Raw genomic sequence first — 72,089 nt, 5'->3', positions numbered from 1 at the left:
CAGATGGTTCTCAATATTTTGGCTGTGCTTGGAGGCTCCTACTTCCCGGTTGGTTAGATACTCAGTGCAAAAATGTCAACAATCCTGCCTAAAATTAAAAATACTGTCACTGCGGTGCAATCTCTAATTCCCTGAAAAAACTATGGACAAAACCACACCAACCCATGGAGGAGCTAGGCTAGTGAAGTGGCAAAGCCTTGAAGCTCCCTCCTCACTGGGAGCCAAACTGTGGCTCCCAACACGCTTGGCAGAATCTGGAGGATGTGCACCACGTGATGGAGGCATCTCCGAGCCTTTCCCTGCTGCGCTGGGAGCAGCGGTGTGCTCGGTGAGTCACACTTGTCACCAGCTGCTGCAGACATCCAGTTACACATCAGCAGCATCTGAAAGATTGCTTCTGACTTCTGCTGGTGCTTGGGTTTATTAGTGTTGAATTGAAAGTCCTTCCAAGGCTGGAACTGGAGTATGTCAGACACCTCCTCCCCTGCTGTGATAACTGAGCTCGTCAATGGTAACTGAGCTCCACACTGGTAACCAGGAGAATGGTATTTTCAGTGTTAGACTGTAGGCAAGGAGAAGTCCTAGTAGAGAAACTAAGAAGCTAGAAAGAAAAAAAAAAAACCAACTTGAGAACAGGCAAATCCCAGAGCATAGGAGTCTGGTTTTGTCACATGCCTTTGACTTTGCTGTGTCTTTTGCCTTCATTGATTATGGAATCAGCCTGTTGATTTTTCTGACATTTAGTTGTTATTTTCCTTGTTTGAGGCTTCTTACACATGGTTTCCAGTTCTGAACTTGTCAAGCAAAGCATCTCAGAAATCTTTTTTAATGTCAGTTGCCATTTCTTCTTTGTTGACCATTCTTTTCCAGGTTTCTTTACTCACAGCTTTTGCCCATGTCCCAGGATGACAAGAATCTGCAGTGTTCTCATTTCCCTTCTCTCAGATACTCATTTATGAGGACTCTCTCTAGTTGGTAACATTTTTTCTTATTACAGCAAGATAAAAATGTAACATTATGTTTTCAGAAAGCTGTGAATGCAATGAAAAGGCTTCCATATTAATTGAACATTCAGACTAGTAGATTCCATGAGGTCTCCAAGCCTTTTATTGTGAGGACAGTTACCTCTGTAACTGCTGTGCTGAGACTGCAGCTTGCATGAAAGGGTGAGGAGAATGACTGGAATCCCTAGAAACATGTGAGACCCAGAAAGCAAGTAGTACTACAATTCTGTTTAATCCACTGTCCTTCAAAGTCAATGATGAATATGAAAAATCAGCTGGCTTTGGATCAGGTCCCTGGTACCTTCCTGCTGGTTTGTAAGAAACAGCAAGGGCCAAGTGGTTACAGGAAACCCATCGTTCTAGGTGGGGATCTACACACCAGAAACAGAGCTGCACATGGATGTGTGTGTGTGTGTGAAAGTATCATTCTGCCATGGGAAATTAACTTAAACTCTTGGGTTTTTCTAAGAGAATTAAAACCAGAAGGTTTTTCAAACTTCAAATATTTATACGAACAGGAGTACTGTACTATATCAATCAAACATTTGTGGACTGAAGACACATTGAAACCTATGTACCTGCTTTCTCAGAGAGCTCTGTGAGCTGCTTGGAGCTAGTTTATGTTAAAAAAAGAAAAAAAACCCTAGCCCAAATGACAATACCAGAGCTTGTTAATTCTCTGTTTACACTGTGTGAACTTAAGTTACCAGCACGACAGGAGAGGATGTATATTTTAGATAACACAATCTGGTTTCTATCTTTTGTATTTTTAGGTTTTAATCCTATCAGTTTCTTAGTCAAGCAACTGAGTATCAGATTTAACTATTGTTGTATGGAGGGAAAAATCCCAGCTTATCTTAAAAAAACAATAGTTTTGACTATATATATTTTTTTTTAAAGTTAAACCTAATAATTCCCCTTGGAAACTGAGTCAAATTGCTCAGACCCCTCTTTTAGTTCATGAACTTAGCAGTGATAAAACAAAAGGAAATGGATTTGCAGAATTTCTGATTCTGGTGCAGGCCTTTCATGAACAGAAATAGACTCTGAGAACTGCCTTCTGCAGGCATTATTTCTGAACGATTTCCATAACATTTCAAGTAAAACATTCATTTTTCCTCTGCCTGCCTTGTAAACACCAATTTGAGAGTCAAGCCAGATCCTCTGCTCTTTCCATGCAGTCGCAGAGCCCAGCCCCACACCCAGAGCAGTTCCAGGAGCTAATGGAGCTCCTGGGAACATCTGTGCTGCACGAACAGGCCACCTTTGTTTTCTACTCAGTTACTACTGCCTCACCTCACTCTCCTGCTCCCGAAAGGACATTTCAAGCTAATAAGTCTATTTCTGCTCTAGTGAGAAACACTGGGGCCTTTAAAGATTTATTAGCATCAAACAAGGTAGCTGGACAATGGTGCTGGAGTTGAAGGGGAATATTTTGCAAAGATCTAACTGCTGTCCCAGAAGAATGAACTGGTCTTCATGATAACCTTACCCAGCTGATCCTAAGGTTCAGGAAATGGCTGTGTCCAAGTGGTTTGTCCAAACCCTCCCTCACTGTTATGTCCATATCTGTTGTGATAACCATATCTGCCTGCACAGGATGAGCAAGGATGCCTTGGTCAAAGAAGGTTAGTGTCAAACTATATGTGTAGGTCAGGGTATCATGCAAGTTGATTTCTACTAAAGCAAGCAAAGCCAGGACACAACAGGAGCCAAAGCCCTGGTTAAAATAAAGTTTTGCCTGAGTAAGGTTAGTAGCTCAGGACTTTAATACAAACCAAGTCAAGAAAAATACGTTTGACTCAGCACCAGGCTAGCTATTTTAAAAGCTTTGAACAACACCTCTGATGTGAGTGACCTTGAAGAAATTTTGAATTCCTACCGTGGCTTTGCAGGGTGGTTTCCTAGGAAATTTATAGCAGTGGTAGCAAAAGCAGCAAAAGCAATTCAGATAAGCAAATAAGTAGATACAGACCTGCCATTTTCAGAGGAGTAAAACGTAAAGCCAGAGAAAGAACAGAAGAATTCTGTGTTACCTAAATTATAGTACTTATTAATAGATAAGGTATCATTAACACATTATTAATTCCTGAGAGACAATAGTGTGTAACTATTGTTATATATCATAACCATAGTGTACAACAACCGCAGCAGCTTTTACTCGTGGGCTTCAACTTGCCACGAGGACAGACTAGGTAGCCAGCTGCTGTGTATTCTCTCCCTCTGCAGGCACATTCTCGTAAGCTTTCTCCACTTCCCACAGGAAGGCTGCTGCCCTCCCTCCTGGCCACTGCAGCCACCAACTCTCCTCCCACCACCCTGCCACCACAAGCCACACCACCCTGCCACCGCAAGGTTTGGGTTTCTCTGATCCTGCTGCTCACCCCTCACCTCACAGCTCTGTTATAAAAGTCCCCAGTATATCACCTTGCAGACACTTGATAACTTTTTCAAAATGGTGTCTTAAACATACCTTTGTGCAAAGAAGAGCAAAAAAAATATTCAGGGTTGATTCCACCTCCAAAGCAATTTTGGAAAAAGTATCTGCAAACCCTGGCAATGTCCACTTAATGGGTTTCTTTTTGGACTCATTGCCACCAAAGTATTTCTTCCAGTTACTCCTACATGAGCATGGAGTCAAATTTTGGTAATGCCTTAGAACCTGCAGGAATATTTCTGAAGGTTTGCTTTGTCCCTCTCTTCATCCTCTTCCTCCTGCGGCCAGTCCTGGTGCCCTGCGAGCCACGGCCCCAGTGCCAGCGGTTCCTGATGGTCCAATAGGCAGTGCCCCCTGAGGGGGCTGAGTTCATACTGCCTCTGGGGCTTCTGGACAGTTCAGATAACCTCACCACAATCTCGAGCTGCCTTTTCTTTGTGGTGGTGGTGGTACCCAGCAGTCCCCATTGCTCAGCTGTTTTCAGGTCTGTTACTTGATTTGAAGGGTGATTTATGAACTCTGTTCTATTCAGCATGAGAAGCATGACTGATAAAAGGATGGGGTCAAGGGTCTTTTAAAGAGACAGATGATTACAGCCCTGAAGACTTTTGAAGACTGAGGTATCAGATGTCATCCTAGGAACACATTGACCTACTCATTTCAAGAAATGCTGTCAAAGAAAATTAACTACCTGATGCTTTTCCTTGTTCAGTCCTGTAAATATTTCATATTCATGTTTCATATTTTCCTGTGACCACATATAGTTATATCCCCTTAACGATGAACAGCACTTGTTGCATCCACATTGACCTACAGGGCCTCAAAGCTTTTTCAAAGACTGATATTTTGGTTGATCTTCAAAATCCTCTAGATACAGGATCTGTCTGTGGCATCCTTTAGTTTAATACATCAAATGTGAGGTAAGAGGCAAAGGCACTGACTGGAAACTGGAAACACAAATATCTGGGTGCCCCATTTCCCTTTTTAAAGAGATTTAAACACCTCTTGGTTTCTGCAGAGGTTTAGGGACCACATCACCTCTCTTTGCAAAGCCTGAATGTGGCAGCATGCCTGCTATGGGATGGTGTACGGGCCTTGGAGAAAGCCATCTTCTGGGCAGGCTCAGCTCAAGCCCTACAGCAGGGCAGCAAAGGGGCTCCTCTTCAGTGTCCTTTACATTCTAATGCTGGCTTTTGTGTGCACTGGGTGCCATGGCCTCTCCCCTGCAGCAGGGGTGCAGCAGGGCCTGAGGGCCAGCACATCCCTGACACCATGCTCAGGGCAGTGACCAAAGACAAGCTGGACATCTTTGAGTGCAGGTGTGCCCAAAACATGGGAAAGAGAAAGTCAGAAGAAATGCTTGAGACACAGATAGATTGAAATTCAGATACAGAGGGACTCTAGAAGAGGAGGAAAGTGAGTCAGATGAATCATTAAATGAATAGCAGCACACAGCAGTCTCTCTTACCATACCCCACTTACAAAACAATGTGATTTTCTAATGAGAGATCATGGGATGGACCAGAGGCGAGCCAACAAGTGACTTACATAATAAGTTTATATTAAAGGATGAGATGCCAAAACACCCTGTAAGAAGGATACAAGAGAACAGTTTTAATAACATATTCCAAACTTCCTGAGGTTGTTTATACCTTACTTCAGACTGATGAAATACTTTTCCTTACGTGTGGACTGATGTGAAATACCTTTCAACTACTGCTAAAAGATCTGGGTGTAGAACACATACTTTCTCAGCTAAGAAGATGGCTTAAGAACCTCAAGAAAAAAGCCAGTCACTTAATTACAAGATTCAGGTATATTCCAAAGCATTTCCTTCTATAAATTAACATCTCAAACAGGAGATTAACTGTTACTTTTAGAGTAATTTTATGGCATATTTGTTCTTCTGCAACTTTTTCTTTCTCAGACATTAGAATTGCTCTGGAGATCAATGAAGACCTGTGAAACAGCCCATGAAAATAATTAGTCTGACCAGAAAGAGGGACAGATTCAATTCTGCACCCAGATGTATGCTCATGCAAACCCCACTGACAGTGGCACGAAGTTCAGGAGTTACAACCAATAATCAGACCCAAAGTCATTAAAATTAAAACTAGTTACTAATGAATGACTTGTTTGGTAAGCCATATGAAAAAGGATGGTGTTTTCAGTACAGATCCTAGAAGACAGATGTCCACATTTCAGAAATTACTTCCAAACTGGTGCTACTTGGCACTCTCAGAAGAGAGAAAAAAAGATTTGAAAGAACACACTTCATCTAAAAACGTATTTGTGTCTGAACTATATTTACCTACTACGGCCTGTGAAACTTTGAAGGAAAGAATCAGTTCTGCGGTTGTGTTGTTGATTGGGGCAGTTTTTAGACCTCAGAAATAATTGACTGCATCTCACCTGACCTGATAAAAGCCAAAAGAGAATGCAGCTAGTCTTAGTTTTAATTCTTCTACAGAGTGTTGCAGCCCTTTACCCCAGCATCTCTCCACTTGTTTCCAGCTCTTCTGATTAACTGAATTTCCCCAAAGTTGCCAGGTGAGGATGCTAGTAGAAAGGATTTAAAATGTCCCCTGCAGGCTCATGCTTCTTGAGCACTTTTCATGGTCCTTTGCACAGCTCAGAGACTGGAGAAGTTTCCACACCCAAAGGGGAACTCCACAGAGCCTCAGGCTTGGCACATACTCAGAGTGAAGAAAAACCCAATTCTGCCCTGCTTTCCTCTATACAAGGAGATTCATAACTGCATCCCTTCCCCAGGAGACTGTCTTATCCTTGCAAACTGTTATACAGCACTGAAAGTCTTTAGCCACCTCTCCCCTTGGTGTGGTCTCATTTTGCACGTTACATTGAACACAAATTGCTCCAGAGGGAGCATTACAGTGCAGTGATTGGGGCACCCAGGTGGGAGCTGGGACACAGAGGACCATCAGCACTAATAAATATTTAATCTTTGTATGCAAAGTGTAACAGCTTCATTGAGAGAGACTCTGCACCTGCCAGCTCTGCTCAGCCCAGAGCCTGCTCAGCAAGGGCTGCAGGAAGATGAGGCTTGAAGCAGATGGTGGAGTTGAACTTGGATCACCCAAACCATAAGCCTGTGCTTTAGTCAATCTGTACATTCAGCCCAATTAGTGAATAGTGCCAGATCTGCCAAAGCCACATTTTTCTCACGCTAAACGATTCATCAAAACAAAAGAAAACATCTCACCCAGGCTCACCAGTCAGTCTTGCTGCTGATCACGGCCCCACAGGCAGTGCCAGTGTTTCACAACAGTCGCTTTCTTCAGCTGTCAGTGTGCATCCTTTAGACATCAGCAGGAAATAAAGCACAAAACTGGAGACAGGAAATTGTTTAATGATAGAAATTGGCAAAGACAGGTGTAATCCTCAAGCTACATTTAGCTCATTTTAGGAAATACACAGGTATCATTTTGACAGCACACTTTTAACAAAAAAAGGTAGAGATTTACATGGTAAGATGTGCTCTTCTTAGAGGACCTAGCCCTTATTCTGCTGGTAAATTGACTGCCAGTCATAGCTGGAATGTGAGCTTTTGTGGAATCAGTCTAGAAAAGTACATTTTTAATGCTGCTGTTGAATGAGAGCTATGGTGTAATACAGATTGAAGGAAGTCTATTAGTACCCGCCCTTGGTTTCACAGCCTCTGTATAAACACCACCTTTGCTTCTGATATTGGCCTTTCCTCATCTACTGCTGCTCCTTTGCTGCAAACTTTGAGCCAGGTTTAACTTTGGTTCATTTAATCTCTAGCACCTTCCCTAGCTGTGGACTTTTCTCTGCTCTTTTCCTGCCTTTTCTCATTAACCCAAGACACTCAGCTTTTCTTCTCAGTTCCCCATTTCGCATTAATTTATTTTCCAAGAAGCAAAAAGGGAAAATAATCATACATCGAAAACCCCAGGAAGTACCAAATTAAAACCAGGGAGCTGATTTGTGTCCTGAGAAGACTCCAAGGTCACAGTCCTCTACTGCTCCTCATTGTGACCAAGAAGCCTCCTTGACAGCTTCGACACACACAGAGCAGCTGTAGGGAAAAAAGGACAAACATCACCCCTCTCCAGCTGTGCCTTCACATACACAGACAAATCCTGCTAGGAAATGACAAGGAGCAGCTAAGGGAAATGGACTTCAGAGATACAAAACACTCATCGCTGCCTCGCTTGGAATGGATGGGATGAAAGAGGAAGTGTCAGATCCAAACCAGAGCGTGCACGTACACCTGTGACTGTGTACACACAGCCACCTCAACCTGCAGAAGATGAAAAGCAGACAAACAACTCAGTTTGATAAGGGAATATAGCTATCTATGTTATTACATGCAAATGACTGCACATAGGACAGAGTATAAACCCGACTTTTTGGAAATAGGAGAGATAAATAGAAGTTAATCATGGCTTTCTTACACTTCTGCTTTATGGCTGTGAATGTCTGAGACTGAAGGCAGTGCTGGAATATCCTATTCAGTATAGCTCCTGAACTTTCTTTCAGTTTTATTCAAATTGCTGCTAGTTATTCAAGCTCAACAGGCAATTTCTAGAACTATTGAGCAACAGATTCTGGGATTCTCATTTTTTAAAAGTTATTTGCAAATTGAAAAAGACAAGAGAAAGAATTTTTTTTCCCTGACAAACCATGTAACAGAGTATACAACTCTACTTAATCAGCTGAATGCTGGTGGTTCTCCCATCACGTGAAGTTCTGGAGAAGCCCTGTAATCTGTGAGTTCCTGTGGACTTCTGGCAGGAGAGTGGGACTGGTGATGGGCTGTACCAGATTCCTTTGCCGTGTCTTTGTGATGGATGGTGAGGTCCCACCTACTGGAATCACAGATTTTTCACTTTCATTTGTGCATTGCTAACTCTCGTCATTAAAGATAAGCAACATCATGTGAAACAAGCACAAACCTGAAAGTCCATCAAATGGAACTGAAAGAACCCAGCATGTTTTGTCTTGATTTTAAATCCTGCCTTGGAGGATCAGCTTATGAGTCTGTTATTTGGTACAGCAATGCTTCAGGTTTTTTCTTGAGCACCATAATCATTTTGCCTCCTAGGCATCAATCGGGGTTAATAAGGTCAGCCAGAAAGGAGCAGATTGTCCACTATGTAATCAAGACAGACTTTGAATCAAAATCCTTCTATGCCAGTAGGAATATTTCCAGACTTGTACTAGAAGATGAATACGGATAAAACAGCATATCAGGACTTTTTAAATAACCCTTTGATAATATTTTGGAAGCAGAGATGAAAATGTGCCTTCATTTACAAAGGATTGAAGAATCATGAACTGAGGAACTGGAGAGGATATTGGGGCACTGGTGCATATTGTCCATTTACCATTTTGATAATACAGTTTCTCTACTTTGTTTGTCTCTTCTCCAGTTCCCACGTCTTGCATCAAAATACATATTTTTAAAGATACAATCCCCCTGAGTTCCTGCACAGTTACTCACATGTATGGCCCTTCAAAACCTGTAGGTTTTAAACCCAAGGTCAATATGTGATTCAAAGTATTGTAGTTAACGTGAGCAAAATACCTCAGTGAACACTGAGCAAAGCATTTGCGTCCTCCAGAGCAAAGCTCAGGCAAATGACTCACAGCACCTGCAGGGAGGGAAGAAGGAGTCAAACTGATTTTCCAAAGTACTGACCACGGACAGATCATGGGGGTGATGTGGCCTTAAGGGAGAGGAAGGACAGGAAAGGACAACAGCGTTGTTAGTTTGTGACTTCCATAATTATATGTTTGCAGAATTAGAAGGGAGGGAGGGAAACAGGAAAGACAAGTATTTATCAGTTGCCACTTTCTGCTTGTTGCATGCTAAGGAATAATTCTGCCAAATTCTTTGCTAAAAGAGCTGAGTTGCTAAAACTGAAAGTGGGGGGATTATATTGGGACAGGACATGGGCAAGCCCAGCCATTGCCCAGGTAGCCCCTGCTCCTCCAGCTCTCCCAGAACCTATTCATTACCTAACATCCTTTGCTTTCATTACTTGTCCAAAACAATAACGGCATTTTCATGCAAAATGTCTCTGCTGAGAAACTGTGGCCCTTTTGAGCAGATATATAGCTGTACATTCACATAGTTAGCAGAATTTATTATACAGAATTACTGACAAATAAGATCACATGCAAAGGTTGATGAGCTAAAATTGCCTTTCAACAAACCATTTTTGATGCAGTCATGACAATGTAATGAAAAGTTTGAAAGATGTACAATTTCTGTAATAAATGAATCTTCACTTTTGTTCTGAAGTATTAGTACTTGTGTCTAGACTTTGAGTGCTTCCAATCACAGAACTACTAAAGCCAGAAGAATTCAGATGGCTAGCAAAAACGGTATGTTTTCAAGATGTGCTTGCTGTACTAAAAAGATTTTATCTTAGCCTAGGCTGTGGATAATGTGACATAGATAATAATTGATTTTATTATTTATTTTATTTATTCCTATTTTAAATGGTTTATATATTTTTAATTTTTTTTTTACTATCTTCTTTTTTCCAGATTCATTAAAAAATTAGGAACTTGCAAACATTCCCAATATTTGGAATGCTTGTCTATTCAAAGAGAGAGAAGGTACAGTTAAATATATATAAATAGAGACAATCAAATCTCATGACATCCTGTCAGGTTCAACAATATAATGACATAAAAATAATAATCTGACAGTATTTTAGCTGCTGCATGGCTATTGGATGTAAAACTCTAGGTAAAATGAAGAATGGGTGATTTGGGGAGTTGACAGGAGGATCAGTTGTCAGCTGTTCAAATCTAGCCCAGGCTGCCGACAGCAGTAGGGGAGTAATGGAACTATCACTGCCATAACCTTCTGGCAGCTGTTTGGCTGGAGTAAAATGAGACAGTGGCATACTCCCTTTGTGTTAGGTTACCCATGCCTCTGTTCTCTAGACAGTGCCAAAAAAGCTCTCAGACTGCTCCCTAGAAGAGAGGTGTCAATGCACAAAACTCAGCGAGGCTGTCTTGAGTGATGGTAAGCACATCTAGAAGTATGAAACTTCAATCCAGAATCACAACATCCTCTGAGCCCTAAAGGAGCCTCCTTCAATGCAGTCGCATTTTTTAAGGTTTTGTGATGGTGTCCTGGTGATAATCTCAAGGCTAAATCCTTAATTGCTCCTCTTAGTGATCCAGGAGTGTCACACTTTTGACTCTGGTCTTGACCAGAGTCTTGCCCAATGCTCCTGTGGGAGTGAGAACAGAGGTGCTTTTTCCTGGGCAAGGTGACAGAGTTTAACCCCAGCTAGCACTCTGAGATGTGCCATATTATGGTGTTTATTCTGTCTAGTGCTTAGATGGTATGGCTCCCTCTCCTACCATCTACAACTGTTCTACCTCCCTCGCCAGCAGCACATCCTGTTATTGGAGAGGTCTCCTGGAACAGAGCTACTATTCCTCCCACACCATGAGTGTGTCAGCAGTAGGGACAACAGCATGTGTGTGGCTGAGGGACCTCATCAGGAGCCTGGGGGCAGCATGATAGAAAGCTGCTGGAATCAGATATATAGTATTGGAGAGAGGAGAAGACAGGGAGGCAGGTTTGCCATGAGCTCCATCACCACTGCTCAGAAGACATGTAAGAAAATTCTTCTTTTCTACTGACTCAGTACTCTTACGAGCCTCCTGCTCTTTCCATGGTGAGAGAGAAGATAACCTGAGCAGTATTCAGTATTCAGACAAAATTCAGTGCTGGCACAGCAGAGCTCCCTGGTTGAGATGGTCTCAGGGTTAATAAGTTGGCAGGTTGGCATGTCTTTTATGAGCCACATCCACACAGCTGGCAAAACCCAGGCAGCATTGGCAGGATCTCTGAGTGGTGTGAAGTTGCAAGGCTGTGGTGGGGCTCAGAGCCCTCTTTCACATTCCTCCTGAGCCATAAGGGTGAGGTGCCCGTGGGCAGGGAGCAGCCAGCAGGCAGACATGTGCCCATATACAAGCGCCACTGCGTTCTGCTCACATGTTTGAGCCCTTGTGTCAGCGACCCTCTTGGAAAAGGAGGCTCTCACTGGCTCCCAGAGCTGACTGCCACGGGGCAGAGCAGGGGAAAAAATGCATCTTTCATGCCTGGGTATCCCTTATCCACAGTCTGAGCAGCAACCCAGCAGACACAGCTCTCATGTCCCTATCCTCTCCCAGCATTTATTTGGAATCTCAGGAGGGAGGAGGTAAAAGTGGATTTCAGCCGGGTCAAAAAAAAAAAAAAAAAAACAATAGCTTGCTTTCTAGTCCACAGCAAAAATGGAATTTTCAGGAAAAAATCTGAATACCAAAATATTCAAGTCAAAAAATAAAGTTTTTAATTTTTGGCAGCTCAGGACAGGTTTGGGCTGCTCCGTTTTTGACAGTAAAGCAACATATATTCGCACCATTTTTTTCGTCTTCTTTTACAGTATGCTGACATTTTCAAATGCATTTTCTCTTGAAATGCAGTTTCTCTTGAACATTCTCAACAACGCTTTTTCACGGTATTTAATTCAGGGTTTCTCACTGCCAGGGGAACAGCCGAGGATCCAGGGAGGAGCCGTAGAAATGCATTAGCAATGCCAGCTCTCAAGAGCTGCTTCAAGTGGCACTGGACCCCTTCAATTCTGGCCCTTGGCAGCAGCTGGTGTTGTCCAAGTTTGAAGTGCAGCAGAGATGCAGCAGAGCTCCCAGCTCTCCTCGGGAGGGAAGCTGAAAAGGGTAGGCACAGGAGAAAAGAGCCAAGTGCAAATGCACCTTTGATCAAATGGTGCAGTCTTAGCAAGACAGCAGAAAAAACAGACTGTGTCATACCCCAGCATTGTCTCACTACTTGTGCCAAGCCTTGCAGTCAAAAGAGAGCATCTCCTGACCAGCCCACAGCTGTATGAGAAGCATGGACAGTCTCCTGTACTTGCAACCGAAGGCAATGTCAAAGTCTCCATGATGCTACATTACACTGTAGTTGGAAATGCTACGGAGTCCTCTATACATTCCTGCTTTTGCATTCGTAAAATCCAAGTGCAAGCAGCTCTGACCCAGCCCAGAAGGGGTTGGCAGTGGCACCCCTCCTGCTCTTCACAGAGCAATCTCTCTGAGCCAACCAACAGGGAGGCACAGCTCAAAGAAGCTTGGGAAGGTCTTGTGACCAAGTGGAAAAACACATTTAACTAAATTCACCTGCATGTTTTTACTGAATAGAAGTGTTATTCTATTTTTTTTTTCCTACAGGCATCTTTTCTCCTTAAGGCCAGTCCACCCAGTCCACCTCCACTAATTTCTAGCCAAAGAGGTTCCCGCTTCATACACAAAGCATCAGTGTTGCACACACATAACCAGAACTGCTGCAGGCAGACACCAGGAACTACACTAAAAACAACTAAAATATGCTGATGAGATCCCACTTCCCTGCTCATCCAGCCCATCAGACTAGAAATGATAGGGTTTCTGAGCTCCTCTAAGCAAACGGTGTGAAAATATAAGTCTTGGTTTGGTGCATGCCCAGAGTGTTGAACTAAGAACACTTGTCTCATATGTAAGCAGCTGCAAAACCTGATATTTACACAAGGATTCACAGAGATGAGAAAAGCCTGTGTATTTTTTTTTTTTTATGGCAGGCTCTGATTCAAATGGGAATTAATTTGGGAAAACCCTCTGGTTTGTATCATACAGCATGCCAGGTTAAATGACTAGAGTAGATTATATTTTTTGTATAATTGAAGATGAGCTTTAGAGCATTGACATCATTCCCACATCAATATAGTCACATTTTTACCTACCAGAGCACTCATCATTTTGCATATCAAATAGATTGTGAAAAAAGTAGAATTCTACATTTAAAAGCACTCAATCAAGGAGATCACAAATGCATTTGATATAAATACAATTACACCTATATAAGCTTGCTGGTGGGAGCCACTTTTTTGCAGAGCTGAGAATCCACACATGCTTGGCTTACCTTAGACAAGGTGGCTGCAATTTCAAAGCTTAGAGCTGCCTTTAAATGGCGTTTCTTAGGCTTGGATATCAGCTGGTACATGCTTCTGCTGGCAACACAAGGGCTGCTGTCTCAGCCACCCAGAAGTAATATGCAAAAGATGCCTTTTATGAGGCCAATTAGTAGAGCTGGAAAACACAACCCCGGTTTAGCTATCCAAGCCCTACCTCAAGGGCTCGAGTACCTGATGTGATTTTCTTCTCATTTTTTTTTCAGATTTATCAGGTGGTCTAATAAATTACATCCCCCTTCTTACAAAGCTTGCATCACTTCTATGGAGAAATGCTGAAGCAGGCAATGCTCCTGCTGGCAGAGGCCAGCAGAGCTAATGTCAGGGTGGATACAGCAAAGTTGGATACATCAGATTGCTGCAGGGAATAGCTTGCAAACTCGAGATAACCTCCAACCCCCATGCTTTCTGGGGGTTGCATTTTGGGGGTCTTGGTACATACATTAGGCTGGTCCCAACTATTTTTTTGAGTCTCATAAAGGCACATGAACCTGGCCCTCAGCTCAGCAGTGCCTTTAGCTCCCCATCTAGAACCAGCACAGCACTAAAGCAACAAAAGAATGAATGCAGAGAAAAAGACATCATCTCAGGTGATATTAGGATATCTACGGTATCCCTTCATGCCTCATTTTAAATCACATTTTATTTGAAATCCCTCCCTCTCTCTCCACAAGAGGTAAGTTTTTTGAGGCAAAAGGCAGAGTGCCCTTCAGCATTATCAGGGATAGCAAGGCAATTGCCAGTCTCATGCTGTAAAAATCTACGGTTATCACAATAGGTTCAAAGCTCTTCCAAGCAAAACAGCTGGAGCTGACGGACACTGTGTTCCTCCTGTTGCTTTAAGAGCTCCAGTTGCTCTGCCTCTGCAGTGACAGTACATCTGTGTTGCTGTGCAAGCAAAAACAGAGAAAGGATAAGGAAAAGAACAATTTCACATATTTTTGTCTGTTGCTTCCATCTTGTGGCCAACTTGGAAAAGAAAAATTTTGGTCTTTATTTCAGTAAATTATTATTAACACATGAAGGAAACACTGGAATTTTTAGAGGTGGTTCTAATTCTTACCTCCAGTAGTTTGGATGGGAATGAATTGGGGTTGGAAGCATTGAAAATCATTGAACATCAATGCCAGCAGAGGAAGGGGCTGGTGCCTCCTCTGCCACATACTCTGTTTTGGTCGCATATGAGCTGCTGTGCCAAGGGGTGCAGGAGAGGGATGGGGTCAGGAGGACAAGCTCATGTGCTGAGTGCTGAGCCCCACCCCTCACCTTGCTGTAGGCAGCAGTGATGGGACTCTGGCAGAGTATGGACTTCTGCTTCATGAGCTAGCCCAGATCAATGAGGTGACTTTCTCTCTTTGTTTTTGAGCCTACAAAGTCTTTTCTTTGTTCCCCTTTCATTTTTCCTGGGGGTTATGCCAGCACACAGCTCCCATACCACACAGCCTCTAACAATGGGGATAAGTTGATGGGACACGGTGATCTTGCTGAGACAGTTGCAAAGGCACCATGCCTCAGGTTTCCAGAGCCATGGGGATCATTTCAAGGTGGCTGGATAACTTCTTACTAGTTCGTGAACCTGCTGCTTTTTCCACTCATAGCAACACAGCTTAGCCAAAAATCTTTTTACCTGCATAACCTAAAGTATTTCTCTTCCTATCCTCCTGGCTGGAAGTCTGCCCTTCTTGGATCCTGGCACAGTGCTGCTCTCTCACAACTCCTGTTTCCTGGGCAGACTGCCTCTGCCTTGTGCCATTCCATGCCCTCAGCACATTTCCAGCCAAATACTTGCTGAGGCCTTGAGATAGGGAGCAAGATGATGTGTGGAACTCATGTCAGACCCCCAGTCTGGGGGAGCAAGGAGCTAGAATTTTGCCCAAAATGGGTCTACTTCAGAAAGAAGGTGAGAAACTCACAATCCATGCTCCCCAGCATGGACAAATATGCTCACAGGCACACACAGCCATGCCCTGTGCTTGGGAGGATGCTCTGTAGCCAGGCTCTTGCACAGAGAGAGATGTCAGTGCCCCCACCCTTTACCCCACACAGCAGAAATGATGAGTCCATTGGTCCTTATGTCTCACACAGCTGCTGAGCTGCCAGAAGAGCAGGTGCACAGCCCAGCAGGATGTAAGGACACAAGCACTTCCAGGGCTCTTTCCTGTCCCCCTGTGGTGGCAGGAAGTGATATGTGTCTGTGCAGGGTTACAGGATAAAGACTCCTTTCAGCGAGGACACACAAGGGAGAGACAACCTACAGTAACTCTTATCTAAGGCGAGGGCCCAGGATGCTGCACCCCATTTGAATGAGGAGGGGGATATGGTAGATGGAGAGTTCATCTCCCAGCAAGTTCCCAGCAAGAGCAGTGACCACCCCAAGGACAGAAAGTTGCTAACCTACCCATTCACAGGACATTCCCACAGGCAGCCTTGCCTGGCTCCCACTGGAAAACCAAGACAGGCTTTCATGCAGGAAGTGCAGCTGCCAAGTTTAACTCTGATTTCAGGCTGAAATCTTGCAAATCTTCTCAAATTCACATTCGGTTACATACGCTGTGTAAAATTGATTACTGTGGGAGCACAGAACCATACTAAAAATTTGGTGAGACTCACAATGGTGGCAAGTTCACCACAAGTTAAAAAACCCCTGTAGCCATGGGCCTTTCCTGAGTGTGTGCAGACCAGCAGGCATCAATCCTCCAGCACACATGGTGCCAAGGCCAAGGGTTTTGTCGTGTGCAGGGAGCCCAGTACCCACCCACTCACCCAGCCACCCAGTGCTGGAGCACCATACCTGCTGTGTTTTGGGAGATAATATGACTCCCCACAGATGTCACTTGGTATCCGGGTCATTTGCTGCCAGCACTCCCTCACTATGCCCACTGGAAGGGCTCGGAGACATGGTGGTCATTACTGATCAATGGCTTCACAGAGAGCTCAAAGATCTCTTGAGGGAAAAATCCCTGAGCAAGACTGATTCTTTATAAACATCTTTCAATAAGAGAGTATAGACCCCTCACATATCCTTAAATTATATATCATTTATTGAAATATAGAGATCTTAATTTACAAGATTTTTTCAAAGACAAAATATCAACAGGGGCATTTTTGAAATACATTTTGTGCCTACCATCACTCAGGCCAGTTTGCCTTTCTTCAAACATTTCACAACAGCCATCATTTTGGAAACACTTCCTTTTTTATTATTCTAAAATATAACTTTTGGACATTCAAAGTGCAACAGTTAACGTGCCTGTGGAATATATCACAGTAAAAAAAATATAAACAAAGGCAGTGATATAGCTGTCATAAATGTTTTGGCAGTATTCTAGAAGTCTATATAAAAATACTTATATACATATTGATGTATAACATCATCATATCTCACGTCCTTCATCATGTAATAGGACCATTTTGTACAAGTTGCAGACCACGCTGTAAGGAATTGGTTGGCCATTCCAAATCAAAAGCTGCATTTCGTAGGATAACACTGATTGTCGTTATACAATTACTGTAGCAAAAGGTTTGGGAATATCTCTTCCAGTGGCTTCTCAAAAAGTAAGCCATAAAAAAAAAAAAGTCTGTAATACTGATAATATTGTGAAACTAAACAATTCATCCTTTCACACTTCTCCCTCTCTAGTAAATCCTTTCCTCTCCTTCTCATTCCAGTTTCCAGGCCAGTTTGTCTGATTCCAAGCCTGCAGTGAGCTGGGTTTGGCTAGACCCCTGCCACAGATTCAATTCATCTACACAATACTCATGACAAGATGGAGAATTAACATTACCATGTATCAGAAAGTGAGCCAGCTCTAGTTCACTGGTTGAGTCTAGCCTGAGATGCACTGTGAGATACAGAATGAAGCTGGTGAGGGGAAAGCAAAGCTGCATGAAAATGTCCTTAGATTCCAGTAACTGATATAATAAAACATGCTGGGGCTGATTTTCAAACCCTGAAGAATACTAGGCCATGTGCAAAAATGCAGGTGAAATTGCTTGCCTAATTTGAATGTGTAGTTGTAAAGACTACACATGCAAATTAAGGCACGTGTCATCTCAAGTGGCCATTCAGATATCTGGGATATCCATAGACAATTTGTGTTTCCTCAATTCATAGTTTGTAACTGGAGGGAGATTTCACACCATCTCATCTGTCCTGGCTATATCAAGAGTCTATGTTTCACAGTTGTCCCCATACAGAACTCAGTGACATGTTTGGCAAAAGCATGGTCCCAGGAAGACACTTGTTCTTGATCTGTCGAATGCAAGAAGTAGAGAATGCACCATTCCTTCTGATTGTCAGCTTCCATCGGGGTTGAAAATGTGGGGGCTTGCTTCAGGTCCTGTTTTCACATTTGCTGTGATCTTTGCTTGGCCTCAGCCAGGTGACAGCTTGAAACCCAGACCCAGAATTATTAGCCTGTGCAGGGTCCCACACCATAACACTGCCAATATTGCATTTGCTGTTATTTGATCTGTGGCTGTCCAGAAGTGAAGTCAAGGGGACTTATGAAGCTTTTTGTAGGGCCATTTGAAGGTAAGCTGTGGTTTAACATGGCAGCATGTTCTGTCAGTCACTCTTTCACACTTCCTAGGAAAACACTGCAACACAGGAATGAGTTGGCACCATACTTGCATTGGTTGTATCATAATAGAGGCTGGGCATATCCTACAAGGTGCTCATTGCACTGAATTAAGGCGAAGTTTGAAATCTGAGTACCAGAAAGGATGGAGCCCTTGGCAGTGATGTAACTTTTTTCACATGTAAGTCTTCCAAAGCATCATATCTCAATAATGCATTGTACAGTGATAGCAGTAATCATAATAGTTTGTTCATATAAGTGGTGTTAAAAACCAACAATTGCAGGCTGAGAGCAGGTTCATTTTCATGCACCTTCTTCCAAAAAACACTCCTAGAAGCATTTACCTTTTGTAGTTACAGTCTACAAATATAGTAGAGATTTCTGCTCCTGTTTAAATTTGAAAACCAAGACAAGAATATTTTCTGCATATTTATTTCTGCTTATTTGAACTTGTGTTTCAGGCTAGGAGGAATGTCTTTGTTCCTTGAACAGTTCAAATATCAAATCAATTCTTCACAGCTAGCCTCAGGATAAGATTTCTTTTGAGTACCCATGAAACACTAATAATGGAGTATTGCTGGTGGTTTATCATAATCTTCCATTCCCCAGCATCTTGGAAATCTGGTATAATTTTTTTTTCATTTAAATTTTTAGAGCCTCACTTAGTCAGAGGAAAACTAGTTGCTTCTAGTATATCTGATTAGAAAAGCTACTCAGCTCATGAAAGAAAAAAATCTTAAATTTTTTCTCCATGTTAAAGTAGTTTTAGCTAACCAGAACAATTACCATTCTGTGTAGAACTGAAAAAAAGAAGAAAAAATTTTATAAAATTTTTTGGGCTGGAAATTTCTCCCCTGCACTTAAAAAAGTGTTTTGATATTGTGCTTTTACTGAAGGACAATGGACTGTAAAATATACATTTAGTGTTACTGAAAACAGTAGTAGTATTATCTTGAAAACAGCTACCTTCTATAGTTAATAAAGACTTCCTAGGTTTCTAACACCTATTATAGACTGAATTTTAATTATCATTATTATTATCATTATTATTCCCCTTTACTTGCATTAATGGTAGAAAGTAACATGTTTTATAGTACTGGTCAGTCCCTTGTGGTTTTAGACCTTTTTGGTCCAAAAGTGGTTTTTGCATGTTCTTCAATTCACATGATAGTTCAACAGCAGCTGACATTAAGATTGAGGGAGGAGGTACCCAGAATTCATGAATGAGCTCTTCTAAAATCCATGGCATATGTTCAATGTGCACCTCAAAAGATCCTTGAGTAGACAGTTATTTACATAATTACAATGGTGAAGTATTGCTGCAGTGGAAAACTGATCCATCAAAGTCATATGAATGCCCTTGAAACACAAAACTGGTCTGTTTGTGGCCTTTCCCTTCATCCTCCTACCAGTTGGAATGGCAAACAACACTGAGATGCTACTGAAGTACTGCAAGAAGCAACACTAAAAAAATCCATCTTCAACATGTCTCTTTCATTTATACTCAGGCTGAGTCCTCTGCCCATTTCTGGGAGTTCCTTTCTACAAATCTACCTCCTCTTCACATCCTTGACGTTGCAATAAAGTGGTTTTCTGTGTGGAGCAGAAGTCTGTAGGCAACACAGGAAGCTTCCCTGTGTGCAGAGCTGGCAGGTGTGCGTGGGGTTACAGGAAGCTGTCCTCCACCAGGTCTGAGGAGTCGATCCCAATGTCGTCCATCATGTCAATGTCCTCAATGGTCTCATCCTCTCTCTTGATGAAGGTAGAGCTACTGGAACCAGTTTCAATGGCACTTTCTTCAGATGTCTGTGAACTGGAAGAGACAAATATCTCAGAGATAAGGTGGTGGTGACTGTGGCTGGGTAAATACTCCAGTCCCCAGCAGAACTGAACGCTACCTCCCCAGATGCTTTCTGACCCACAGTGCAATCTTAGGTGACTATGACCACTAGTTTCTTAGGACATGACATATCTTGTATATCAAAAGTAGTGAACCACCTTGGAATTCAAAGGAGTATGCTGTTCTTATATTCCTCCAAGCACTCTCAGCCAGATATTTGTTGGAGAAATAATTTTATGACACTACTGTGACAATAGTTCACTTAGGTAAATCTGGGGAGGTCAATAACAATAAGATAGTAACAATAACAATAGATAATAAGATAATAATAAAAAAAATTTAAAAATCATAAGATAATAACAGTAACAGACAGTAAGGTAAGGATAACAGAGAGAGATAATATGTCTTGATTTTGATAGTACTTTTAGGGACTTCTTTCTTCCCTCACTTGAATAAAGCACAAAAATATACCAAAAAAAAAAAAAAAAAAAAAAGGCATTTCTAGGTTTCTGAATCTATACACTATGAATTAAGGACTGAATTAAACCTGCACCATTCACAACTGGGGTCAGGCAGTGTTGTGTTGTAGTGGCATTGGTCATGCAAATTGACAAGATTGACAAGAAAGAAGTAAAAAGTTCTGGACACCCTGCTTTCATAGAAAACTAGAAGATATATGGACATAGAACATAGAAGATATTATCAACTACTCCCAGATTTTAGAATTTGTCTCATACAAACAAATCAGCCCTTTGAGATCTCATATGAAGTGCCAAGGAGCCAAGATGTGTCCAAAATGTGCCCACAGATCCACCAGGCACCCACTGTGACTTGACCAAGCTATTAAAGGAGTCCCAAAAACACACAGAAGCACCCTACCAGCAGTCGCCTTACCCTGGCAACCACAAAACAGGCAAAATTAACTTTTCCCCATTGAAAACACTGTGGCCAGTCATACTACCATATTTATATGTGTCTCCCCCAGTAAGTAGTTTCAACAGAGCTAAGGAAACCATTTGCAGAGTACAATGCTGTAAAGTGTTTGGACACTGCCAAACATGACCCCAGATGGTGACTATGGGCTAAGGGATCTGGAACTGCACCTACCTGTGTCTGTTTCTTTTGCCAAGCTCATCTTCAGAAACAGGGTCAATGTCAGGCAGGGGAATGATGTATCCACTGTCAGCACTCAGCCTCTGCTCATCAAATCCACTCTCCCTGTCCTTTAGCTTGTCTTCATTCTTGTAAGTTACACCAATGTAAGCATTGTCACAGTCCCCTCTCATGCGTGTGACAGCTGGGTGATCACTTTTCAGGAAGTCCAGGTGAATCTTCTCATAGCTCTGAAAATATTCATTTCAACCCCTCATTAGATGCTATTCACTAAGGCTGCCTTTCTTCAGATGGGCAGCTGTGATTCATTAGCATAGCAAATATTGTGTCCTATGAGCCAGCAACACTGGATAGAGAAGTCCAGAATCTTCAATTGCTTTGTAGGGAGAAGTGACACATAAGTTTTAGATGATGCAGGAGCAAAGCATCATCTCAAAGCAGACAAATAGATGTGAAAGAAGGGCAGGGAGAAGGGAGTTAAGGTATGTGGGAAAAATGAAACACTGAATGATGGGGAAGGCACAACTTGTCCAGAGCTATCAGAAGTGTGAGGGGAAAACTTGCTGGTGTCAGGGTCCAAAGAATGAGACAGGGAGATTATACACACCTGGGCCAAGAACTCCTTGTTATATAATTATTTAATCCCATGAAAATATATAGAACTAGTTCTCCAGTAGAAAAATTGAGTTGTTAGGATTTAATTAGATATAAAGGGTTCTGCTTCCCAGTTAATGCTGCAGAACTGCTTGTCTCATCAAGTTTGACTGAAGAAACCGAACATGCAATGTTCCCATGCTAATCACATAATTCACGTAGGTTAGAATGTGTCAGTTCAGTGCTCATGGCTCTCATGGCTGGGACAATGCTTATAATTCCCTCTGAAGCAGTATACAGGAAACACAGAGAAAATTACAAAGAGCAAACCTTTTTGTACTCTCCAGGCAACAAGCTCTCCACAATTTCACTCAAATGGTAGAAAGAAGGTCTTTTCTCTGGTTCACTGTTCCAGCATTTCACCATAATCTCATACCTGCAGATAAGAAGGAAACCAGTTTAACGAGCTGGTAGAGGAACATAACTGATCAAACAGAAACTAAAGCCAAAATTCTCTAGAGACTGGACAGGTGTGGAAAAGCCACATGCACACATACACTTCATTGGTAGCATGATCAGGTTTGGCCATTCGATATCCACTCTTGATCTTATTGTAGAAAGTAGAATCGACCATCATGCCAGGATACGGTGTGCCACCTGCAGATGAAAGAGAAGCAGAACTACTACTCTGTACTTAACTATCCATGCAGAGTTCCTAAATACTGTCTTCTTGTTGATGTCTTGAAGTGTTAACACTGTAATTTAGCATGACATCAGAATGATTCTTTCCTAGCCAGTGTTTCACAACAGACCTACAGTCTAGATGACATTAAGCCCTCATGTGAAACACTGGCTAGGAAAGATTGAAGTAGGTACTAGTATGACACCTGGATCAGGTCATCAGTCTGCATTTGGCATGGGCTGTCAAAAAGGTTTGGACTTGGCCCAAGCTAACACAGTGAACTGATAACTTGGGGCTGCAGCACAAAGGCATCATTGCACCCATGCTCAGTTGTTGCTGATGTGTAAAAGAGTAATTCAAGCTGAAGTCAACATGGTGGCAAGATGTAATAACTGACCTTCTCAACAAACACTCCTGAGGATATGTTTTGCTTTCCAAAGAAGAACAGTTTTCTCAGATGGATGAGGCATACTATACTATTACTTCAGAAACCTCTGCCCTTTCAAAAGCAGGATTTTCACCTAAAATTGAGTTTCAGAACCTTCTTTACAGGTAGTAAAGAAGTGAAGTGTAGTGCTTCAGTTCCTGAGCTGTCCAATGCCTCCCAGGGATATCAGGGAATGGCTATTTACAGGATCCTATGATGCCCAGAGATTACAGGAATCAATACCATAAATAGTGGTGCAACTGTTGTTTTCTGAGAAGCAGCTATGTGACAACTTATTCTAGCAAATAACATTAGGCTTGGGGTTGCCATTGGGCAGCAGTAGATACCACACAGGCATGAGTAATTCTGCTGGCAGTAAATCTGGGCAATGCAGGCTCGCTGAAGTGGGCCATCCACCCGTCCAGGAGGCTAATTAATGAGGCTGAGGAGAGAGCCAGACTGTTCCCAGCTGGGAACTGTACGTGGTCTGTAACTGCTATATATTGTCATAACCACTTTACACTGCCATAAACCAACTGCGTGAACAGTGTTGACCTGGAAATGAGAAATCAGTGTCCCAGAAGATTGACATTTATTTTCATTCTGTAATGGGACTAAGACAGGCTCTTTTGAAACGTGTATGAAGAGGCTGTTCCAAAGCAGCTGCTGAGCTGGGCTGCAGCCCCAGGCATCCCATTGCAAGGGAGAAACATGTTCCTTCTCATATTAGACAGAAAATCAATCCTGTTGTGGCACACCAATACTTTCCACAAAAGATTTTCACACAGTTCTTTTAGTTTTACAGAAAAAAAAGTGTATTGCAAAAACAAACAAAAAAACCAACAAAACTCCCAAACAAATGAACAAAAAAATCCATACCAAAACTAAAGAAAACTTTGGGAGAGTACAGAATTTCACTTCACACCTAACACTGGAATCTGACATCCCATACAGAAGAACAACTAACAGTGGATTTCGTGCATATATTTTTATATGCAGAATTTAAATACTTCATGTAAAACAGTTTGAATTGAAAAAACTTAATCACTACACATAGGAAAATATTTACAGAACATACCAAGAGAAAATATTTCCCACAGCAGAATGCCATAAGACCAGACATCACTTAATGTTGTGTACAGGTTGTCAAAAATACTTTCAGGTGCCATCCATTTTACTGGGAGGAAAGTCTGTAATAAAAAGAACGAAAGCCCCAAAACACAGATTAGTCATTAAATAAATTATTACTATTGCAATTGTTGTTTGATAGCCAGGAAAAACATCTCTCTATAAGAAAAGTTGAATTAACCTTGCTAGTGTTTATTTTTAATTCAATTTAATACAGAGGTATCAGGATTATAAGCAATGCTACTTGTTGCTCCCAACAAAAACTAGCTAAATCATAGCTGTATTCATTTCATTACTGGCAAATGACCAGGTAGCAAATGATTGAAGGTATGATGCAAAATCTGGCATCATACTGCTGACCTAGGTCAGAATATGTCATGGTTTGACAGTTCCTTAATGATTTATCCAGTCACAAAACCTGCCAGTTAAAAATGCCAGACTGTGAAGTACTAAATGTGTACTTTTTAGCTTTAAAACAGAGTTATAAAAGTTACAGGAATTAATGCTCTGAAGATAAATTGTTCTGAGGAGCATTCATCCCAATGGTCAATTACTGTAACCAACCCTGAATGGCAAGAACATGAAATAACATTTAAAACTGACAATTTTCATTTCAGTTAAAGCAGAGCTCCAGAGATTAAGTACATACACTGCCCTTGGAGACATAATTGGAATCATGCATGATGTCTCTAGCCAGCCCAAAGTCACAGATCTTCACAATTTTTCCTTGAGCCAGGAGGACATTCCGAGCGGCCAAGTCACGGTGCACACACTGTGTGGAGAGAAATGAAGTTGTTCAAGTACATGCTTTTTCCATGAGGACCACTGCCCTTACAAAAGGATTGGCTTTCTAGGCACAGTCCTAACAAGACCTTCTACTGCACAAGCACCTTCTAGCAGGGGCAAGGAGGCACCAGGCTTCAGGACCAGCAAGGTCTTACATAGATGCATCTTAGGGGAGAGGAGGCAAAAGTGTGCTCACCCTTTCCCATTCTACCCATCATGTACTAATGATATGCCTGTGCTTCTGACCATGCTGCTCCATTTGTGACTGCATGGACCCTTCACCCAGACCCTGCTTTGATCCTCCACCATCTCTGGCACCCTGACTCCAACAATGTCACAGGATGAAAACAAGTGACTTCTGCTTTGATTTTTTCCAACCATGGTGATCTCCATTTCCAGGTAAGTGAGAAAGCTGTCTATATCTCCAAAAAGAATACTACATTGTGTCATATGCTCAAAATCTAAATTTAAAACCATAGCTGCAGAAGACATTTTTACACATTATTCCATTTTGCTTACTTTTTTATTTACTTACATTCTTAGAAGCCAAGAATTCCATTCCCCGTGCAACCTGATAGGTGAAGCTCAGCAAATCCAGTAGGCTGAGGCCCTCTGAACCATCGTCTGAAAGAAGGTTTTTGACTTCTGATTCTTTTGAAAAAAAGAAGAAAAATGTGGTTTTGCTGTGGAGTGTGAAAGAAGCATCCATCTTCCCCTATGTATCATGATTCTGAGCTGATAATTTTAGCAGAGTTCCATGACCAAAACAGTCTTTTCATAGTAACTATTGCCACTTTTAATGTCTGCATCAGTCACTGACACAACCTGCATTTTTAAAAACAGCCAGTATTAAATAACAGGTTTGGGTTTTCTCCTCTCTGTAATTTTTTTCCCCTGAGAACATTAGGAAAAAGTAAAGTGAGAAAGAACAGTTACTGGACATTACTGGACTGTTGCACATATTGTTTACTTGGTGTGTGGTACAAAAATATTTGTTTAGAGGTGAGACCTTCATTAGGGTTTTGTGCATGCATGTGCATTCTTATCCATTTACTTTTGCTGAACACTGTTGTTTCCCAGGAAGTATTCACTGGGACTAATCCAATATCAACAAAAAGGGTCAGGAATTCTATGGCAACAGTTCTTATTTCTTTTATGAAAATGCCAGAAAAAAACCCAGTCAAAATTCAGTGATTCATTTTCCCTGACTGTCCTAGAGCATGAGTACATAAGTCTGCCATGTAAATCTGGGACTGGATATGGTTCAGTTTCTGAGGCCTGGATGCAGAAGTGGTGGTGTCTGTTTTTAAACAAAAGCATATTTGGTTTCTGAGAACAGGGACAGGGAATAGGATGCATTCACTATCTTCATTACATAATCCAGGAAAGTATTTGGGAGTGTTCTGCATTTGGTAAGTGTCAGTTAATGTGAAATGTAAGTGGAAACAGTACAACATAAGCTACTATTATTATTGGTCATTGCTATTGCTCAAAATCCTTCAAACTACAAGACTGATAAAATCAGTGCCTCCAAAGAGTGCCTACAGCCCCTTTGCAGAGCACAACTACCCAGTGCTTCAGCACAGAAACAAATATACAATAGGACCCCTTCTGCTCCAGCAACTTCTCCCTCTCCTAGCCCCAGAGCAGAGTGGAAGAACACAATCACAAGCTTTGAGCTTACAGCTTATTCTCACACTCTTGCTGAACAGAGCTAAGCAGTTTGTGTCCATTTAGAGGACAAAAATTAGACACGTGTTTACACAAGAATCATTTGTATTAATGATTAATTTGTATTAATTTGTATTAATGATATAAGCAGAAGGGACCTACATTACCTGACATGGATTTCTTCTTATATGAAGCAGGCCGATCATACACAGATCTCTGAATATCAGAGTATTTTGAGCCCTCCTTCCTTTCCAGCATTGGCACATACTGAGTGGTATCAGCTTGTTTCATGTCCATGTATTCTCCAGTGTTTTCAAACGATAGTATCACATAACTGGAATTGGAAAAAAATACAAGTGTATCAGGTAGTGACTCCCCTGTCAGAGCATGGGCACATCTAACCATTCATTTAAGGTGTACCATTGTATTGAGGTGAAATTCAGCAGCTGTATTCTTGTTAGGGTATATATATATATATAATGATCATTACCATATATCATATGCATAACATAACCATCATTTATTAATACATGTTACTCTGTATTACTGTAGTCAAATGCTTCAAACTTAGGCTTTTGCCAATAGTCAGGTATGTAATCATGCCTTATTTCTCAAAATCCCACTGAACTCAAGTATCACTACCTAGGGCTTTTAGCTCAAGGTATTCCAAATGATAGGTGTAATTTATTCACCCAGACAGTTTGCATCAAATCCAGTCCTGCTGAACAAACCCATGCCCAGATGAATAGTACTGGCTTTACTCAGCTACCAAGGCAGTTGATCTATTTCTCTGAGTGATTTTTTGAATGAATCTCTGTTCACCTTTTAAATCCTGGCTCATTTTATGGCATTACATTATTACTGAATGTACAATGACAAACTTCCTCAACCATCATCCCGAAAAAGTTCTGGGATGAACATTAACCATTCGGACACTATTGAGACTGGCTAAGCCATTGGTAGATAAATGAGAGAACTTGAATTTGGAGAACAAGCTCTGCCAGGTTATTGAAGGGAAGGAGTTTTAGACACTGGAAATTCCCCAAGCATGGAAACAAGGAGACAGGTAGATGCACTTGGATATCTATGGAGAAACCACAGGGGTCCTCAGACTGCAGGCATGTCTACATGCAGGAAATACAAATCTAAGACACATGTCAGGGAGATTGAATAAGAACTGTTGAAACCTTCCCAGACTTATGAAATGTGACAAATAAAAGTCTAATGAGAAAAATTAGGGAGGAGTTTAAACCAATGAATGAGAGTAATGCAAGGGTTTATAATGGCTTAAATCCTTAAGTCGCAGGTCACTGATTTCCTTTTTTTCATTTCTTTCCCACCTTCTTGTGCTTTCATCAGCAGGGTTCATCCCAAAGATATCCAAATCTTTTTTAGGCTTTTCTGGGTGTCGGTTCAGGAAATTGTCCCTATTCTTATGCAGGTAGTTCACCAAATCGCCATAAAAACAATATTCGGTAATGATGTAAATAGGACCTGTTAAAAGAAAGTAAAATTATGCATTGATGAGTGGGGTTTTTGAAAAATAGAAACAAATACAAAAAGACTCCAAAATTATTAGAAAATAGAGTTGTAAGTTAATGCATTTCTATCTACTAAGTTATGACTGCAATTGTTACCAAATATCAATAAGCTTTCTGAAAATCTATATTTATTTATATTTATTGGTAAGTCCTTTACTTGAAACCTGTGTTGATGCCTGGAAATATAACACAAACTTTTCCAAACAACATTAGAATGATAATATAAAAGCCTTCAGGTACACAGTATGGCAAAAAAAAAAAAAAAAAAGTGTTCCAAATTAAATTTGTACAGTTTTATAAAATAGGGCAATTAGAATATCTAGCCAATATCGTCCAATTAGAGGAGCAGTTGGTTAGGTAACCTCCACCCTGGGTTCTGCCCCATTGGAGCTCTCCCCCGATCTCCTACTCTGTCTTTATTGTGACTATGATTACGTGGTGCAAAATAAAAGGTCCTCAGTAAACTAACAGGCAAGACTAGGTAAAGTTTGAGGAATGCATCAATAAACATTTGTTCATTGTGGGAAAGAAAGCTGGAAAAGTACTAGAAGTTACACCTAGGCATTTAACAGTCTACAAAGCTACAAATGCATGGAGATTACATAAAAAGCTAAAAATATTTAGGCATCAATGTGCTTGTTAAATACTGAATGATGACCCCCCAGCAAACCTCTATTTTGTCAGCCAAACCCACCTGATTTTGTACAAGCTCCAAGCAGATTCACAATATTCAAGTGGGGGCCAAGATGTGTCATTATCTTCAGTTCAGACATGAGTGCCTGTTTTTCACTGGATCTAGCTGTAGCTGTAGAAAAAAAAAAAAAAAAAAACCACATTAGCCACCCAGTGGGAGCAGTCACCTTTTTTCATATTAACAAAAAATTTCTCCTTGCTTGCCTCATTGGAGCATTGCTGCCACCGTATCCTTTTTACTTGATATGTGTCTTTTTTAAGACTTGGAGAGGAGCCATAAATGATTAATAAGGGACTCACTTGATGCAGCTCAGTAGCTGACTGAGTCTGTTTGTCCCTCTCCAGAGGTGTAGTGGATTGCCCACATGGCACAGAAGCACTCTACAAGCTGCTCATTCAACACAAGCAAGTTCCCCATGGTTCCTACAGAATCACTGCATCAGGCTCTCAGTTCTCATGAACCAGGAAATCTTCAGTGAACTTATACAAGAGCTGCCTGTTTCCCCTCGCTGTGTAGCCCTCATTTGTTCAAAGGCATTCATGGTTACTTTATCTTTCTCAGTATTTGTTGAGTTATTGTAGCTGTTCAGCTAAACCTAAACTTTGGATGTTTTCAAAAGCCTGGGTACCTTCAGGCTTGAAATGCCATCAAGCAATCTAACACATAATTTTAAAATCCTGTCATTTCACCATTCCTTTTCAACTTCAGATATGAGGAATTAATTTAAAACAGACAATGTTTGAATAACCCTGTGGGAACCTGCCCTACCTGGCTTGGGAAATGGAACCATGACAACTTACGTTTCAGCATTTTCACAGCTACTTTCATCACCGGTTGAGAGCGACTCAATCCATATGCAGTCCCTTCAACTACTTTTCCAAATGCACCCGAACCAAGGATCCGACCTGAACACAAAAGAGAGCATTATTTATTTCAGAAAGTAACAACAATTCAGCTCCTTTCCTATCTCCATTCCTCTACAAGTTGATTCTTTTGTGGAAAGGGCACATTCTCTTAGCCAGACCACCAGTATTATTGCTATTATTGGGGGGTTTTTTAGCAGAAAAAGCAGATATGAAGTGCTATCATTAAATACCATTCTTAAAAAGATACAAGCAAACATCAAGAGCACACTTGCACCTGGAAGCTCAGCTCATTCAAATTCATCCCTTCCTGTGCTCTGCCATCTTCACTTTATCCTCTCACAGCATGGATTGTCCTAGGCTTAAGCTGACCTCTCTGCCTCAGTCAGCACCTAATTAAAATACAGGCATGTCCCTGACTTACAAATCTGAATTGGGTCTCTCAGCTGTAGTTTTGGTCTATTATATAATGCTGGATACATCCAGCAGTAAAATGGACTAAAGCACATCAACAGCACATTCAGAAACAGACAGGCAGCACCATTTCAGATCTGCAAGAAGCTGAAATACATGTTGATCACATATGAGGGGAAACTTCTCTGAAGTTTAATGTACAAGTGTGTTTCATCTGCTGGAATAAATTGTATTGCAAATTTCCAAGTGCTTTAATGAAACAGCTAATGTTTATAGGCCCTTTACTCTTCCCACAAAGCAATTTAGACAAAAATTTCAGATTAATATATCCTGTTTTCTAATATGGATACAGTCTCCAGAAGAATTTTGTACAGATTGAGATTTTAGAGAAATATGAACTGCACAAACATACTCCAAAATGATGTATTTCATAGCTTCTGCAATGAAAACCAAGTTCATCAAGGGAACACTGAGTGAACAAACCTGTATATGAGGTCCAGATGCCAGAATATAATCACATACCTGACAAGCTGTCACTTTGGTTTTATGTTACTTTTTAACTTTAAGCACAGAAAGAATAGGTAGTAACTTTTACTATGGAGATACACAGCATTTTGTCTTTGACATTCATTTGCAGTTTGAACTTATCACCTCTTACACTTCTGAAGGTGTTATCTGGCATGCAATGCCATATGTTCCTCTTATCCTCTAGCTACTGCCCCCACTTTTATTGTACACATGCTTTTGAAAGAAAATTTCTGACCAAACAATATCTACGTCATTAACAAGCACAAGAAATGGTTAAAGAATGCTTAGCTGAGTTAACACTGGTGAATCTCTCCAAGATTGTGACAGCATAGTTGGTCATGCACACAGAAGCTATGTGATTTCTTTTCAAGATTCCTGTGCTCCAAAGGTTATCCTTCCCAATCAGGATGTGAGAAAGCTTCACACTAAATTTTAGACTAATTCAAACAACCTGAGTTTGAAATTTGGCCCCAGAAACTTTTCAGACTGAAGGTCTGGGAGCCATATGGCAGGATGCAGCCCTTCAGAATGTGATGGCATTTGCTGATGCTCCTTGATCTTCTTGTCTTCACAAGCCAATTCTTCCCCAAAACCATATTGTCAGCTGAGCACAAGGCACACATCTCCCTCTCCATCACCTCCACTGGGCTGGGCTGCATGTGGAGACAGTGAGAGCACTTCCGGAATGGCAGGGAGCCATCACTGCTATTTCCCCTTTTCAACCTTCTCTGCAGATGTAGCCCAAGCCCCATGTCTTTTGCATTTGAAATCTGGAGCAAGGTGGGAGCTAACTGCCCAAGAACTGGAAGCATCTGTAATGCCATCATATTCTTTGTGAGTGCTTCATTGAAGCTCAAAATTAGAGTGCGAGTTTACTTTTCAGTATAAAGGCACTGCTGCAATCTGCTCGCTGAAGGAGCAGTGCTGCTTCACCTCCACAGAGGGACTGTGCAGACACAGCAGCAGCTCAAGATTCCTCAAACTAGTGGAGGAACAGCAGCTAATTCAGCCTCTGTACCCGTTCACAGAGCTTATCTGCTGGGCCTGCCAGAGAGGTGTTGCTTTTCTGCTCAGAGGACACAAGGGTGGCATGTGTGAATTTGTTCCAGATGCAGCCATCTCAGCTGGATGCTTCCTTTTCTAAAATTGGCCTGGGATAATCAACCCACCCCAAATGAAACCATAAGTCTCTTGGTCTATGTTAAAAGCCAAACAAGTGTCAAGCTTTATAATCTACATCCAGTTTCTAGACTCATGAAATTAGGTACCACATCTCTGAATGTTGTGTGACCTGAATCTTAACTTGCCTTTTTCAAATAGGCACAGGTCAGATTCTGTGTCAGACCAGCATTTCATTTTATTAAGGTCACCTGGACAAATAAGTGGCTTGCTGGGTGATGCTGGGTGCAAGTGATGAGAGCAATTCTGCTGTCTCTGTGTAGCCACCCTGGTATCCTGAGCAGCAGCACTCGGACCCCATGCCTCAAAAGGCACTGCTCTCAGCTCTGTCAGCCAGATGAGGAGGTCCAGGTCCTGTTGGGACCTTGTTAATTCTCAGCAGAGTCAGGAGAAGGCAGTGGTGTTCAAACAGCTCATGGCATTACTGCATTGTTCCTTCTGGTATGCATCTCCTGGACTTGCACTGGCTTGTGAGCCCTTTAAAGAGCAGTGCACTGCATATACTGTGGCTCAGTGACTGCAAAGGGACATTTGCAGTGTAACCCAAATTTATCAATTGAAGCTCCATCCAGCCAATGTTCAGAGCTGGCATTTAACACAGCACTGCACTCCAGGCACTACTGGATAGAAAAACCAAAAAAATGCCAGCTGGCTTACACAGCTAGGATGGGAAATACTCATCTGGCAGAGCCAAAATGGGTTTGTTACCTGCTTCAGACCCTCCTTGAACTAAAGGTGTAATTGCTTTGCTGTCATCTCCCACTTAGATAAGAGAAAATCCACACAAATCAGAATTGTCAGCCCCAGAAACAAAAGAGGGTCCCCTCTCATCAGCAAGAATTTAATATGACAAAGGGGCCGGTGGGTGAGCATATCAAGTGGAGCAGTTGTGCAATCCATATTGACAGAAGAATATGGAGCATTCGGTTTTAAACTGACTATTCTGAATACACTTGTAAACAAGAAGGCGTTGAAGCAGGCTGATGCTCATGAGTCTGAGGGAGACAAAGTCACAGTGGTGGTCTTTAACAACTCAGATCTGACAAATCCTATTTAGGCATATAATTAAAGTCTGGGTTGTAATAAAATAATTCAATAAAACATTCACCCTCCTCTAGTCTTCAATTAGCAACATGAATTTAATTAAAGGATATTGTTCCTGAACTGGAAATTTTTCTCTTGCTTCTTTCAAGAATTAACTCTTTCTCTGTGATGGTGAAGAACTACATCAGGGGAGTATGTTTCTTGAAATACATCAAACAAAAGACACATTTCATCATCTTCTCCTGTGTTTTGCAATACAATTTGGTTCACAGATATCTCCAAGAGAGGGAAGCCTTGTGTGTTTAAAGCACTATCTTGACAGAGCATTAAAATTTTCTATAGTCATTACACTTTCAATTGATATAAATGAGAGGTTGGGCCAGCCTTGAGGAAATAATTACGACTGAATTCTGTATGAATTATAATGAGGAATAGCAAAGGAAGAAAGCAGAAGGAGAAGGAAGAAAAAAGAAGGACAGTAGCCACAAAAATATGCAGTTACTCAGCACTGATATGTGCATGGCATGGATTAATAATTTTAAAAATATTTTTAATAAAACTACATAACTAGTTGCAGATTTTCTTGGTCTGTGCACATATGTATATAAATGTCTTGCAGACAAAAAATAATTATGTACTTCTTACGTGGATGCCTTAGCAGAAATGGGGGTTGAAAAGGGTGTTTAACACTGAGAGACTCCCCTAAGCCACATAGGGGTAGACACTGCGCACAGGAGAACTGGAACACAGGCACAGGAGACACTAACACAAGGACCTCAGGGCTGATGCCACTGTAGAAGAGGATCAGGAAGGAGAACTGATGAGAACAGACAGACAGAGACTCTGGACTTTGTGGCCATAACTTCCATTGCAGATCCTCCAGAGACCTCAGAATGGTCATTGAATGTCTTTCTCCCCAAAGAAGGGTGGGGCTAGTCCCTTACAGAAAACTTACCAAGCACTAACCCATCTCGAGGAAACTCCCATCTGGAGTCGTAAGGCAGTTGCATTGGGTCCACATAAATGTACTCGTGGCCGTCAGGGCTGATAGACTCAATGACTCTCCATCTAATCTCATACCTTGGCTTCTGCAGAGCACATTGAATGCAAAACCAAGCATTAGTCCTGGACCTGACTTTAGAGCAGATCAAAACCCAGCAGGGCTCAGCGCCCAAACCGAAATACTTCTCTACATACCTGTTTCCATATGATGACCAGGACAATCAGGGAAATTATCACAATCACTAACAGCACTAAGACAGCAGCAGCTACTGTTAGCTCTGATCTCAAGGCTGTGTAGTAAAAAGATAGACCATATTTTCCTCGTGAGCCGTGAGGAACATCACACACATAAGACACCCACCTCCCCCATCATTGCAGTTCCTGAAGAAATGGCAGGAGCAGCTCCTGAGGCTAGTGACTATAAAGTCTTTCCAAGCCCAGAGCTGCTTTGCCATCATGTTTCAAAACCTAATACAGATTGTCTAGAAGAATGTCCCATAGCCACTACTAATAAAATGATAAAATGAATTATGGAACCACATAATAAGCAAAAAGCAGATGCACCATAAAGACCTGTAAAATGCCTCATCCTCAGAAAGACCGAGGTGAAAAAAAAATCCACTTTAATTTATTACCTACAACAATTCATATTTTTATCCATTAGGACTGAACTGGGGTGAGTTAGAGCAGGGTCAAACAGGCTGTTGTAATTGCACAGAAAGACAAAGCAAACTCACTGGGGGCCACAAGCTTCAGTTCTCGAGTAACAGCACCGAGGTCATTCCTTGCCACACATCGCACAGCCAGGGTTTCCTCTACCTTCTGGAAGGTCACCTGGCTTTCCACCATATTTTTCTCATCCAGGTGGGCTTCCATATGTATATCAGAGATATTGTTAGTCAAAAGGGTCCATGAGGTGTCATTGTTGCACCTGCAGAGAAGAATAATGGGGGAAATGGGCGTTCGGTGTGAGTATGGATAAATAAGAGTGAACAAGAATTACCTTTCCCTGCAAATTTCTTCTGACAACAACACATTTAAGGGCCAGAGGGGTCTTTAGATTGCATCTCTGAAAAACCTGCACTTTTCTTCCTTCAAAATAAAAATAGTCCCTGAATGGAGGGACAGCCACTTCTCAAACTTCTTACTCAAACCTGGACTGTGAAATCCTTGGAGTTGGCTTACTGAACAGGGAGCTTTTATGAGAGAAAGCTGAACTGATGCATTGCTTTGTGTCCTATAGGATATAAAAAGAAGGGCGCTGACAACTTCTCTTGAAATATAAAAAATAGGCCTCTAAAAAGAAAGAAGAATTATCTGAAGTTTACTGGCTCTTGATGAGGAAAACATGGTACAGTAACTAATTATGTTAAGATAATTGAGGATACAGGTCATATTTCAGGTAAGAAAACACCTACTCCTCTTACTTTTTAATGTCCTTGCAAACCAGCCATTCCACATCAGGAAGTGGGGTCCCCTCTGCCAAGCATCTCACTGTCTGCCCTCCTGCAGAGCCATGGTGATCATCCACAAGGGCTGAGATCAGAGCTGGAACTGGGAAGGAGTCAGGAGTTTGTTAAAATATTTGTCAGTGCTTACAAAAAAAACAGCTTCAAATTTCAAAGCAGGACAGGTGTTGTTTGGCCAACATCTTAGCAAGAGCTACAGACACAGACTCAACCAGGAGGTGCTTATCTCTTGTAGCAGAGTGGATTCTAGGCCAGAGCAATGAGAAGGAAGAGCTGCAGTTGTGCCACGTCTTCATGTCATGTTAAATGAGCTATCATCCCACTGTCAGCTGGAATAACTTAGCTGGGCGGATGAAGTTTCTTTTTGGCTCAAGGCCAGTGCAGAAGTGAAAGCCAGGATCAGACTAGAAAAGCTCCAGAGACTAACACGCACTCCTCCGCTCAGCCTGGTTCGTGCCTTTCATGGAGCCATACTCCAGGCAATGCAGTGTGTAAGTGGATCAAGTCTTTGCTGTGTGCCATGAGTTCTGGTGGGCAAGGCTTTGGGGCTGCTTACCTTGTATTAGCAATGAGAAGGTGTATCTTTTAATCTCATCTTCATTTTCAGCAACCAAAGTATAGTATCCACTGTCTTCCTCCTTGGCCCGTATCAATTTTAAAATACTCTGAAACCTGCAGAAATGCAAGTTTTTGTTTGTATTTTTAAAGTAGGCATAAAAAAATTGTTTTGGGGCAACATGTAATCTGGGTATGTTGTGATTATAACATTGAGACATTTAGCATTTCTAGCATGCCTTTAACTAAGTCATTACTCAAGTGGTAAATAACTATCAACATACAATTGAGAAAGAAGTGGCCTTAGTTACTTTCTGCAGGGGCCTGACAAAGACCTGATTTTACTGGAAATAGCCAGAAACTATCGGTGTGGAGAAATGTTAAAGGGAGTGAAGAGGTTTCTTGCTCAGGAACCTTGAAGAGGTTGATGTTATGAAGGTAGTAAGAAGAAGTAAATTAGGCATTGCCCTTTAGAACAGAAAACAAATAACAGAGAACAAATAAACAAATAAACAGAAAACAAAAAACAAATAAATGCCACTGAGGAAGAAGCAACAAACTGAGGTGTAAAGAGTGAGCAGGAGTAGTGCCCAGTTTCCTGGGTGAGGAACTCAAGTCAGCACGGCAAAGTAAGGGTCAGAAAGTTTTTTACCTCGTTTCCTGGACTCTTCCTGAAGTAGTAACAATCTCTGTAAGATTTTCAATCAGAGTCACATTATCCTTCAACCAGTACATTTTTGGTGCTGGGTAAGCCTGCACATCAACAACAAAGTTTTTGACTTCATGCAGGTTGACAGCTTCCAGTGGGCTGAACTGAGGCTCCAGGTGAACAAAGCCTTTGTCTGTAAATAAAAAAGCCTTGTGTAAACAACACTATGCAGCCTTTTTCAAGAATGGTGTTTTCCAATGTGTTAATAATTTTAGACACTAAAATCAGACTATACCATGAACTGTAATGGCTACTTTCTTATTTTCCTTAACCTCCTTGGTTGCATGCCGAGCGGTGCATTCATAATCCCCTGTGTCTTTCACTGATGCCTCAGGAATGGTCAGGGTGTAAACCAGCTTCTGCGATGGCACTTTGATATCATCAAGTTTTATCAGACCTTTTTCTTTCTGTAGTTTGGAGAAGGAAAAGAAAACCTTGCTTAAGTAACTGAGTTGAAAGCACATCACTGAGGATCTTTGATATTCCTGAAGTGAGAGCAAACATCTAAATTCTGTATGGCAGAAGACTTGTTTACTCAGATAAGGATGCCTTTTTCAGCCACAGCAGAAAAGCTGTGTCTATAAAAATACACCCTTTTGGGGGTAGGCACAGAAGGTTGAGGTTGAGAGCTCATATTTTGTTCACAATAAACAAAATACCTTTGAAAATTTGGGTAAGCAACTTGACAGAGAAATTTACTCTTTATGCACTACCTTTTCCTCAGATATAAAAGCCACTTGAGTCCCCTTTGTTCAATATCCATGAAGTAAGATGAATTTTTATCCCTTTCACCAGACAAAAAATAACCAGTTAATGGATCCTATGTTCTGCCTACTCTCAAAACAAGAATAATTTATTGACAAGGAGAAAACTCCTGAGAGTAAAGGGATGGTGAAAATGACAGACCATGTTATCATGAGGGGCTGGTACAAAAATATGCTGGGGCTAGTTTTCAAAGGTGGCATATAGCAGAGACTATACTGATGTGTAAGATGGAAAACAAGACAAAACTTGCTCAAATAATTTTTCCTCTTGGGCTCTTAACTTACTTAAATAAAAGGTGGGATTTGGAGTAGCAACTAGGTACACTACAATTACATCATTCCTTCAGCAACCAGACTTTTTACATGGGATACTCTGCAGTTGCCTGGGACTGGCTCTAGCCAAGTTTCACTGAATAAAAGTTTTCACTGCAAAAGGATGTTAAACCAGTTTGAAAAATTTCAGGGTTCTACAAAAGTTTTAAGATTTTCTTACTAGCTGTTTCTCATTATTCAGTGACTGTAAGAATAATTTCAGTTTATATCTGCATAATGAAGAACACTTAAGATTATAGACTTGATTCTTCCTTGTTCTTTTTTATCCCCAAGAACCAGGATTTAAGAGATCTGCTTTAGAGGTCCAGACCTTAATCAGCAGAGCTCTACTCAGATGTCCAGCATACCTAGATCTTTCCATTCTCATATTTCTTTTTTTGCAGCAGCACAAGACCTGAGAAACAGCAATACTTCCTCAGCCATACCTCACCTTCTTCTCATGCTTTGCTTAGTTACTAACAGCAAATTTACCTTTTGGGACTGACTTTCTTTTATGGCAACCTAAAATTAAAAGAACTTACTTGGTTTTCTCTCCTCAGCAGTCCTCATTCAGATAAAAGAAGAATATTTTACAGCCTCACTTGCTTGCCTAATAAATAACTACAAACATTGTGGAGAAAAAAAAAAAAAAAAGAAAGAGATATTTACCACTTTCCCAGGATAATTCCACTGTAAATTAACCACCTCATTGTCAAAGACCACACAAGTAACTACGATGGTCTCGCCTGTTTTGTAGACCGTTTTAAGAGCTTCAATTTCAACAGGCAGCTGTGAAGTAGCTAAGAGAAGAGAGGGAGAGAGATCTCATTTAATTTTTAAAAGATTACAATTTTCACATGATGCAGTTTCAGAGGAAGATTTCCATTTCAATTCCTTTACTGAGGAATCACCTTGAAAATTCATTAAAATTACTGCTGATCTATACTAATATAAACAATTTGTATTTAAAGCATGAACTGCACAGGCAGTTCTATCCCACAAAGAAATGATCCACAAGTAAAATTTCAATTAGAGGTTCCTATCTCAAATCCCCCTGTAAAAAAGGCATTGGGTATAAAAGCAATTTCCCATTTTGCTAACCAGTGACTGTCTTTGAGAATTCCTTGATGGCCAGGAAAAATGTTTTCAAAATAATTAAATCATTATGTTTTACAGGCTACCCAGAATTCTACAATTCAAAGCCACTGGGAAACACCAGCCTTTTAAGTTGTGTTTCTGCAAATAGATTGAAAATACATGGACTACAAAAATTTTTCATCCAATAATTTTTGAGAGAAGATAAAGTTAAGGACACCTTATTCTCATCAAAATTGTAAGTAAACTTGCAACAAGTAACTGGCAGTACTGCCAGAGGAGCAAGGAGCTCATCATTGGAGAAGTATCTGAGATAATCCAGTGGTGCTGGTGCTTTTACAGTGTGAAGAAAGAACAGGAGCATTTTTTATTTTTTAAAAAATGAATAGAAATAAATACCTCTTATAATATAGATGAGGAACTCATCAGACTTGAACTCCATGCCTGTAACCATTGTTTTGCACGTGTATGAGCCTGCAGGAAATTTCCCTATGAAGCCTTGTTTGGTGTCATATAAAGCATGCACAGACTTGTCTAAATTGTTAACTAAAGTCACTTGAGCATCTGGGTCACTTGTCCGACAAGGGATAACTGCAGGATCACCTTCTTCTACTAGGATGAACTGGTCTTCTGGTATAGAAGGAACAAAAGGCATGTCTGGGTCTGTAAAAAAACAAGAAGTAATCTCACACTGTCTTGTTTGCAGCAAGTCCATGTCCAAGAATTGCATATCAGTGACCACTTATAGGTCATAAGCGAAACTTGCACAGTTCATCCTCCCAGTGTTTCAGATATTGTGGCTAAAGTTTGCTAATTTCATGTGGTATCTCATTTTAGCTGCTTGAATGAAATGTAGCTACTCACTTTAGCTACACGTAATGAAACATTTCTCTTAAGGACAAAACAGGAAAGGGCTTAGGTTCCTTTGTAACAATTCAGGATGCAAAATGAAAAAGACAAAAGATCCTCTCCCCAAAATGTTAAGTGTTGTTATTCACAACTCACATGATTTCAAGTTAGATGTTTTTCACCTTTTTTATTAGTAGCTGTCTCCTAACCAGTATATAAACAGGGGGTAAGATAAAAATAAAATAAAATAAAAAATTCTACTTTCCAAGTAGGGAAAAAAAAAAAAAAAAAGTAGAAGTCAGTCTCATGTTGTTTATGTTGAACACCACTAAAGCCACATTTCATCAAAAATAGTTCAAGGTACTTATCTTCATGTATTTCTAACATGTCCAACATTACAGTTATGAGACATAGTTAATTATGGTCACAGCATGTGGTTTTCAAAATACAGTATTCAACTAGGAAAAAAAGCAAACAAGGACCTGGTAGTTTTATTTCTTTTAAAGTCAACAAAATACATGCCAACTTTCCTATCCAGCCAATCCAAAGTCTGAGTTTAAAATATAATTGCATAACATTATGCTTAAAAAGCATAGCCCTCAAATCGTCTCCATTTGTCCATTCAGAATAAACAAATAATCCCTGCTAGCCTGAAGCTTCTGTGCAAAGCTTTATAATAAAATTTAATAGATAGCAATCCAAATCCCTCCAACAATAGACTTTCTGCTGCACTGGCAGGCTCTTTGTAGCAATATTCCAAACACAGCGCTCCATCTCAAAAATGCTGCCAACTCCATGTATTCATTTTCCCACTGTAATTTAAAACAGAAGCAAGATTCACCTAGTTTGGTTTTCTATGTGCTGTTAGTGAAAATAGGATATTGTGTGAAGTCCCAACGTAATCCTCCCTGGCTAAAGTGGGTTGCTGCCACCCATTGCCCTCTTAATTCATTGCAGGAAAAACAATTGTAAAGACAAAGTTTATAGTGGAAACAGAGACGTTCTCTATAATTTGAAGAAAAGGATATGCTTCTGCATTTATGACATCTTGATGGTTAGCAAGTGGAAAAAATTACAGGGTGTCTCTGCCCTGCAAATCTGGTAGGCTGATGTCTAGAGGCTTTTGAAAACCAAACCAAAAAGTCCTCTTGAAGAAATCTTCCAGCTCTTGCCTTTTTACTCCTCCACTGGGTGAGTTGAAAGACTGCTTAACATAAACAACATCCTCTGGTAATTTGGTTAGAGTTGCTTGGATATTGAGATATATGTGCCAAAGCTGCCATATCCAGTTCTGCTAAAACACCTTGCTTCAAGAACAAATGCAAACACTTTACATTTGTTGTGGCAAATGGAGAGAAAGTCTTGGAAGAATCACTGTCCTTGAATCACACACTGTCAACAGCAAAAACTTAATGCCAGAGCAAAATAGCCTTTAAAACAAGTCCTGTTATTGCCTCCTGGCTTTTTGCCCTTCCAGAATCTTCCTTGCCATTGCAGATATCACTCCTTCAGAACATGCTGCAGTTTTGCAGGATGATTTGCAATCTCTTCTCCTCTCTTTTGTTCCCTGTTCAATATGTTTACTGCAAATCCAGTGGCTTGATCTCTTCTGGCCCTGCAGTTGTGACCCTCACCCCCTGAAGCCCAGCCAATCCGAGGAAACATCCAGACAGGGCTTTACAAAAGCACTCAGTCGTGGCTCAGCCTTTCATGCCTATCTCAACTATGACAATAAAGATTCTCATCCCATAGAGATTGTGGAAAGCCTTTAAGCAGACTTCCAGTCAGAACAAGGGGATGGGAGGGCAAAGCTGGAAATAGGTACTTCCAAAAAGAAGTGATGCCATTTCTTCTGAGTCCAATAGTTTTCCACCACTAAAGAGAAATGCAACACAGGGCCTGGGAAGGCTGTGTTTGCCTTGAAAATTACAGGGCACTGCACAGTAGCACCCTGTGTTTAATCTTGTGTCAGACTGGCCAGCAAGAGTGCTTCTTTCCCCTCCTTCTGACAGTCACCTCCAAGACATCTCCATTGCTTTACACTTCCCAAGCCCTGTCCACACACGAGCTTTTTCCAGTTCTCAGTTAAAGCCTAATTCAGGTTAAGAACAGGATATGGCCTTCTTCACCTGGCAGCAGTTTTAGTATCATACACAGCATTGGTTTTGTCAGAACACATCCCAAGATATCCACCCAAGTGCCTCCTGAAAAGCCTGGAATTTCTGTTAATCTCCACCTGGGAGCCAGGCAAACCTGAAGGCTGGACATACTCCCACAGATGAGCTGACCTGGCCACCAAGGTCTGCTCTCCAGCCCCGTGGTGGTCAGAAAGCCTCAGCTCTAAAGTTCTGAGTTCATCACTCTTCTTGAGAACTCAAACTCTTATCAAAAAGTGAAAAGAAAGAAAAGAATAGAAAGAAAGAATAACATATCCATAGATTTACAGGGGCTGGTCTTGATTTACACATGATTTACACCTGGGGTTACTTCTCTCTTCCTCAGACAGTAAATTACCACCAGCAACATGCCTCTTCTGAACATCCATGGTTCCCCTCTCCCACCCAAAGCTCCAGGTACAGCTGTGGCATCCCCCACTTACCAGGCACATAGATGTAGATGTCCTTCCCTTCCACGTCCCCATCCTCCACTTGTGTGTGGTTATAATAGCAAACATACAAGCCCGTATGGGCAGCCGAGGCATTTCCTACTTCGAGCACTGTCACGAAGAGGCCACTGTTGTTCTCTTCGTGTCTAATGTCTATCCTATGGTTTCCCTCAGTCACTGGGTACTGCCAGCTCACTTCGCTGTCTCCAGAGCATTTGAGTGTGAAATTGGAGTACAGCTGTACCACCATTTCATTCCTACTGGGAACAATAGTTGGCAGAGGAAGCTGGCAAAATGTTAGGAATGGTCCTGCAAAAAGACACAAATAAATAGCATGTCAATACACAAAACAGCCTCAGCACAGGGATGTGAAAGGAAGGGTCCAGAGCAGCTTTCTTTTCCGACTATTTCAGACCTGCTGATGTCCCAGGAAATTTGCCCTTGTTAAAAGCCAAAGCTTTGCCTGAGGAATAGCAAATGGCTTTCCTTTGAAATGTTAAGTGTTTGCTTGCTGACCTCTGTTTGTCAAATCAAGAGGTGAAAGACAGACAGAGGTGAAGTTAGAGATAGCTTCCAATCCACACCACAGCTTTCCAGCCCCAAAGCTGTACACAGCTCTACTGCAGACCAGTGAATTCCACACCCTGGCTGCTGGGTCACAGGCATCTCACACCTTCTTTCAGCCATGATCAGGAAACCAGCAGTCCTGTCAGCCTTCAAGCAAGCTCACAGCTGAAATTTGGAAACCACTTCCCAAGGCTAAAACCTGCATTGTACATCTGACTTTGGTTTCTGCAAAGGGCCGGAGCAGGAGCTTGTACATCACATCTACCTCTATCCAAAATGTACAGAAGGCTTGTAGCCAAATAAAACTGCAATTCACTGAACTATGTGAATCATTCATCTGATGTTGTAGATGGAACTGCTTTTCAGATGCAATCTCCAGTTACAGGCACAGATTTGCAAGTCTAGGTAATTTGCAGGTGGGCTGGTGCAGGTCCAACTCTCAGAAGGAAAATTAGAGGATCCAAACCCTACAAAATGAGGAACTCACCAAGGAAACACATTTGTGGTTTCAGTCTACCAAATGACCTGTACAATAAACAAGCACCTAGGCCCACTGAGTGAAATTGGCACTCTGCAGTAAACCAGCACCAGCAATCCAGACTGTCTTTGAAAGCATTTTCCACTCCTGCCCAGCGTTACCTTGCTCTAGAGGCCTTTTCTATATTTGGCACCCCGTGGCAGAGCCTGCCCTGCCCTCCCATCCCCATTAGTCCAGCACCGCCGGGAGCGCGGTGCGGGTGGGAGGGCGCAGGGAGCCCGCCCAGGCAGCCTGGCCTGCCCGCTCTGCCGGACGATCCCCGGCGGGGCGGGCGTGGCACGGCGGGCAGCTCACTTTCCCTGCACACTCAGACACGTCGGTGGGAGGCTATAGCAGCACAGGAGAGCCAAAGTGGCCGCTACGGGCCAGTGGAAGTACTGCCTTCTCAGTAGGTCTTATCATAGCCTACCAGAGGGAAAAGCAGAAAAAACAGGTCTGTGACCAGCTGGCAACCATGTGGCATTTGTTATTGTGGGCAGAACGAAAGCAAGTTTAAATACGGACTTATGAAGAATTTGGAGTGGGGAAGCTTAGAAGATTGAGGAACTTTACCTGTGAGAAAACATCCCAGGATCAGGAGCATCTGTGGGTAAGTACCCATAGCTGCCAACAACTGAAACAGAAAGGAGAAGGCAAGAGAGAGACAGTTAATGGACTGACAACTGTATAAGACTTAGCAGAACCCCTCTTCTGCAGCGCCCAAGTGCTTCCCATCACTCCACACAGTGCCACCAAGATGAATGGCCCAGGGACCCCAATTCACAGCCACAGCCCAGTGAGACTCGTGCCACCTACTGCCACAAGGTGCGTGTGGCCACAGATTGATCACAGGCAGATGAGACACAACGACCCCTTCTGTCCACTGGCAGAGTGAGGAGCCAAGTCCTGGCGTAAGGAACCAAGTCCTGGTGCATCCCCTTTCCAACAGCCTGTGGCAGCTCTGCTCCCACTGTAGCCTCTGGGACTGAGCCCACAGAAACACCATTGCACTGAGGCAGCACCCTCACAAGCATCAATGAAGATGTAACATCTTCATGCAGTAAGTTCTGACCTTTCAGCTGCAAGCAGCTTTTATGGGAGAAAAAGTACATTTTAAAACCACTCTTATTACAAATAGTACAACCCTGAGTGATATTTTTGTTTTGCCATTGTACACATGTGTATATATAGCTTGCAGAATACAATGTAATACAATAGTGCTTATTGCTTATTTAGCAAGAATTCCCTTGATCGAGAGACACGCTATTTAAAACACATGCTGAAATTTTCTAATGAAATAAATCCATTACAGACTGTAGGCCAGCAGCGCCATTCATAGAGCATCTATTCTCCCCAACAGTGCAGAGAGTCAGAGATCACATGCAATTATTTCAGCTTTCAAGCATATAATCCTAAAGCATCTGTCTTATAGAGGCAAAAATAGCAATCAGCATCTATGTAATTTTTGTGCCATTTAATGACATTTCTACATAAAACCCTCAAGCAGCACGCTAGGTCATTTCTAAAGGAGAAGATCCTGCAATCCCTGCTCCCGTTGAAACCAACAGATGCTTTGTTGGTGACTTCTATAGCAACTGGATTTGGCCCAAATCCAGTATAGATTAAAAAAAAAAAAAAACAAAAAAAACACTGCACAGAAGAGCCCCTTATTTGAAACACTGACCAAGGAGTAAAATAAAGGATGATGTGCCAAGACAGGGACTATTTTTCAAAGATTCTGGAGAGTTTCTATTCATCCTCTGGTATTCAGTTCCTGATGCTGAGATATGAAAGCACGTAGGTGCGTCTAGTTATTACAGCTGTGGCAGTGCCATATGGGAACTAAATGCTTACAACATGCCAAGGAGTGTTTCTGATCTCGTCCTGCTTTTCTCCTGCAATGGGTGGAGCAGAGCCATTTTGCAGAGCAAAAAAATTTTATATTCAAACATAAAGGTCTCAGAAGAAGGATTAGAAGACTACTTGCCTCAAAAACATGTACAAACACCTTCAGAAATTCAGCTAACAATGTTCCAGCAGAGACAAGGCATCTTGCCTGCTTCTTCAATTAGCAATAATTGCCATGTGTTTATGTATCTGTCTCCCATCAATAACAGACTCTTGGATATCAAATAGTTCTCTCACTTTCAGCCTCTTTAAAATAAAAATGAGTATTTTTATCACATTTATACCCTCATTTTTTCTAATAAAGTAACCCTTTGTAACTCTTTAAAGATTTACCATGGCCTGCTTTATTGATCTGACACCTAATCTCCTAAGATCCACAAGACAGTGTTACCCCATTTCTGCCAAGTTCCCTCCCTTTTCTGACTGAAAAGACAACTCTCTTCCCCCTCTTGTGTTGTTTTGCCAGACTATTCAGTGCAAGTGATGCAGCAAAGGAGGACAAAAAATAAAGATAGTTCATCTCTTGCACACCAGAAACTCTGCTGAAGTGGACTTGTTGCAGAGCTGTAAGTGAGGACTGAAACCAAATGATGTAAATACAGGTGATGGCATTTCCAAAGTGCTACTTTGAACTTCCTGGCACTTGAAACTTGGTTGGGCTGGCACTGAAATCAGCGAGTGTCTCAATGTAGCACTACAGTTTAAAAACACAAGGACTTAACTAAATTTGCTTTCTCCATCTGGCTCTTCTTTCGCAACCCAGAGCTTTGATCTTTCCTCAATGACCCGTTAATCTCATCAAGACCCAGAGCAACACTTCTTCACTGTGAAAGACAGAATAATGTACTAAGGATTCACCATCACTCCTATTCAAAACCTATTTGAATCAATTACATCACGCATCTGACTTAATGCTGGTGCCATCACCAGCATATCCTCACACATCCATGCTGGACTCAAGGTTTAACACAGGCACCATTCACATTTATGGGCAAGAGATTTTATTCATTCCCACAACGTCAAACAGGTACACCTATCCTGGTTTTCTTTATTTACAATCACATACACCTTTGTATGCACCTTTTTAGCTCCTTTACCTTCCTTATGGCAGACTAGTTGTCTTTGTCTCCAGCTATGCAAATCTCAGCCCGGGATTAATACATCAGGTTCACTTCCTAACACTGGTCTATCAATCCATAACTTGGTGTAGCCTTGCTGAAGCCAGTAGGTTTATACTGAAACCCAGTATTATCATGACACATACAATGTGAGTTTGAGCAAACCTTGTTTCCTTGCATACATAGGACATTGCTAGCTAAAATAAACACGGGTGTGTATAGTAAAAGCAAGTTAATGCAGTGGCAGATTTGCCAAACTCTTTGCAGGGATTTGCCCCGGGTTGGACAGTCATTGAATTTACATAGATTTTGAAAAGATGTGACAGAAAACCTGGTGTCTCTCTTGTGCACTTTCGTGGTTACATTTTTTTTTAAATCAGAAAACTAATTCTGAAGAACTGTTATCAGTCAGGAATCAATTTTCCATACACTAACTGCCAAGCACTGCCTTCCTATAAAAAAAGGTTTCCTTGACTGTGCCACAAAAGACAAGGTAAAATCAATGTTCAGAAACTCAATGGAAATACATGTTTAGAAAATTACGATACTCCTAGATGAGTGCTCTACGTGACCTAAAGAGAAAGAGCGGAGGGGGACCGGGAAGAGCCAAGGGTATATGTTATTTTCATACTGCTGTGAATCAACCGAAGACCTCTTTCAAGACAGAAAACCAGCCTATCTCCCGAGCACCGGAGACTGCTGGGCTGATTTCCTGCCAGCCACCCAGTCACTGAAGTTCGTATTCGCGACCACAGGATGGCAATGTTGATCCACGTTAACGAGCCACATTTCTTGTCCTGCAAAAGGCAGCGCTAGTCTCCAACGTAGCAGCCTAAACTGGGTCTGCCGGATCAACTTAAAATTCAAAATTCCTACATTTTTAATTCCGAGTGATTAAAAACAAAACAAAGCAAAAACAACAGAACAAAAAAAAAAAAACCTAACAAAATAAAAACGAAAAAAAAAAAAAAAACCAAAAAAAAAAACCCAGCAGCACACCAACCCTGGTCCCATTTTCTCAGTATTTACATAAGTGATAGGAGAGTATTTGGATTGTAAATCTTGGCACGTAATGATATGATTATCCTTGTTATGAGAGGGCTGGGTAATTTCAGTCGTGATTTTGTCAGAGTGGCAGTCTGTCCTTCTGGGAAAGCTGATCTTTTCCAGGAAGAGCCATGGCCAGCCCAAGAAAAGACATTTCTTTCTTGTGGTATATATCACCAGCTGAATGTAAATGTTCAGACAGGACATCCTGCAACGTTTCTTGGTCCTCAGTTCCCAAACTGCAAACTCAACTCTCCACAAGAGCAGCGCTGCCCTGCAGCGCTAACATGTGGGTCTGATGGTTTTGCTGGGGAAAGGCTCAAAGCTTTTCATGAAAAAGACTGGCATAAATATTCTCCCAAAATGAGGCTTGTTCCATGACCTCTTACAAATATTTTAATCTGGCATAGCCTGTACACAGAAAAACTATGCATCAAGAAAAACTCAAGGAATAGCCATGCATCAAGGGTAGCCCAGTGCTGGTCTCCTACTTTGTGCCCTGCAGGACACAGTGAGGCTGCTTCCCAACGAGCCTTCTAGTCAGTCCCAATTCTTCAGCCTAACCCTCCAGGACAAAGTCCCTCAGTCTAGGAGCTAAAGTTGGTGGGGGAGTTGCAAAGCCCAAATTTTCCCACTTGATCCAAGGAGGGTTTTTCAGATTGTCCCAGAAAACAGGGAGGAAAAAACAAAAAACAAAAACAAAAACAAAAACAAAAACAAAACAAACAAAAAAAAACAGCTGGCACTTACAAGTAATACATCTTCCTTAGGTTCTCAGAATCAAATCAAAGAACACCTCAGATCCCAGCTCAAGTGCTGAGAAGCATTGTGCGGAAAAAATATCCATCTCTGTTGACCACAAGAACTAGGAAGCCTAGCTATTGCAAACTTTTCCCTTGGGTACCCATGCAAAGTTTTATAGGCTTGACAGAGATGAGTCAAGCAGGAGAGCAAGGCATAAGGGAGAGAAAGGATCGTTTGCTTTCTTTTTAATTATCAGCAATTCTCACCAGCACCAGGAAAAAACACGTCACAGAAGTCATTCCTTTAAGTCTTCAAAAGTAAAAAAGGAAACATCTTCTATTAAAAGTTTTAGAGTTCACATACAAAAGTAGGTACCATTGTAGTCATGATGAAATAAAGAAGCAAGCAAGGCAAGGATTATATAAAGTAATTCATTTAAGCCTCACTTTTAGACCAACTGGTATAGCTGGAAATAATCTGTGAGGTCTGGGCTATTCAAGACTTTCTGTCTATATATACTTTACTTCAATCCTAGCCCAATGTTGTAGTAGAGAAGAGAGGTATTTTATTAAAATATTTATTACTTCCTGCTTTCTTGAAACCTAATACCTATATATTACCCTCAGAGCCACATGAAGATTTCCCATACATCAACAAACTAGTAACAGCAAAGATGGCCCCAGTACCCAATGGCAGCTGGACTGGCACACCTCCTGCTCTTCAGTGCCTGAAGAGGAGTACCAGAACAAGGGTTCTCATTTAAAAGCAGCAGGAGAGTGCCTGCAGGCTGGGAGAGCTGGTTTGCTTGTGGACTCCTAAATCCCAGTGTTTTGTGAGGTCTTATTTTTCTGCAAACTTTTTTCCCCAAGCTTTGAGGTTGGCTAAACCGCTGTTTAGCTGAGGGCCATTTTAAAATACTCATTGTTAACTAGAAGCTAAACCCGAAGTCCCTTGCTGGGAGATCTTTTGCTAGCGTTTCTACACACAGAGTTAAAAGTCGGATCTCCACAGTTCAGATTTTGATGAGACGATGACAGAGAAATCTTTGATGCCTGTCTCCTTGCTTTGATCCTGTGTCTTGTCCCATCTAAGGACACAGAGTTTAGTCAGCCGAGCTGAGACTCCAGCTGGGCTCTACATCGGCCCTGGGAGATGCCGAGAGCCTAACAAGCCACCCCGCTTCCCGCGGTGCGTCCCGTCGGGGAGACAGCGGCCGCCTGCAGCCAGTCGGGACTGGGGTGTGGATGGTGGTGGCAAGTTCCGTTCACACCCTCCAGCCACCACCAGGCTGCAGGCGCTCGGCAGACCCTGCCGGCCCGCGGGGAGCCCGGGCGGCAGCCCCCGGGGAGCGGGACAGCGGCTCCCCCTCGGTCCGCCCACCCTCGGCGCAGCCCGACGGCTGGAGCCGCTGCAGATCAAAGGCTGCCCGGGACACCGAGCAAACCTAGCAGAGATGGCAGCTCCCAGCCACTTCACTGTTTGTCTGGGAAACAATAGGAAAGCCTTTGCCAAGCTGGGGAGACGCGTTTTTTTCGTCTTAATGCAGGGTAGCCGGGAAAAAAAAAAGCGGGATAGGGGAGACGGAGATGAGCAGAGCACAGACGTGTTTCTCTACGGAGCTGCTGCTACGACCCGACGGTTCTTCTCCAGCCCTCTCTGTCAGGCGAAGCACAAAGCCCAGGGCGCGGGGTCTGGAGTCTCGGCGGGGGACAGAGGTTGTGCCCCTCCTGGGAGCTGTGGGACCAAGAGGGAGTGATGCGCCCGCAGCCCCGTGAACGGGTTCGTAGGTTCCCACAAGGGCCGAGGCGATGCGCTGCCTTCTCCGGGCGTGCAGACTTAGGCCCCGCAGGAGCGCTAGGGAGCTCGAACATCGGCAAGAGACGCGCCGAAAATACTGTCGAGGGGCGCTGGGAACGTGCCCCCGCCACTAACGGGGGCCAGGGCATCGCTCCCGCCTCTGGTCCGCAGCCGCCTCCCCGACGGGGTGCGGACGAGCCCCGGGGGCTGGCGGCTGTGCCCTGGGACCGCTGCTGCCTTTCTTGATCTGTCGCTGCTGCTGCAGAAAAAGCCGTCCAAGTCCTGTTCTCTGGAACGGTTCCTGAGCTGTCGGATCCGCGTCCAAAAATGTTGAGCAATGCCGCGGACAGCCAAAAAGCCATTTCCTACTTGCTCCTAGGACTTTTCCAGGGGACTCCAGCCTGGCAGAGGCTGGCAAGTTTGCAACTCTGCGCTTGACAAAATCCAGAAGGTGGCCGCGAAGACTTTGCCCTTCCCGGGGTAGGAAGCAGTGGGTTCCAGCAGTCCGGCAGGGCATACAGCGGGGCTGGCACTCCCGTTGAGAGAGGGGCTGCAGGCTGGAAAGGCTCCAGGTACCAGCCCTGTCTAAATTCAGCATCTTCCCTTTCACCGAGACACTTTAAAAAATAAAAGACGGGGCGCGCAGGGATGGAGATCGAGTCGCCTTTCGGGGGGTGTATGCGTGCGTCCGCTCGGGATCTCGGGGCATTTTAGGCTACCGGGTCAGGGGGAGCGAGGTGAGAAAGGGAATCTAAAGGAGGGAAGGTGGTGAAAAACAAAGGGTGGGGGAAGGGACGGGAGAGCAGCGGGGTGAAGGAAGCGAGGGTTTCGAGAAGAGAGGGAGCCGCTTACTTGGTCGGTGCGCGTCCCCGCTTTCCCCCCTGGGGCGGGCACCGCCGCTACCCGCGGAGCCCCGGCGGGTCGCTCCCGCCCCCGTGGCAGGAATGCGGCGCGGTGGCCGCCGCTGTCCCAATGTGTTTGTCATTAGCGCTGCCCGCGCTGCTCGCCGCCGCACCCCGACGGCCGGCGCGGCGCAGCGCTGCACCCCCACTACTCCCCTCCGCGGGGTCGCCAGCGCCCGCCGCCTGCGCCCCGCGGAAAGAAGCCCTCCGCTCGGCTCAGAGCATCGGGGGAGGAAAAAAAAAAAAAAAAAAACAAAAAAAAAACAAAAAAAACCACAAAACAAAACGAAGAAAACCCCCGACAAATAAATAAAGAAAAACGGGGGGAAAAATAAACAAACAACAACAACAACAAAAAAAAAACCGCGGGACAAAAGGTGTAAAAAACGAAAAAGGTGGGGAAAATGCCCCGCACCTCTTACCTTCTCCTTTACAATCCGCAGCCCCAATCCTGCAGATTGTAAAACATCCAAAATATGTCCACGTCTTTTGTGACTTTCCCTGCTCAGCCGCGCTCTTTCCCTCCCGCTCGCCCTCCCTCCCGATCCGACTGTAATGGTCTCACAAACCGCGTCCCGTAATTGATTCAATGTTATAGACCATCCTTCCAAAACTAATCATTTGCTTTAAGTAAATAGCTGTCAGGAAATGAAGCCCCCCTCAGACCCCTTCAGAATAAGAGCGTGCTGGCTCGCCCGGCGCCCCCAGCCCCGCGGCCGGAGGCGGGCGCGCCGGCGGGAGGCTCTTACGCAGGCAGGGGGGCCAGTCTCTGCCTCCAGATTTCAGCAGCCTCGCAGGGGAGGGGGAGGTTGGCCATATGGCAGGGGCGAGGGGGAGGAAAGGGGGAAGCGGGGCGTTTTGCACTGCAGGGGGAGAAAAATAAAAAAAAAAATTAAAAAAAAAAAAGGAAAAAAAAAAAAGACCCAAAAACTTTCATGAAAACTCAGAGTGCTCCCAAATTTCATGAATGAGTCTTCCCTCCTCAGACCCTCTAGGACGGTGGCTCGGGCGCCGGGCTTGATGTCCACGCTTGCAGTGTGAGTTTATGGATGGGGAGTTTGATTTGGAAACGAATTCGCGGCTTCCTCGTGTCCTTTGTACACCGCTGCGCTCGGGTTTGGGCTAGAAAGCTGCACGGACGGCTGTGAGCCAGCCAGGACCAGGAGGCACAGAGAGACAGGGGGAGAGACGAATCACTAACATTTATGAATGAAAGACACAACGAAAGGTAACCTTCGCCAGGAGTCAGCCTCTCCAGAGCCCGCAGCTCCGACGGGACCGAAAACACTCTTCTCTTCGTCTCTGCCTTCGCTTTGCCCAGCTCAAACAGACCCCAGTAATAACCAAACCAGGGACACGACAAGGGCCGGAGGTGCCGGCGGAGGCGCGGGGAGCGCACGTCCGAGCCCGGCCTGTTTGAACACGCTCCAGACGGATCTTTGATCCCCGCCGGGGAACCAGCACTGGGTATCTCTGCTTTGCTGGCCGTCGCTATCACTGGCGATAAGGGGTGGCCGAGGGAGCTGCCGGGGAGCTGCCCTCGCCGCCCTTTTGCTGCAGGCTTCGTGCGGAGCGAGGCGAGCGGGGCCGGCGGGGCGCGGCGATGCGGCGGCCGCGGGAGAGGGGGCAGTGCAGCCCCAGGAACGGAACGGAGAGGAGCGGAGCTGGTCCCTGCCCGCCGCCTGCCTTCTGGGGAGGGCACCGGCCCCACAGCTGTGTGCCGGGGCTTCTCCCCTTTCCTTCCTTCCCCAGTCCAGCACCACCACCACCCACACCTCTTTCTCCCATTTAGTATTAAACAAAAGTTTGTTCTCGAAGTCAAGAGCCAGGACCCAGTGGCTTTTTCTTTCCTAAGAGAGGGAGAGTTCAGCCTCTGAAACGAAGATGTCCCGAAGAGAACAGAGGCAGAAATGAGAACCAACTCCCAAGGATGCGCGCTCAGGGCTGAGGTACCCCTGTCTGGGCTCTCAAGGTTCCCGGCGGTGCTCCCGACCCTTTGCACGCCCTCCACTAGAGCATCCTCGGCTCGGGTGAGTGCACAACCCCGCTATTGCTTCCACATGTTCCTCCAGGAAATCATCGGAGTCAGATCTATGAGCAGCCCCTGGTCGGAATGCTAACAGGATACCGTAAAGCTTGTGAATAAACAACAGGCTCCCAGTGAGTCAAAAAAGCATGGAAGGAAAAAAAAAAAAAAAAAAGCCAAACCAAACAAACAAACAACACAGGAGAAAAAAACCCCACACTGCACCCTGAAGCTCTCCATCTGAGAGTGCGAGCGCACCCACCAGCCTGAACCCCTCAGTTTGTAGGGGGGGATGCTTTATCATTACTTGGATCAGAGCTGCGGGCTCTCGCAAATTTAAACCCCTTGAAGATGAGCATCAACTGCCTATGCGCCGGCGTGATCCTGCAGGGCTCGGGCCGCGATGTACCGGCGTGAGCCTATCTGGTTCAACGTGCGGGGTGATTCCTGGCGAAATACCATCAGGATGGGATGTAATGCGAGAGTTACTCTTTCGAAAAGAAAGGAGCAAAAGGAAAGGGGAGGAGGCGCCTTCTGGTTGCAATTACCTGCCTCATTTGAATAATGCCTTTGTCATGATCATTATCGAGAGGTCGTTAACGGCTTCCACGTGGGATCTCACAAGAACCGGCCAAAAATAAAAATTGTAAACTAGGCGACTGGCAAGGCTGCCTGCTAGGCCAGTCTGGCCCTTTGGGCGGAAGCCCGACGGCTCTGTGGAGACAGGGGCGGAGGTGTACCGTCGCTCAGGGACCCTTCTGGGGAAAGCTTTCCCCGACGTAGCTTTCCCTTCCCCACACTAAGGACCCGAGGAGCACCGAGCCGGCGGGAGCTGGGCTCTGCCCGCTCCTCCCTCAACGGAGAGGGATCTGGCCGATCCCCCTCCGCTGTGCCGGCGGTGCCTATGGATTGGTCCCGCGCCGAGGAGGTGGTAGTTAAAATAAACCCTCCAGGACGGCTGCTGAGCTCTGCCTCCCGCCCCGTGTGGTGCAGGGGGGTCCCGTCCAGGGAGGCGAAGGGGACATGGGGTTAGCGAGAGGACAGGCTGGGGGTGGGGGGATGTTTTACCTCTCCCCTGTTCTCCTGCCTTCCCCTCCCCCGAAAGGCTGGAGCATAAAGCATCCCGTTAGCGTGTGTTTATGTGGTAACAGATGGAAGCTGCACGTCTCAAACAAAGTGCGGCGCCCGGGCTAGAGCCGCTCTCGCCTGTTTATGCTCCCAACCTGCCCCCCGAGGTGGGCGGGGGTGTGTGTCCCCCTCCCCGGGGCCGCGGCGCCGTCAGAGTCCGGGCAGTGGGAGCACCGACGGCTCGGGTTATTGCGGGGCGGGTCTCTCCACTCTCAAACTCTTCCAGGGGCGCTGGGAGCCTTCGAGGCCCCTTTCCCCCCTCCCCCGCTCAGCATCCACCTCCCTGGAGAAATCCCGACTTGTTTCAAGTAATAAACCGTTTCCTGCGGCTCTCTCCCAAGGGTGAGCCGGGGAGCGGTTAACTGGTTAAGCCTATTGAACAACCTAATAGGTGGCTTGTGTGGCCACCAGCGGGACTGGGCAGGCGAGAGAGGGTGCCCCGGCCTAGGCTCCGCGGGAACCCCCGCTGAGGGGACTGCATGGGAAGGCTTGTCTGGGTTTAATTATCGTTACCCACGTTCAGCGGTGCACGGAGCAGTAGTTACCCTTTTTTACCTTTTACAGCAGGAACCCCTGCTTGAAGAGCAGCTACAACCTGGAGCAGAGACCCCTCAAACCCCTGAGAGAGGGAGAAAGCAGAGCGGCCTCACATCTATGTTCACATCTATCGCCTAGGAAGGAGAATACAGCGGTGAAAGCTGCCTCACCTAGGAAGGAGAGCTAAGCACGGGAGCTCCAGGGGCCCAAGCCCCTCCGGAAAAAGTGTTCTGGCAGCGGGAGGATCTTGTGTACATTTACAGTCCTACCAGATTTTTAGATTTTTATTTCTTTCCATCTTTCCACGAGTACAGATTCCCTCACTTTGTTTGTTCAACAGAATTCGGCTCTGAATAGCAGGGATCCCGTGTCACTGGGAGGACAGGCAGCCAGACAAAAGAAATTAAGTTTGCCCAGCCTGTCCTCCCTAGCCTTTATTTTTATTCGCCACATGGCTGTTCGACGTAGTTCCCCGTACCCATTTTCCTTCCCCATGCCCGTCGTTTCCCCACCGAGGCCGCTGCTGCCACGACGTCGAGCTGTTTTGCTTTCATTGTTGCGTTTGGCTCTCGACATTAAAAGATGCCAAAAGAGCCGTGGAAGCCTTATTCTTTGAAAAACAGACTTTGTTTTTCCTTTTGCTCCCGCCCTGACTTTTTTGACTGCGACAGGATAAACAGCCCGCTGTGGTCCAGAAGCAGGCTGAACGCAGTTTGGGGGCGAGGCAAAGCAAGGGGGAAAGGGGTTGTTATCCGCCTGGCCCTTCGCCGCCGCCTGGCTCCGCGCTCCGCTCCGACCCCCGGGCACCGGGCGGGGACCCCCGGCCCCGGCCCTGCCGCCGCACCGACGGGAGGGGAGGCAGCGCCGCCGGGGTGCCTCCACCGCCGGCCGAGGGCGCCCGGGCAGTGCCAGCGCCGCCCGCGACACTAGAGGGCACCGGAGCCCGCGGGAGCAGCCGGCCGAGCCCGGCAGGGGCACCGCGCCCCGCCAGCCGCTGCTGCCTCTGTGCTTCAACAGCGACCGACCGGTCTGGAGAATATGGCGAAAAGGGCCGTCCCGGGAACATAATGGCTCCAGCCCCGCAGGTCCAGCCCCGCAGGTCCAGCCCGGACCCGGCTCAGCAGCTCGGGGGATGTGGCCTGTTGCAAGTAAAGCGGAGAGATAAATTCCTCCCGTCCCACAAATGATAAGTTTTCCCTCTGAAATCAAAGGATCGTCTGCTGATTCAGCCCAGGTTTGTCTTCGGTTCGTAACTCCCGAGACCATTATCTCTGCCTTTGTTCTTTCGAGCTGCAGCAATTAATGGATTACAGCAGGACAAAACCACAGCCAGACCGAGCTGCTTTCGTTCTGCAGCTATTTACTATTAGTACCAGCTTTGCTCCCCTCGGGCTACTGTGCTTGGGAACCCAGCCCTGAGTTCTGCACGGGGGAGCTGAATGGTGTGGAGGCCACCCTGGATGTCGCGGCCGTGGTCACTGTGACACAATGGGCATGTGACAACATCTGCATCAATGTCGGTCCCCACGTATGCCTGGGCTGATCCCATCTACCATACATTCCTACTGTGGGCACAGAAGAGCCAAGATAGGCTGAGCATCATAAAGTGTCAGACTCAGGAGAGAAACATATCTGTTTACTGAGTACCCAGAACTGCCCATGCTCCAGGCAAGGGATGTCATTTTTCTGCTTCATCCCACAACAGGTTTTCTTCTGACACTTAGTGATTAACACACACCTTTGGGGTGATTTGCTGTGGAAATACTGGAGCTATAGCCAAGGTTTATGAATTGTAATTAGGTTTCTAAAAGGATCCCTCTCTTCGCCTGATCTTTCATGCTCCAAAATACCCCTGCAAACAAAACATTGTCCCTCTATTTCTGTGGCATGGAGTGTTTCTGAACATGGATCTTCCCCATCCCAAGGATTAAGACAACGGAAAGGCATTAATGCTTCCTAAGAGCTTGCTGAATTGGAGTTTGTGTGGAGCCACCACTAAAAGTTGCAAGAGACAGCATCCATGTTGTCACAGTCAGCAAAAAGTTCCAGACCTGGAAGTGAATGTAGCCATTCCTCTTAGTCATTGAATTTATTCAGTCATTTTACTCATATTTACTAAGATTATGCTGGAGGTATGTCAGCAGGAGGCATGAATCACATGTTCATTCTTCTTGCAGCACTGTGTGTCCCCTGTACTCAAGGTTCTATGGCCCTAATGATGGAAGAAATTGAGCAGGCGCCAATCACACCTCAAGCCATTCCAAGAAGTAGCCAATGCCCATGTCCTCATTTTTCTTTCTTTAGTTCAGACACAGGAGAGACTGAAACATTGAAATGTCAAGGGAAACAGTTCCTCTCTTTTTTTGGACTTCTCCAAAAGATTCTTTGGCCTTTTTCTCTGAGATCAACTTATTTTAGTCTGTACCTCATGTAAGTCTGCAGAGAGCACTTTCTGCCTCAGTTATATGATCATTTGCCTGTTTCTTGTTGACAATCCTTTAGGGAACTCAGTTATATGCACTCCTCTTGAGCAAGGTGGTTGTGGAGAGAGAAGTGAGAGAGTGAGATGGAAGAAAAATGCGGGTAAAGGTTCTCATAGCCATGCATGTGAAGCTACAGTTCAGGCTTTGACAAGAAAGCTCTGATGTGGCTCAAGAGCAGAGGATACAGCAGCATTTAGTTACATTATGATCCTTAGACTGCTGGCTTTTTTTAGCCAGATATTTTGCTTTTTAATGTAATTATCTTTTGAGAAGGAGTCTAATGTAGAAACTGGGCCAGATTCTGCTTTGGGTAAACCTGGTGTAACTAACTTCAAGGGAAATATTCCAGATTGAATCTGGTATAATTAAGATTAAAAATTGGCTCTGGAAGTCTTTTCTTTGGCAATAAAGTTAGAGAAGTTCTGCAAAGAAAAATAATTCAAACCAGGACTTTATTTCAGTGCTCTTTTAAATAACATATGCTATAGACGCTTTGAAGGCATTTGTTCTCTATGACAGCAGCATTTTAAAACTTTCACTTAGGTTCTGCTGATCAAATTAACCCTTGACAAGCAATTGTGCTTATAATGTTATATACAGAAACTTTTATTTCTGCAGGACCTTGTCCAAACAAAAAACAAATTCTATTAAAAAGATACGAGTGCTGCTGTGGCAGTTGCAAGCTTCTGCTTGCTGTTGAAGTCATGAATTTCACTGCTCTAGCCACAACACAAGCACTGAAATAATTCTGAATTTACATCTTAATCAACATGGGTTTTTTTATGGTGCAAACCTTGTTATATGACTGCTAAACTCAACACATTGAGAAGGAGCAATTGTGAAGTTCCTTAGTATCCCTGGAAAGCAACCTCTGCAAGGAGTTCCTAGAGGATTGTTGAAATACTATAAATTGCTACACAATTTTCTGTAAGAAAATGAGATGACATTGAATAGTTTCTATGTCCAGTATCACTGTATTTGTTAGGCCCATGCCTGTCGTAGAAAATATGTCACCATAATTTGATTGCAATTGATGAGAAGATGCTGATCAATTTTTGTTAGGTCTGGCTTTCAGCCCCAATGAAATCACAAGGACATTTGTCATTCTCTCAGCTGGCCCCAGATTTTCATCATGGATTAATCAGATCTCTTTTTAGGGTACATAGGAAAAGAAGGGGTGAAGGGGAAAGATAATTTATCTTTGATTCCTTGTGGGGTATGAAGAATATGTATTTGGAAAATGTATTTTACTCTTTTTAAGTGGGGTTGGCATGTAGGAGGAGTCAAATCTATTTTGTTATTTCAAAAGTACATGAATGTCAAGCCTTGTCAGCCTTCTTTTTTTTGGTAGAGGACTCCTTGCTGAATCAATGAACAAAGACACCATGGTGAAGCTGACTCTTTCATGGAGCAATCTTTTAATCTCTCCGTTGAGCAGGTTTGTAGAATTAAGAAGCACCCTAACACATCACATCACACAACATTCTGTTGAAATGAGCTTATCCACCATCCTTTCTCTGCCCTACATGAGTGCCTTGGGAGGTTGCAGGAAGTGAACACAGGGGGAGAACCCAGACTGCAGCTTTGAAAGAACATGTACTGCAAAAGCCAGGAAGATGGAGCCCATTCTGATTTTACACATCTGAGATTTCTTTCAGAGAAAGGGAATTGTTGGGTAATCCCTCACCAACCTGGCCCCTATTCCCATCCATGTTTTGCTTCCTTTGTCCCTTGTTAACAGGCTAAGTGCTGAAGGAATAGCAGTAAGGATACAAAGAAAGCTGGGAGCTTGTGTTGATCTATTGGAAGGAAGGAGAGCTCTGCAGAGAGACTTAGATCAGTTGGATGGATGGGCAGAGTCCAACAGCATGAAGTTTAATAAGTCTAAGTCCCGAGTTCTACATTTTGGGCACAAAAATCCCCTACAGCGTTACAGGCTGGGGACAGTGTGGCTGGACAGTGTTCAGACAAAAAGGGACCTGGGGGTACTGGTTGACCCCTGGTTGAATATGAGCCAGCAGTGTGCCCTGGTGGCCAAGAAGGCCAATGGCATCCTGGCCTGCATTAGGAATTGGGTGACCAGCAGGAGCAGGGAGGTCATTCTTCCCCTGTACTCGGCGCTGGTGAGACCACATCTTGAGTGCTGTGTCCAGTTCTGGGCCCCTCAGTTTAAGAAGGACATTGAGATGCTTGAGAGCATCCAGAGGAGGGCAACGAGGCTGGTGAGGGGCTTGGAACACAAGCCCTATGAGCAACATTTGAAGGAACTGGGGCTGTTTTGCCTGGAGAAGAGGAGGCTTAGAAGTGACCTTATTGCTCTCTACAACTTCCTGAAGGGAGGCTGTAGACAGGTGGGGGTCAGTCTCTTCCACCGGGCAGCAACTGACAGAACAAGAGGACACAGTCTCAAGCTACGTCAGGGGAGGTACAGGTTGGATATTAGGAAAAAAAAATCACTGAAAGAATAATAAAGTACTGGAATAGTCTTCCCAGGGAGGTGGTAGAATCACCATCTCTGGATGTGTTTAAAAAAAGACTGGACATGGCACTTGGTGCTATAGTCTAGTTGAGGTGTTAGGGCATAGGTTGGACTTGATGATCTTAGAGGTCTCTTCCAACCTCATTATTCTGTGATTCTGTGAAATGCCCAATTCAGAACAGCTCTTTTTGTCCATCAGTCATAGACACCACGAAGAAGGAATAGGTACAGGTCACTTCATCTCTGTTTTTTGATTCATAGTCAAAGGAAATACAAGCATGCTCTTCTTATTGTCAAGAGAGTACAGAATATTCTCTCCCTCTCTTTGCAATGGGAGAAAACATTTGTAAAGCCAACACAAATCCAAATAAATTCTTGTAATTCCTTTCCATCATTTCCATCACCAAACTTATATTTTTCTTTTCTTAATTATTTTTCTCCCAATGCATTATATGCTACTGTAGGAAAAAAAGTATTATTGAAATCCACACTATCCACACTAATCTATGAAACTTGGTTAGGAACCTCTTGCTAAGCAAGATGCAAGCAGAGTCTCTGGTAGTCTGAAAGAATCTGTGAAGCCTGTTCAGATTATCCTTTTCCAAAACATTGTAGGATTTAGTCAACTTGACAAGATGAAGGGTTGAGGAAATGCTTTACTCCAGAAACATTAGCAGCTGTACAGCTGGGGGCTGATGAAAACAGTGCTCAGAAGCATTACCGTAGCCTCTGCCATTAACAGGGATGCTGGAGGCACGCAGCTCTGTTTAGGGGAGGTTAAAATATATAGGTAGTTAGACAGTTTGAGTGGACAGAAGCCATTGTAAATATCTGAGGAGTCTAGTGCTTTTTTTTTGTGGGAGACAAATGGTCCCCCAGCCCACTTAGCACCTGCCAGTGTCTCTCTGGTGCCCTTTGCCCTGTGAGGCTGCTTGTTCTGACGGCTTCTGCAGCTCTCCTGGCTTCAAATTCTTTCTCCGTGTGTTGGCCTTTTTCATTGCTGCTTATCCTAATATTGACTTAGGGAAGGAGGAGAGTTAAAAATAGCTGGCTCCCCTACTGTCTACAGACCTTCTGCCTAGCTTTGCTTTAGGCCTGTGAATCACAAACATTGGTTTAAACCATCATTAGCATCTGAATGAAGATAAAGGGACAAGAGGAGCTAGGGTAGGCAGTCACCTTGTGTAAGTATCACTCCTCAGTTATTTTGAAGAGCGGGAGAGAAGCAGGATCACAGTGGAGAATGTTTGCTTCCCAATTCTGCAGTGAGGATTATTTGGAATTAAGGATGTAACAAACTGTCTTTCAAAAAACCATGTTGGATCCCTCAAAGCATCCACTGGAGCCTGAGTAAAACCTGCTGTCATTCTTGGGTAGCTTTGTTTCCTACCTTCTCTCTGCCATTATTGTTTCTAAACTGCTCTGCCTGCCCAAACCCAGGAGAAGCAAGGGTGAAGCCCCAGGTCACAGGGGTGTGCAGCGTGAAGGGGAATGTGTGTGACAGGGGAGAGGTGGTCATACTGCAGTGGGTGGCACAGTTTTATGAAGGTCAGTGAACCTGGGCTCCATCAGACCACCAGAGAGAGTGGGTTTCCCAGCTGGAATCACTCAGACATGTGGCCCTGCACTGAAAAACACCCTCGCTCCAGTCTCCAGGAATGCATCTCTGCCATGGTTAGTAAAAGTGTCCCAGAATATCTCAGCGTCACAGTGTTACACAAGAAGAGAGCCAGACTCTGAGAAAGACACATTCAAATTGGGATTGAAACCAACTGCTGGCTTCCCACCCAGAAGCAAAAATAAAATTAGCATAGTCTGTAAGCACAGGCACCATGGGTTCCCTCCACCCAGCTCCATGGCTTCGCCAGCTCTGCAACTCCTGCAGCATCTCCAGAAACCACAACAGAAAGGAGACACCACAAAAGTCAAACCCAAAGTAGTCTGTGGTGAGGTATCCTTTCAGGGAGAAAACCTTTCAGATCTCTACAGAGATCTGGCTCCCAAAAGTGCCAGGGGTGATGGTTTTTGACCTGTTCAGGTAAAAAAATAACCCTTTCATTATGAGAGCAGGTAATGAATCCAAAATACAGCAGCACTGTGACTTTGGTAGGGAGTCAGTGCTGAGAAACATGATGTCATCCTGATGTCAGTTTGAATGTGTCTCATGGCAATGTAATGACTAACTCCTGTGGACTTGTGTCTCTGCCATTTGCTGAGGAGGCCCAAGGAGCAGTCCCACCACATCTGAGCCCATAGATGTGGCCAGAGCGACAGGAGAGTAACTGGAGGACAGGCTTTCTGTTGGAAAAGACCTGGATGCAGTCTGTGGTCTCCTAAGGCCAGGGATTATGCTGAGACCTGGAATCAGAACAGGACCACAGTGCAAGAAACACCACATGCAGAGGGTACAGGCAGGGTACTTCCTAGTCTATAAGGTGGTGGTCTCCAGGCATATTAAAATGCATTGGTGCCAGTCCTCAAATCCTCCATTTGGATGGAGAGTGGTTTTGCTGGTGATTAGATGATTAGGTCCACATTAGTGGCTCGAGTATGTCTTCAGTGAGGAAAATCCAGAGCAACTAAGCCTGTGGAGAAAGCATAGGCAGAGGCCTGTGCCCTCATGCTGGCATTTCTGTTAATTATGCACTTAGCATTCACTAAAGCAGCTACAAGGCTACAAAGGTGAAAGTTCAGACCACCTACTATTTCTGTTCATATTAGCTTAGAAAACTTTGGGCCCATGCATACCAACACATGAAATACCCTTTGGAGTTATAGTCTAGAAGACTGGGCTTAACCAAGTAAATGAAATGGATCAGCTCATGTTAGTGCTAGTGATACAGGGAGAAAGACCAATCACTTCACAATGATTACAGTAACTTCACTAATGTAAAAGAGGGATAATGGTTGAAATCCACAAAGTTACAGTGAGAAAAGAACGGGACCAAGAGGATATCTTTTTTTCTTTTAACTCATAGTGATCATCCATGATGTTTTTCACTTTTTGAAAACTGAAATGGTAAATCAGAAAATCTATAAGGACAACATTTTATGTAACAGGCTGTACCTACAGGGATCTGTTAGATGTCTCTCAGAAAAATCAGTATATTGGAAATGGGGTTCTAAGAAAAGTTTCTAGTGTTTCTGTCAGGAATATCACCAAAAGGACTTTGTTTTGGAAACAATAAAAACGAGAGCCAACTTTCCACTTCCAGCATCCTCCATTCAGAAGGAATGTGCAGAAGACCTTGATATGATATGAATTAAAAGGATTCTGCCTTTGCCAGCCCTAAATTCCAGGAAGTGAGACACAGCATCCTCATCTGCTCTTGCAGGCAACATTTGTTTTTACTCTAGCCTAAATACCAGACCGTTTCCTAAATCTCAAGAAGCTGACCGTTCACTTAGATTCCTCAGCCTCTCACAACAGAGAGGCAGGCTGTACACAGGCATTTCAAATGCTCTTGCATGCCATCCAAAATTGACTCCTGCCCCTGGAGATTTAGAGGCGCCTCTGGAAGAAACACAACGGGATTCCAGTGTGTGCAGAGCTGGTGGGACAGAACTGCCCCAAGGTCTCTTGGTGGCAGTGCAGAGTGATGGGGCCAGGAGATCCTTTCCTACCTGGAGCCAGACTAACACAACAGCTCACAACCCTGCAGGGGAGTAGATTTCAAAAAGTAGATTTAGAGCTTTATGAAATCATTCCATAGTCCTGTAAGGGCTGCTTTCAGATTTTGCTTCTTTCCTTCCTCTTCATAGTGTCTTTCACTGTTCTACTTTCTGTTCACAGGCAGCAGGCATCCTACTTGCTTTGCGCACATACTCTCAAAAATGTGCAGAAATTCTCTGGCTCTGGCTTCTGAACTGGCAGATATTACCAAGCCAGTCCTTCACTCCCTGCAGATCAGCTGGGCTGGTGCTCTCTGAGTTTGAAGTGCATTGTGCTAGCAACATCTGACACTCTTCAAAGAGGCTGTGCACTGCATCTGGTGGAGTCACTGGATTTGCTGCTATCATGTAGAAGAAGGATGCAGATAAAGAGGCTTCTGTAGCCACCAGAGAGCTATTAAAATTTAGAGGTCCTGATCCTGAGGACAACAGAGTCAATAAAAGTCTTAAATTTGGTGGGATGCCTATGTCTGCTATAGACTGGTAAACCACCACCCTCCTGCTTTCCTCTCCTCTCACCAAGTGGTGCCCACTCTGGTGTGAGGTAGTTAAAAATTATATTAAAAATGTGTTGTAGCATACTAAATATTTAACTAAATATTTTCTGAAGTTGCTGAGGGATTTAAGTAGACAGCAACATTACTCAGAGGTAGTATAGTAGCTTTTCATCTTGAAATATAATTAATTAGATACAACAGAATATTTTTGCAAGCATTGCTCTTTACCAAACATAAAAAAAAATTGTTACAATAACTACAATAAGAATTAATCAGGGACTCCATAACCCATACCTCTGCATATCGTATAAAGAAAGTCTTTCTGCTTGGCCATTCTACCTGAAGCTTGAGTTAAGATCAGGGTTTCTAAAACTCACTATAAGGTGGTTACAAAACTTCAAGAAGCTGTACCAATATGTACATCTCCTCATTTCAGGGGTCCTTTTTCAGTATCACTATGGAAAAAACTCAGAACATTGAATGTAGCTTGTCAGGACAGGATAGATATTCTATCATCAAGTAGGATATCTTCCATCCCAAATCCCTCTCTGGCAAACAGTGCAAAATCACTGCTCCAAATGGGCTTCTGGCAGTTGTTAACACAAATTAAAAAGCTTCAATAAGCCAAAACAGATCACTGCTTTTTGCTGGAAATTTTTAATGGACTCTTGTGGAAGTTTTTGCTTTTTCTCTGAGAAATCTCTTCCTTTTAGACAAAATTAAGAAAATCCAAATCATAGCCTAGGGGAAAAAAAAAACCAACCTATTTAAAACACTACCAGGTTCCCATTTTCCACATTGCTTTGAGTTTAATTTTTCCTTTTTTTTTTTTTTTCTCTCAAAGAATATAGGAAAAAAAAAAAAAGAGAGAGAAAAGGAGACAAGAACAGGAAAGATCCCTGTGGCATGGTGACTCTCCCCAGCTTGAGAGCTGACACTAAACATTGGGGTTATCTCAGCTCCATACTCCAGTTGAGCTTGTTTACTCCTTTGTGCAATGATGAAGTTTTGCTGGCTCACTTTCAAGCTATTGCAACAGTCACATCCTGAGATTCTTCCTCCATCTGTCTGTCTTCAGACTGTAGCACATTCCCATTTATTGCACCAGGGACAGAGTAAAATTGGGTCAGGAGAAAGACAGGTCAGTGCTTGCTCCTTTGCGGCAGAGCCAGCGCCAAGGCTTTAAGCTGTGCCTGTGGCACAGGCAGAGTGAATGCTGGCTGCAGTTCTGGACTGAGTCAGCAAAAACCTGAGAGGGAAGGAGATTCTGATGGATTTGGTCAATCTGGGGATGCAAGGCTTCTCTAAACAATTTTGAGAACAGAGAGTGGCAAAAAACAGGAGCAGGATCAAAAAAAAAATGCACACAGTTCCTTTCCAGCCTCTTCTGCCTCCAATACCATCTGGTTGAAATTGATGTGGCTTGCCATGGCTTGAACAGGCAGGGTGATTGCAATCCAAAATGTTCCTCTGGTACTCAAAAAGACAGGAAATTTTGAAAAAAATACATAGTTTTATGAACATATTGATAAGTGTTTGTTATGCTGCCTCGGGAAAATGAGATATGCAGCACTTTCAGCAATGCAGATAATATTAATACAAGAAAAAATAGGAAATATGACTGCATATAACACTTAGGCTATTATTTACTTTATCTGACAACTGCTTTGAACAGAAAATAGCATTTTAGAAAGATTTTTCATTTCCTATATTAAGGATTTTGAGGTGCAAAGGTCACTCCTTTTTCCTGAAGGGTGTGGTGACATAGATCAAAAAGTTATATCGTGGCACTAAATTTGCTTCATTACAAACTTTGATCACTATTGGGTTGTTATGATTCTTATTGGAGAAACCCTTTGAAAAAATCAAGTCCCACTAGCAAAGTTTGGAAATGCTATCTCAAGCATCTCTTTTGAAATTCCTTTGAAATATTTTTGTCACATTATTTGTTCATACTAGTTTGTTTTCCTAGTCTTTGAGTTCTATGTTTTCACAAGGAACCTTTTATAAAAAAAAAAAAAATTGAACAGCTCCTTCATAAAAGAAAATTATATGCCAGGTTTGCTGAGTATATTGTATATTACTTGCCAGTTTGATAGTTATGGGCATAATTTCAAGTTGGTAGTGTTACCTTATATTTTGATTTCAAGAATGCTGTTTATGTACATGACCTGACATATTCCCATAAACTAGCAAAGTTGTGCAATTCTCCTCCTGTGTTTTCATCTCTTAGCACAGATCTATAAGTTTCAGAAGAGAAGGATATTGCAGCATTTCTGGATCAATGTGGATAACTTCATAAGTCACATCTTGCAGAGAAAGATTACAATAATCTATTATTTTATATTCTAACTAATACAGAAACTGCCAAAACCAGCTTCATTACTGTCTAGAGGGAAGACTGAAAAAATAAAACATAGGGAACCACATGAATAAACCACATATAGAAGCAATTTATTATTGCAGCCTTCCATGTGCTTATGTATGCAAGCATACTTTTACCCATCAACTTTCCTAATTCATCTACATTTTCCCTTCACACCTGGCTTTGTTTCCAGCAGTGGCTTGTTTGGGAGTTTTTTTGCAGAACATCATCAGTCAGGATTAGTATACTGCCATAAAAGCTGCTTTTTATACACATGAATGTCTATAAATGGAAATATATAAATATAGATAAGCCTGTCCTGGAGTCTGCAGTCACATGGCTGAGAGGCCAAGTGTGACAGCCATGGTCCTTAGCTCCTGTGTCAGACTGGTCCCAGTGGCAGTCTGCAAAGCTGAGGTCTGCAGCCCTGAAGTTGCTCTGGTTCCAGGTGAGAGGGAGATGCTGTGGAGCAGTGGGTGCTGCTGCACTGTGAGCATCAAGGGCTCTGTGCAGGAGGTGATGCTGGTTCTGCACCCACCAGACACACCAGGGTTCACAAGGGGACATTTCAGTTAAACACAAAGCTTCTCACATTGTTAAAGTTTGAAGGAAAAGTCCAGCCAGACCACAGGCCCATGGTCAACACAGAAATTGAGGCAAATGCAGAAGGATACATTTAGTTTTTTATGTTTAATAATTCCCAATGTCCATTCATTTTTTCAGTTTCACTTTTTTCCCCAGCAGATTCTTAGCCCCTGCACATCTGGCATCAAGGAGTTCCTTGGAAAGAAGCATCATTAGGGGCTTGGGAGAGATGAGTACTACACAACAATACAGAAACTGGCAGGGTTGGAAAGACTCCAAGTCAAAATGTGAAATCAGTTTTTTGAGAGCCTAATACAGAAAACATAAATTACAGCTGGCAAATATTAGACAGAAAATTAATAGGAAGGGTCATCATAAATTTCATAAAGAGGAACATGAAAACGTTTAAAACAAACAGTAAGATATTTTTTACCTGTTTTGGAAGAAAGGTCTTAAAGAACATGGAGTTTTCTGGGTCACTAGGGATAAAAGGCAAAACTTCAAATAGAAATATGGAAAGGTGTCTGCACTGAAGTTGGTCACTTCCCTTAAGAACCATTAGGCCATCTCGTAACTGAAAAAGTCAGAGATAGAATTTACAGTGCAGTAAGTTTTCAGTTCCAGATGTTGTATTTATAGAAAGGCTGTGATGAAGCTCAAGGGTGGATTTGCTGAGCACTCAGTAACAACACACAGTATCCATGGTGGCTCTTCCAGGAGGTCAAAGAACTGCAAAGGCCACAGCTACTCTTCAAAAACCTTTCTAGAGCAGTACAGCAAGGGGAGTCTGCCAATATAGTCTATTGGCATCAAGCTGGGAAGAATCACTGGTAGGTAAAAGGACCAGGACAGAGGGCAAAAAAGAAGTTATGGACTGAAGCAAAAGAAGTAAGATGAAATCTGGCATAAGAAAGTGCAAGATCATCTACCAATGGGATATGAACACTTTTTGCTGTGGATATAAGAAAGACTTGTAGATTGATGGAATAATTTTGATCTCCTTCAGACATAATGGTCAAAATAAAATAAATAAATAAATAAGTAAAAGCAAACAGATAACAGGATATATCAGGATAGAAATTAACATCAGAGAGATGGTAGAACAAACGCCATTCCACAAGGCACTGGGTTGACTTTGTTCAGCTGTATTCAAGAATACCCATAAAAGGGAAATCCTAGGTACAGGAGAAGAGCTACCTTGAAAGTGGGAGGACACTTGGAGAGCTTGGCTACCTCAGTCTGTCAAACTGAAAACTGAAGAAGTATAAATGTTTTGAAAATTTATCAACAGAGTAAATACCTGAAGGGAGAATACTCTTAAAAAAAAAAAAAAAAAAAAAAAAAAAAACAACAAGGCAAAAGAAAAGTGTGCTTAAATATATTGGTAAATAAAACATCAGTAATGAAGTAAATATTGATGATGCACGTGTTTAGGATGATAAATAAAGTGCTTCCATTTTATCCTCTAAAATGGTGGGCTGGTCACCAGGAGCACTGCAGCAGTCTGAGAGGTGAAAAATCTCTCATGGTCCTAGTCTCAGACTCCATATAATCCTGAAGAGGATCTGTTTTGCCAGAAGGAAGGGACAAAGGTAAGCAGGCATCAAAACTCTTGTATCCCACTCCCAGCTTGGAGAATGAAGCCATGAAGCAATGGCTCCTCTTACAGGGAGGAGGCATCTCCCTCACCAATAACCTCTGCTATATATGCACTAATTTATCCCTTGCTGGTGGCGGCAGTGACTGCAGTCTGATTTTCCCGAGCTTTAAGAAGAGGCAGAGATTTGCTCATGCTAAGAATTAGTGGTGAATTATGACACTTCACAAACCACTGCAGTGCAGAGAGGTACAAATCTCTTTATCAGGATTTTTAAAGGTCCTAAACAAAAGGAAACCATTAATTGCACTGATGGTTCATTAATTGGCTTTCTAGAAGTTCAGTATTTGCTCACAATTTCCTATATTACTGGGCAGGTCATCAGAAAGATTACACCTTTCTGAAGCTTGCAGTAACTAGCTGCTACCTGGGATTCGTCCTCAGTATTGAATTAAAATGCTGGGACAGGAGGCAAGAAAAAGACCAGGAATGTAACCAAAGCTGCAACCTGCTAATTTCCTGATACTTGGTACTCTCCTCTGAGAGTAGCTCAGCACATTGTTAGTGCAACAGCTTGTGAAGGCTCCTTCTCAGCACACAGCCCTTCAAAAGTGGTGTGGAGGGGTCAGCATTTCACTAAATACCTCAGCCATGTGCTGAATCTTCTTGTTACACCACCGTAAGTAAAGGAGTGCTATTAAATCAGGCAAAACTGGAAGTCGTATTATTTATATCTGTAAAACAATTAGCCCTTGCACTCGTCTTTCAACACTCAATTCTATCTTCTTTTTGAAATGATAAAGGGAATTAAGTTTGTGGGTATTTCTTAAGTAACTCTGAACACAGCTGCTATCAGTGTGGTCTCGAGGATTTCTCTCTCCTTTTCAGCACTCACCATCTAAGTTTCTTCAAATAATTTCATATATGGGCTGGTGCTGTGCCAACCTCTTCTCATTTGCTTGCACTTGTTGCCTCTTTGCTGCTGACAGACAGAAAACTCAGATTTTCCCATGGTGGAGAGAAAGATTTCATTCTGCTTGCTCAGGCTCACATGGCAAATGCCACCTTTGCTTTGTGAGTTTCCTTGTCACTTCTCTGTCTCTCCTTCTTCTCTTCTGCTTCCAGAAGCAAAAGTATTTTGTCTTTAAATAAATTCTCTGCATTCCACTTGCTATTTTTGTGAATGATGTGAGGCAAATACCTGCTTTTCATTACTCTAGCAACCACCCAGATTTTTTTTCTTTTCTCAAAGCTTTGGGAATATTTAGTTGATCAGGGATCCTGATTATACCTCTGTGGGTATGATTCACCCTTCACCTCTGGGGACATCACCTTCAACTCAGGGAGCAGAGATCTGTAATTTGAAACTGAAGGACAATATGTTTCTATGCTCACAACTCATTGAGTTTTAGAAATAATTTGTGTCAGCCCCATCCTAAGTCTGTCCCTCAACTCCATTAACATACCCACAAAATCTATTAGAAAAATACACAGTTAGACTGCATTGAATGAAAATGTTTCATGTTTCCTACAAAAAGTGACAAATTCCAGCATTAACCAGCGGAAAATGAGGTCTCTGTATCAGCACACATGGAAGCAGAAGAGGATTAGAGTCCTTTCAATAATTAAAAATGTATAAAGTTGAGGCTTCACTCAAAGCCTGAATCACAACCCATTGAACTTTCTGGAGTAATTCCAGAGGCTGCAGTCGGTTTTGGATCAGTTCCAGTCTCCAAAAAAAGAAGTAGGTGAAATTTAATAACCTGAGATATAAATGAGCCCACATTAGACAAACTAATAATCTCATTTTGGGCTTCAACTCCATGCATCTTGTCAAGTCTGAGGTATTTTTAGCCTCTTAGAAACAGCTGTAGCATGAATGGTCTGAAGAAAACACAAAGTAGATGTCTACGCTACACAGCAGGGCACTCTACAGAGACCCCAGAGCCACTGCTGGCTGCACATTGTCCCCTCAGCTGCGTGGCACCATGCCCAGGCTAATATAAACCCTGCTGAGCGACATCGTTTGTTAGCATCATAGCAGCTTGGCTCTGGGAGCTTCCCAGCTCCTCTGCTCCTTGCACCCATCCCCACATGGAAACATCACCCAGCTTCTGTCCTATCCACACAGCTGCTCAGAGACTTGCTCCCTGATAAGTTTCCCCCAAAATGGCTCAGGTTAGCCAAAATCAACTCATTAAGCCAATTAAGTTTACCTGGTCCATCTCCATTGACCATGAAAAAAAAAGGAATGGCTTTATGGGAGGTGCTCCATGGGCAGATGTAAGTGGTGTGGAGCTGCTTGGAGTGTAAAATGGCTGTGTCAGAACATCTGTCACCCAGCTGCCACCCAGGAGTTTACCCCAGAAATGTTGCCTTGGTCTGTCACCTAGAAGTCTCTGTGTCTTTTTCTCCCTTAAAAACAGTGCAGCAAGTCCTAAACATCTTATCCCAGGCAATGCTTGCAGCCTTCTACACTGGTATAACTGTTTCATTCTGAAGCACAACTGTAGCTGAGCTTGCGGTCAGGAATTTGGGATTCAACTTCATATTGATAAAAAGGCATCAAATGCAAGTAGAGCAATTAAAAATAAAACTGGAAAAGTCCTTTACTGTCTTCTTTTGTCACATTTCAGTTCTTACAGGAGAGAAGGCAAGTGTAAAAGGAGAATGGTATTGCTCCATCTGCTATGGGTTTCTAAGCAGAAAAAAATCCCTGCCATCATAAACATACCAACACCAATATGTTGGGGTAATATTTTCCCCACCTTTGGTTTTGTCAAGTCTTATTCCTTCTTGAGACTGTTGATTATGTTTCTATGTGAGAAGAAAGTCTATGATTGCAGGTTTCTCACTAGTGTTGCACTTTCTAAATATTAAAAAGGCAGCAGTGGCAATTTTGCTCAAAGGAGTTGTGGTATGCAACATTTTCCCACCATGCTTTAAAGTTGCTTTTAAAGTGGAGTGAATCAGCACTGTTTTGCAAATTCCAGGAAGAGGCTATAACTCTTATGAACTCTAGAGGAATGGAAATAATAGTTGGTCATTTTACTGCAAAAAGCAATATTGCTCTAATGCATCATTTGAAACCTTCACACAGTTCATTATAACTATATTTTAAATCAAGCTGTAAGGTAGTTAACCCCATAAATCTGAAAAGGGTCTTCTGGAAATGACAATACTTTCTTGATAGGCCAGTTTTTGCACCACTGAAATTAAGAAAGATTTTTACTTTCCTGGGAAAAGATAACAAACAGCCATGTTGTCAAAGCTCAGCCAACTATTTTAAATGACAGTAAAGCCAACTGAACATATTGAGCACTGTATTACAGGCATTTTCTCTCATCAGTCAAAATATTTTCCTGAGCAGTTCAACAAAATGTTCATCAGCTCAGCATAAAAAGATCCCTCTCTTGCTTACGGGGTCCAAATCAGGAGGAATCCCATTGAAATAACACCACTGCTGCACCCCTGATACATGAAAGGAGAATCAAGTAAGAGAATAAAGCGAGTGTACGTTACCTGCTGTTTTATATGAACTACTCCAGGAAATCACCTGAGAGACTTCCCAAACTAAGCACCTGTTAAAACTATTATATATCTGTATTATGTGTAGTTGAAAAAGAAATCTTTATACACATGTGTTTGTATTTTAAAATATAGATTCTTTTCCATTAAAAAGGTGTCATTCTTTCTTGCCCATCACAATAAAGTTTCTTTCAACATGCCAGATCCAATTACTGGTGTACAGCATGGGTTTCCCAAATTTGTGGTACTGCAGAAGTGCTTCATGAATTAGCAGTGTTTAAGAAAAGGAAGCAGAGAATACCAAGAAATCCTCCCAGTTTGGACAATATACATGCAGCATAAATCTAGGGCCTGATACAGAAACTTACAAAGATGACCTGAAACTGAGGTCAACATCAAAATGAAGAAGCAGTGTCATTAACAAAAGTGTATGTAATATTTTATCCTGTATGCGCTCTCTCCATCTGTAACTAATCTATATCATGTGCAAACTAAAACTAAACTTCACAGAAGTTAATGTATTAGATAAATATGGTACTACCCTCTCTTTTTTTTTTTTTCTTATAAAGTTGTCAAAACAGCACAGTAGATACCAGTCAGGCCTCTTAGGGTTTTGCCCAATCTTTGCCTTTTTGCAAGACTGTATGAGCAGCGTTGGCTCAATAGCTCTTGACTTCATGATGGT

At 43.1% G+C, this 72,089-nt stretch overlaps 1 protein-coding gene and 1 long non-coding RNA gene across 2 annotated transcripts; one reads left to right on the top strand and one right to left on the bottom strand.

Moving 5' to 3' along the window:
• Window positions 1-16,481: 16,481 nt before the first annotated feature.
• PDGFRA (platelet derived growth factor receptor alpha) lies at window positions 16,482-51,006 on the bottom strand. Its single transcript, XM_053940278.1, has 23 exons — window positions 50,930-51,006; window positions 43,565-43,625; window positions 41,902-42,216; window positions 38,853-39,116; window positions 38,028-38,158; window positions 36,518-36,689; window positions 36,226-36,415; window positions 35,575-35,690; window positions 34,977-35,103; window positions 34,287-34,480; window positions 33,745-33,839; window positions 33,503-33,635; window positions 29,320-29,424; window positions 28,520-28,630; window positions 27,625-27,778; window positions 26,452-26,618; window positions 25,149-25,264; window positions 24,477-24,599; window positions 23,778-23,889; window positions 22,148-22,247; window positions 21,921-22,026; window positions 20,991-21,226; window positions 16,482-19,856 (listed from the first exon to the last, which is right to left on the bottom strand). Exons 2-23 carry the CDS (start codon window positions 43,611-43,613, stop codon window positions 19,709-19,711), a joined length of 3,264 nt encoding a protein of 1,087 aa, XP_053796253.1. The 5' UTR covers window positions 43,614-43,625; window positions 50,930-51,006; the 3' UTR covers window positions 16,482-19,708.
• Window positions 51,007-55,784: 4,778 nt separating this feature from the next.
• On the top strand, window positions 55,785-63,202 carry LOC128786741 (uncharacterized). The gene is made up of 3 exons (XR_008430461.1): window positions 55,785-56,628; window positions 58,033-58,119; window positions 62,954-63,202. It is a non-coding gene; the product is annotated as an uncharacterized LOC128786741 (long non-coding RNA).
• Window positions 63,203-72,089: the final 8,887 nt, after the last annotated feature.

The sequence above is a fragment of the Vidua chalybeata genome, chromosome 4 (genome assembly GCF_026979565.1).
Source record: "Vidua chalybeata isolate OUT-0048 chromosome 4, bVidCha1 merged haplotype, whole genome shotgun sequence".
Taxonomy (NCBI): Eukaryota; Metazoa; Chordata; class Aves; order Passeriformes; family Viduidae; genus Vidua; species Vidua chalybeata.
The sequence above is the reverse complement of the archived record's forward strand: the minus strand, read 5'-3'. Positions and strand labels throughout refer to the sequence as shown.

Coding starts and splice junctions, on each gene's coding strand:
- PDGFRA (XM_053940278.1), bottom strand. CDS start 43,613: ATGGGTACTTACCCACAGATGCTCCTGATCCTGGGATGTTTTCTCACA. Junction 42,217..43,564: donor CCTGGGATGTTTTCTCACAG/GTAAAGTTCCTC, acceptor GTCTTTTTGCAG/GACCATTCCTAACATTTTGC. Junction 35,104..35,574: donor CTTCTCATTGCTAATACAAG/GTAAGCAGCCCC, acceptor ACTCCTTCCCAG/TTCCAGCTCTGATCTCAGCC.